Below are 60,948 nucleotides of genomic sequence, written 5' to 3' on the forward strand. Positions count from 1 at the left end.
ATCAAATCCTTGATACAAAATTCTAATTCTAGAGTGTAAACCACCCATAGCAGTTATTTAGTGTGAAATTCTAGGTGTCATTATCGCTGCATGTGCTTCAAGTCCTGAAATCCAACTTGCTCCCTTGTATCTTCTTCAGTCAGCTGTATCAATGGTATAAGCCCCCCCATCTTCGGTTCTTGATCGAAAAAATAGGTAGCGTTAATCTGCCAGTTGAAATTAAGCACCATAGTCTCTCGGTTGAGCCCTGTCCGGTGTCTATGACTGCAGCACTACAAACAGCCTGTTCCAACTAGGAAATGGTTGGTGGTATGCACGTTGTTCTGCACTTGGTTGCAGCAACCCTGAAACCGAGCCTGCTATTGTGTTGAATCGCCGAGACTTGTGATGTCTAGTTGTGGATGGTAAAATAAAAAACAGCTCATGGTAGTTGATCGGTGTGAAATGTGGCTAGGGCTTGTTTGAATGCTAGGTAGAAAAAAAACCCATGCGGAACTAAATCACGAAGAGGATCTTGTTGATAAAGAAAATAAATTATTAGGAAGCAAAATTTCCACAAGAGCTATATTATTGAAGCAAGCATTGCCACCAAGCAGCTTATCCATGCAAATAACAAAATTTGCCAATCATTAAGTTCGGCCGAGAAATGAACAGGGATCCAATTTTATTTTACACCGAATGAATTTAAGACATGCTGGATGATGAGATTTTGTCTTTGTTTTAGGACAAGATTCAGTTGGCAAAGAGGTTTGCTCTTATTGCATTTACTTCATTTTTCTTGTAGCTAAAGGTCACATCCACTACTTATATTTCAAACCTAGTAAACTAAATTATTTTCAAGGGGAGCAAGAAAATTAATTCAACAAAAGACAACCTATTGCATAGAAAGTTGACGTCCTCGTCTAGAATATTGTCTAGCTAGGATGGCCATGTATCAATTTTTTGCTCCTTCAGTGAACAAATTGATTAGTGAGGGTGTCGGCAATTGAGCACTCAGCCTCAATGAACTGGCTCAACTTCGATAGATGATTGAATAATCAGTCCTATCAGGCTATCACATATCAGATGCATGTATATTGTTCCATTAAACGCTTGCTAGCTATATACAGATCTGGAGGAAAGAATTTGCCATCAAAATTGAACAACCTACAGGCATGCATGAAGATGAAGTAATGTCTCCTGACAGAAGTTTGTATACAAGCATCCGATCCAAATCATCGCAAGTTCTGAACTAGCTAGAGAGCTGAATAGGTTATCCTCCCCTCCCCTTCAAATTCCTCACAGATGTCTCAAAAGAATTACAAAAAACCAGGAAAACAAATCAACAGATGATGCAAAAGAAAAAAAAATCACGAACGATGTTAGTGTGAACCTTCCAAAATGGTTCAGAATTACCATAAGGTTCCAATGAATTCCCTAACCGTGTTGATTTTGCTGCCCCTTCAGGGAGCACAGAATCAACAAGGAGCAGCCTACTGGAATTTTGAAGAAACCTACTGGAATTACCATACAGTTCCAATGAATTACGCCGTCCACCCTTAAAAACCAGAAACCGAAGCACCAATGCAATCCCTGTAACGCAGGACACCTTCCAAGCATGTAGCCTCGCGGCGCATAAATAAATCCTTTCCCGGCCAGTAGTACCCCACGGGATACGACGACGACGACGACGCCGCCGGCGATGGAGGCATTGTCCGCGTGGTGCCGGTGCAGCCACTGCGGCGCGGTGCGCCGCCTCAGGCTGGAAGGCGAGTTCGTGTCCTGCGACTCCTGCGGCAAGGTCCTGCTGCAGCTGCGGGGCGACGTGGAGGCTCGTCCACTGTCGCCACGGCGACGGAGGCGGCGGAGGGGAAGAGAAGGTCGCGCGGCGGGACGTGCCAATACCTGTGGAGACGAAGGCAAGAGCTGATGCGGAGCATCTGACGCCGAGTCTATCGTGAACGCCGGATGACCCATGGCTGTATGCATCTTAGTTATGGAGTTTAAAAGTATTTTCAGCTCAATTGTATCACCTTGATGTAATTGTTTGAGCTCAACAAAAACTTCCATTATCAAAAAAGAGCAGCAGTGGACTCTATGGAATAGCACTGTTTACGTTAGCCGAGTCCACCGTTCACATTAGCACTTTTTTCACATTCCCTTTAAATTTGTGTTTACTTAGTCCAACCAAACACCACCTTAGTTGATGGATTACTTGCATGATGTCTCAATAAACCATAATGTCCACGTTTCGAATGCTTGGTACATTTTTATGCGAACATTTGAATCCTGGATTTTTAGTGCTGTAACCTGTGGGTCTCTCAGTCCAGAGCTTACGGATCATTGCATTCGAAGCTGTTCCTGATGCATCTTTGTTGTGTTACAATGAATGTTTTATGGGAGATGTTATTGTTCAGATGTTTGATTTTTAAGTTTTGTTCAGGCGAAAACATGAGCCTAGATGAAGATCCAAGGACCTGGAAACATTATAGTCGTTTGAAGGCCTGCAAACTGAATCCAATAACAATGTGGGCCAAGAATATACAAGACTATGGCCCAAAACAAAAGTGACACGATCTGACCTTTGCGAAAGTAAAAGATAGAATATGCCCGTGTGTGTAAGTTGTCATGAAACAATTCACAAAATTAATAAGGGATTTGAGAGAAATTACCCATAGTATTGAAGCACCCATAGCAGTTGCGCACGTTCGAAGCTGTTCCTGATGCATATTTGCTGTGTTACCATGAATGTTTTATATACATTGTTGCAATTTCCAAACATGCGTGTTGAATCAAGTGAAATTTCGGTAGCCCCCGAGGGGAGCACCGAAGCACGGTTCCTCTATTCCATCTTGTGAGTTGGTGCTGCTCGGGCTGGACAAATCAAGGTGGAGACGCAAGCAACCTGTGCTCGTCCCAACACCGTCCAACATGTAGGCCGATCTGCCGATCCTACAGCAGATGTGATGACCGGCGTGACGACCTGCCGGTCCTACGGCTGCTGTGATGGCCGGCGTGACGATCTGCCGGTCCTACGGCTGCTGTGATGGCCGGCGTGACGATCTGCCGATCCTACGGCTGCTGTGATGTCCGGCGACCGGCGTGACGATCTGCCGATCCTACAGCTGCTGTGATGACCGGCGTGACGATCTGCCGATACTACAGCTGCTGTGATGACCGGCGTGACGATCTGCCGACCCTACAGCTGCTGTGATGACCGGCGTGACGATCTGCCGCTGGGAGGACAGCCGCCCGTGCGCGCCATACCGGGCGCGAGAGGCCGCGGCAGACAGCAGGCAGGCGGGCAGTGGTCGCGGTGGGCCGGCCTGCCCGCTGCGGCCGCAACAGTGGCGATGGCGCGTGCGCGTGCGTACGGGCAAGCGTCCAAGATTCGTTGCACGGGTGCAGGCCCCTTGGACGGACGGTCAGGGTCAGCTTTCCTCCCTTCCCGCGTCGCCCGTCCATCTGATCTCCCTGCCGTCAGATACGAATACGATAAAGCTGTTGGTGCCGGATCACATCACTTAGACTTTGTGCTTTCTGAAGAAAAGAAAAGAGAAAAAAAGCCCGTTGCTATTTCTCATACGCCTGTTTTTCAAACAAAAATTCAAGCTACGGCTGGATATCCAACGGCTCATAAACATCTTCAATCTCCCAGTCTAGTTTCCGTTCACCTGTCTCCCCCGCTTCTCATCCAACTTGACTCATCCTCACTTTAGTTAGGCCATCTTCGCTCATCCTCACTTTAGTTAGATCATCTTTGCTCATCCTCGCTCTGGCACCGTCCACCGATCATCCTCCGCTAATTGAGGCTGGTGACGTCTCTATCGTCTCGCTGCTCCGTCCTACGCCAACCTCCTTTGTCAGATTATCCTACCTCCCACGACCTACCTTTAAGCCGCCGATGAAGAATCCTGTTGAAAATCGTATCCCTCACCTCACTTCTGCCATAACACGCTATTTTTAGTTGACTGAGACATCGATCCCATTTTCAGTCGACTGGAATTTAGGAGGTGTGAAGACAAAAATCACATGGACTTCGGTCGTGCTCTGCACCGCATGCACCCACCCCTATTTTGCGAATTCAGCCTCAGGCCTTGTAACCTCATCTCCCAGTTCCGTCGAGCATGACTTGCAGTTTCGGGCTCGAAATTGTTCCCGGTTCGTGTGAAGTTTAACTGTTTCATATGAAATTTTCGTACAATTCCAGCACACAAGCATGGCTTTAGTTACTCTGCTACGATTCAGGTTCCAGTGATCGACAAGTTAACGAGTGAACGACTGTCCCGTCTGTCTGACAGGTTAACTTGCTTCGAAACCACGTCAAAACTGACAGGCTAACTGACCGACGAAAAAGTAGTCTGGCTTGCGTCCAGAGACCAGAGGGGGTGTCCCCCGTGCAGCGCGCAGGCCGGCGTCTGATCCGGGCGCGCGCGGCCGGGGAGAGAGCCGCGGCCCTCCGATCCGCGCGCCGCCATCCCGGGCTCACCGATCGGCCCCCGGCTCTGACACCGTTCTGCCTCCGCTCGCCTCGAAACCGGGGGCGCTGAGGGAGGACGCGCATGGCATGCCAGGACACGCGAAGAAGCCGAGCGGAAGAGGGCATCGATCGAGCTCGCCGCTCTGATCGATATCGTAAGATTCGCCAAGTTTCACGGGGCGCCACCCCCGAGCATCCATCAGCATGCTTGGCGCCGGTTGAGCTTGGACTGCATGCGCGTCTGCATCTCGATGTTCTGTTCGCTGCTGGTCCAGGAGAACAGGCCGGAGCAAAGGAAAGTGATCTCCTTGGATGTCACTCTATTAAGAAAGAAAGAAAGAAAGAAAGAAAGAAAGGCTGCCGGATTTGCGCTGAAGAGCACTCGAATCTGCCTCCTGCTACCCGAGGAGAAGAGTCGATGGCGTTAGATGAGTCGTCAGTCGATGACTGTGGATACTGAGCTGAAGAGGCGATCGATCACGTTGGAGTTGATGTGTGTGACAGTGAAGGGGAAGCACTCCTGCAACGGTGTAAGTTAGCAAGCCCCAAGGGTGTGCTCCTTTTAAGACTGGTGCTAGCCCCAAGAACGAAGATGGCAGGCAGCAGGCGTCCGTTCATGGCAGATCGGTTTGACCTTTGCGCGGGAAATCAGCGCATGCATGCATGCATGCTTCCCTCCAATGGTTCAGCTGAACATTCAACCGTCCCACTCTCCTCGCTGCCAGAATCTGCGTCAATCTCAAGTCAAAGTAAACAGATCACAGGCAATCAATGTCACTTCACTAGAATTTTTAACCGATCCGATCTGGCAGGATCGGCCAAGGCCCCATGCAAATCTTGCTTTAGAATTGTTCATCAAAATATTGGCAAATCACTGCAGGTGGACTGGATCCCACTTGCTGATCGCCTGCCTGTGGGGTTGTGTGCTAAAATTCAGAAAAGCTGTATCTTTTCACTTTTGCACTGCTTTTAGCATCGCCCTTAACCGCATAACAAGCATGTTTTGTGGGTGAACCTGAACCCACCTCAAAGCCATCAACCACAAAGAAAACAAAGCATTGGTCAAATTTCCTAAGCATGCACTGGCACATCTGTGGAATAAAGAATTTGCCCTTTGTCTCCCCTCTCATTTACACAACCCCCTTGGATTGATGTACCCCAAAAAGTCTCCCTCCTGGGTCCAGAAAGAGAGAGAGAGAGAGTGCTTGTGTGTGTTGAGAGAGAAGGCTTGGAGTAGTGTTCAGGTTCTATATTCTTCTTGGGATTGGGTCCTTACTCCTTAGCCTCTCACACCAACCCCATGCTGCCCTTCCCCCTCTCCTCTCGTCATCTTTCTAGTATAAATGGCCCTTGCTCTCCTCATCCTCCTCCTCCGCCCCTTTACTCTGAAGACCGCAAGCAACAGTTGTTTCTTGCACCTGACATTCAAACTTGAGGTTCCCACATATGCAGCACAAATAAGTGAACAGCCATAGCTTCTTCCCCCCTCCAATTTTCAGCTTCCTAAACGGTTTGTTAATTGTATGTTTGTGCTTGAAGCTAGATGGTCCTCTTTGTGATCTTCCACAGCTTTCTTGAACTGCATCTGCAGGAGATGCAGCTTCTACTTGCATGAGTGCAGTTCAATAAAGCTGTGGGAAATTGCAGAGAGAGACCAAGTGAGTAGCATGGTGGAGTACTCATCAACCCCAGCTTGTAGATGCATGGTGACTGAGAGAATTCTACATCATGAGAAGGTATATACACCGAGATGAAGTGTTGGCTTCCTCCATTTTGTCACAAGATCTAGTTTCATACGTTTTTCTCTCTTACTTTGTTTTTGTTGTGTCCATCCTTTGACAAGTTTTCAGTTTCTCCATGCTCTTTTGTTAATTGTTATTTCTCCAAGAAGTTAATTTCACAAAGTCCTGTTGGACAATGCTTTTCGACCTCAATTGTACAAACTTATTTACCATCATCATGTTACACTGTAATAGGCCATTCACGTTTCTTGTTTTTCTCACGACAATATGTTAATGTTGCTGGGTATTGGGTAGCACATGAACCAACTACTGCAAAAGTTTTTTCAATATTCCTCTCCCATTAAAACGAATATATATGCTAAGATTTTTTGAAGTACTAGTAATATTCCATTTTTTAAGAACACAATATTTGCAGTGGCATGTTTCTGATTCTTCATACTTTGTATTCTTATTTTTATTAATCATTAGCTCTTCTGAACACAGTATTTTTAAGGACACGGCTTCCTGAAAACAAAACTGATGGCCAAGCTTCCCCTGGTGAAAGATGTTCCCGAGGGGATGTTAAGATTTTTCAAAAACACAGTACTCGCTGTGCTAATTGTTCCTACTTCCTAGTTCCTAGTTTCTATTCTTATTTGTTAACTAGTACATTATTACAGTTATTTTTTTTACAGCAGCTTTCTGAAAACAAACTGATGGAAAAGCTGACCTGGTGAAAGATGTTCCTGGGGGGTGCAATGAGTACATCTTGATTTTTTTGAAATAATATTTTATTGGTAAATTGCAAAATATTATTTGAAATGGAAAATTTGCAGAAATAGGTAATTTTGGCACATTCCAAGGAAATGTTGGCACTCTAATTCCTGATAGGTACTTATATCCCGCAGACGATATTTAAATAAAAATTCATAACTCTTTCATGTGATCTTTATATCAAAACTTTATAGTTGAACATTTTTTTTTCATTTTCAATCCATTTAAATACACAAAAGGGGGCTAGAATTTTCATATATGAAATTTATAACCACTTTTTGAGCATCTAAACGGATTCGAATAGAAAACTGTTCAACTACAAAATTGTATATACCGTTAGTAGTTATAATTTTTATATAAAGATAATCTACTTCCAAGATTATATGAAAACGTTATGAATTTTTCTTTAAATATTATCAGAGATCTATAAGAAATTACATGTCAGCTATCCGATTGCCGATAGTTGGCTAGCCAATAATTAGAGTGCCGACTAGCATATATTTTCGCGAGTTTTCTATTTTGAATATTATTTTTGCAATTTTTAATAAAATAATATTATTTCATAAAAATATTAGTAGATCTTTTGGTGCTGAGAGGAAAAGCCACTGCCAAAGAGCATGAAACCTCAAATCACACCAGCACTGGTTCCCCTTTTATTTGCTGTAACACTGCCCTACCTCTGTCACAGCCCAGCCCCAGTGGGCAATCAAGCCAGGCCAGGCGATGGGACTTCCATTCCTGGACCTGCCCTTTCTCTCTGAGAGTGCTCCACACTGCTCTCATGACATCTCACACTCCAAGGCCCGCCAGCCACTGGTGAGGTACAGTTGGTTTCCTTAAATAGTCATGCACTGCATGCCATTCCCAGTGATTGTTCTTTTCCAGCTGCCTACTCCTGTGTGTGTGGTACAGTAGCTCGTACCTGTGCTGTGCTTTGTGTGTGGTCTTGGGCAGCAGCAGCACTGACATGGCCGGCCGGCCAGGCCTCTTCGCTTACCCCTGAACGGTCTGTGTTGTGATGGAGATGCGCCGGCCTGTGGCCTGATTCAGTGCGGATGCATCTTGTCACACCCTGAACACTGTGGCCGGCCTGCACAAGGAAATGGTGCAGAAAAAGACTGGCAGGCAGCAGGTTAGAACTGATGGTAAATTAGGGTCAGGCCATGTTGTGCTTTGTGCATGTGTTGTGCTTTGTGCATGTATGCATGTCATTTGATCATTACCCAAAAAATGTCATTTCGTTCAATTATTGCATGCAGTATCAAATGGATGGGGAAATTTCAGTCGGGCTGATGTTGACAGCATATACAGACAGCATCACCTATCCCGCCTGAACCGACAACCCGCCTAGCCTGAATTCCATTCTGCTCTAGAAATGTCCAGACACGAAGCACCCAGTTCAAATAATTGATCGCACGAATCAATCTATATTAATCTCGTCAAACCGTACATTCTAGAACCACAATTGTATTTCTTTTTTCCTTAATGACCTACTCTTCCGATTATAAATACATATCGCTTTTAATTTTTCATGATCTTCAACGTGCAATTTGATCATTATTTTATATTAAAATATAGTTATAATATCTAATAAAAATATAATACCCAATACAAATCTACATATGTGATTTTTACGTTCTCAAACTAAATATTTAATTTTACAACTATTGACTAATAAATTTTGATCGGATCTTAAATAAAGCGATAAGTATTTATTATTAAAAAGAGTAGAACTTAACACACATTGTGTTAGGCAGGAATACACGTATCACACGTATCCCGGGCGCATGCACGTCATCACCTGTGCTTCAGTGTTTGCCCTGGTCAGGCCTCGAGTGGGAACAAATGCGTCTCATCACATCACAGCAGCACTTCGCATATCGATCTGAAGGCTGAACCACAAGAACAGTGCTAAACGTCACCGACTTGGAAAAACTCGGGCGAGCGCTAAGAGTGCGTTGGCTCTTTTTAAATAATAGAAAAAAGTTAGGCCTTTTTATATCGTGGGATGAATATAACTCTCTATATTATTACATCATCTTAGTTTATAGTTAAAAGTTAAAAAAATAAAAATATAAAATATCACATAAATATAAATCATCAATTGAATAGTCTTAGTACTGAACCACTACCTATTCTTAACAAAGAATTCTATTGCTACCGTCTACAATATTTGATAACTATATTTATATCTTCTCTCGTTTCTTTGGCTACATCAATATCTAAGTATCTTAGCCAACTGCATTGGCTGTGAGCAAATTTAAGCTTGGGAACTGACGTCCCTTTTGACGCCACGGATGGCCAATCTTTACAGTGGGGAACGACAAGAAAACGAGGTTCTGGCACCAAGCATGGCTAGAGGGAGAAGCGTGAAAAAAAAACACTGGCATCACACCTCTTCGGGTTCGTATCCTCTGATTTTGCTAAAGTAATATCAGAGAATAAATAGTACCATAACATTAGTCCTCCTAAACGGTTGGATCAGGACAGATTGTCAGCTACAGTAGCACCATAAACAGTAGAATCGGTACATTATTTTTGCTACAGTAAACAGTTATAATAAATAATACCACAGTACTGTTTACAAGACTCAGATTACTGTATATTTCGGTAAATTTACTTCACAACGTTAGAGGATACGAATCCCACCTCTTCAGCCTGCTCAAGAGTAAAAACAAAACAGTGGAACAAGAGCTCCGTAACAATGCATGGATTCGAAAGTTACGGGGAAAATAACAAAACTTCAGTGCAAATCGAGGAATTCGTCTCCGGCCAGATTGCAGTCTATCCACCTTCAGCCGGATATCACCGACATCATCCGCTGGCGTTGGACCCCAGACCGGCAAAACTGCCGTTGAATCGATCCCTGTAGGTGTATTTCGCTGTGTATTGCCTGTGCCAGCGACTGATACAAGTGTTAGAGTATATTTGACACATCTCTATATTTGATAGTTTAGGATTTGTAATTCTATGTACATGTCTTATCTCTAGAAAATGCTTCTTGCTTTTTAAACCTGGTACTCTATATAGGCTCAAGCAATATATCCATAGTGTTATGCCAATTCCTCCAATTTATAACAAGAACAACCTAATATGGAAGGCACACGGAGAACAAGCTCAAATTCTTTGCTTGGACTTTGTAATCTGATCGTGTTATGTTCTTGTCCTGTCCACCCAATCCAAGCAAGTCCACAACTCATCCATGATAGAAAGATGGATATGGAGGGAGACCGAGACAAAGAATATTATCAGAAATTAGCTAGCTGTGTGGGAACAAATGACACAGAGATCAGTGACGACGGGAACTTCGAGTGCAGTTGCCAATGCTTCACTGCTCCAGATCGAATCATAGCTGAGGAAAGGAAGTCCAATGCGTGTATTGCCAATCAGTCTAAGGCGAGCGAGATCAAGGCTAGGAATTTCGGGAGTCGATGTTTCCTATCCTACAAAATTCCTATGAAATTGCCGTGTTCCAGGCGAGACCAATGGAATACGGAGTCCCGGGATGTGGAGCTGGAGCTGGCTACGGTTAGAGTGCTGAATCTACCAATTACAGCCGCTCCAGGTATTTCACCGAATGGAATCTGGATCCCGGAAACAAACCGTTTGGTTCTCCGAACCTGATTTTATAGAGCAGCATGGTATAATCTGGTTAAGTAGAAGTAGCACTACAATAAATCTTAATTTTTATGATATAAAACTTGATGACTTAGTGCATAAACATCATAAATAGTGAATTATTTATGACGGCTAAACGATTTCGTCGAAAATGCTATGGGTGGACAAACTGGACCGTTACTTTTGTGACGTTTGAGGAATAATTGTCATAAATATAAATTGGTTTCATCATTAAAAATATATAAACTATGACGATTCTTTAGTTGCGTTATGAAAGATTTTTAGATACTAAATATTTCGTCATAGAAAAAATTGACAGACTTAAATTCAATTTTTTTCATCCTATGAAAAAAAAAAGAGCTAAGGTAGGTAGCTTATATCCATAGCATCTGCCATGATCAAGAGTCAAGACTAAAGCCAACGCTCTCTCACCTATCACCTTCTTCTTGGCACCTCCTCCCCCTTAGCGATCGCAAGACCAGCCTTACTCGCCGGCGGCCATCATCGCCGTTGTCCTCTAGAGCATATCATTTAGCACCGCCTAGCGTCACGGTTCCCACAAGCACCTCTATTTCCCCTTCTTCTTCGACTATTATGCTGCTCCTTCCCTTTCTGGCCAGATCGCAAGTTGAATTCTTTCTCTAATTTCTCTATTCTTCCTTCAATTCCTATTCATATATTGTCGATGTATCAGGAACCGGGAGTCCCCGAATCCCGAGGCCAGACCAGCCGTCCGCCACATGGCGCCATCCCACGGAGTCTCTCCCGCAAGGTGAGAAAAGGTCAAGTCCCGGGAGAAGGCGCTCGGGGCCACAGTCGGCGGCCCCCGAGTACCCCAGTTCCCCGATGATCCACGGAATCCAAGTACCGAAAAAAAAAATGCTCAGGGAAGTGTACGGTGACCCCCCGAGCACCCTAGTCCCCCGACGACCAGGAGAGCTAAGTACCGGGAGAAACATGCCCGGGGCCACCGGCGGTTCCGTCTCAAGATAACGTTGTAAGAACCAAGGCGTTCCGTCTGCCGCACTGCTGTGGCAGGGGAACAAGACAGGACGGGCATGCCGGGTCACTCTGCGGCTGCCCGGTAGGCCCTCTCCACGGCGCCCGTTGCCAGGGCATTTATTGTGATGGATGACCGGGCGTGCGACGCATTTTCCACCCCCGGTCACTTCGCCCAGAGGAAATGATAACGCCCTTTCCATTTATGGTATCTCGGAACTCGTGCCCCCTCCCGTTCGGGGCACGTTGCGGCCGGCAGATACTTAAAGCAGCCGGTGGCACAAAAGGATAGAAAAAGAGGCAAAGCTGAATGCATCAGAAGAGAGAGAGAGAAGAGAGCGGAACACATAGCTGAATGCATCTGGAATAGATCCTTAAGCTCAGAAGAACAAAGCGCAAGAGAAACACGGCCGAGAGGCGAGCAGTACGAGATAGGCCGAAGAACAAGGAGCCCCAGGCTCTTAGATAGATCAAGATTCTTGTAACCAGCAACATCCTTGAGGGACTTCCTCATGACAGTTATAGTATCCATACAGGAGTAGGGTATTACGCCCCCGTGCGGTCCGAACATGTCTAAATTCCGGTGCATTTACTTCTTCTTGCACCAGGCCACACCACCACCACCGGCCGTTGCATTCATTCCCATTTATTTCTCCGACGAACGTATTCAGGATCATCCCCCCGGCCGAATCTCTAAAAAGGGGTCTCTCGGGATCACTGCGACTGGAGTTAATCCTCCGACATATATATTAAATCCCTTTGTTTAATTGCAATATGTGGAGGTGCAGATCTAGGGAATAGTAGCCAATGGCGGGTAGGGTCCGTCGTGCCCTCGTCATCGGAGTGGAATTCCTCATCGTGGTATTGCTCTTGTTCTTCTTCCTCGATGGTTGCTGCTCCACTGCCTCATCCATCTCCTTCTACTGTAGAATCATCCTCACCGATCAGTGACTATTCCCTGCAGATGCGTTCCAATTGTTTTAGTTTGGTGAGGTTATGATTCATTCAGGGTATTGAAATAAATCATAGATTGACTGTTTGTGTTATTCTTTAAAAGCTCACTACAAATATTTACTGTGTCCATGTGTTAGTGATTCAGATTGAGAATTTTTAGATATTGAATTAGTATTGGAGGTAGTTTGTTTTATTGTGCTACCAGTATCTCGGACGTTTTTTTAGTTCTTGTGAATTGAGCCTTTGTAGACACGGTACCTCCTGATATTTGCTTTACTGCTAAGTGCAAGTCTATATAAATTGGATTAGACATCATTATGTTTAATTTCTTAGGAGTGCCAATATCTTCACAAACTTATGAAGACTGAATTTTTTACCCTGCTTTTTTCAGGATTTATGGACTATCGATCTAAATACAGAGTGGGTAACAATTAGGCCTCAATCTTGACATTCTTTTTATGCTACTTTTTTCTTATCTATTATTATAATTGTTAAGTACTAGTTTGTATTTGTATGTTTCACCACTCAATATATTTATAATAATCCGTCTTGTTGTATGCATAAGTGAATTGAGTACCATTATTAGAAACATGATTTGTATTATGTTAGCCACATAGATACCACGATGCTCATTCTATTATCACTTTGAGTCTAACTTCACAATCCACATTGCAGGAGCCATTCGGATTGGTAATGATGCTGTAAAATTTGTATGCATGTAAATAGATTTATGGAAGTGTATAGATGCTGCAAATTTTGTATGGATGTAAATAGATATAAAAATATTTCTTTTGTGAATGAGTATAATGAATTGGAATTTGTCATATTGAAGCTTCTACATGATGCCTTTTAAATATAGTTTAATTTCACTGTACAAATAGAGTATGAAATACTATATTTTCATGTCTCTTATGATAATATATTTTGTCATAAATCTCACGTGGCAAGCTAGCAACTCACGTTACAGAATGATACTTATCAATGATAATTGAATTTTGTCACAGATAATGGACTGCCCGGGCGGGCAACTGGGTGCTAGATTTGTGACGATACAAACAAATTTCATCACGAAATACATTATATGACACACTATTTATGACAACCCTCGTGATGTTGATTTTTCTTGACAAAAATCGAATTTGTTGACAAAAATGCTACCTTCCATGATGTATTGGCCTTGTCATGCAACATCAAATTTGTTATAGTGTAGTCTAAGAAGTCATATTTATTGAAAAAAAATTGGTTGATTTTATCTGTTTAGACAAACTGAGCTGGATTTTTGTTTAGTTGACCGAATTTGACACCGTATGAACGAATACTTAAGAGTTGAAATTGTAATTGGTTGCTCGTATGAATATGATTTTGATATATTGATAAGTGAGATAGTCTGCATGAACAGGTGTAAGAGTCTGTATCCACTGGATCAGACTGCAGAGTGAAGCTCAATTTTAACTTCACTCAAAACCAAATTAAAGACATATATTTATATCACCAAATTAAATTGAAATAAATATAGATAACTAAATATGTTTTTATGGCATCCACGGAAGCCGCTGGGGCAAATTCGGCGAACCAACCACAGTGTTATGAGCAGACCAGAGCCAAGCACAACCTGAAAGGCTGACGCAGGTGATTGGGCAGCTCCTTCCATGCCCTGTCACGCTCTGCCTCTTCTGCTCATGCCTGCCCACAGGGCCACAGGCAGTGACAGAAGCCGGCTTTCTCCACCACAGCAGTCAGTAGAAATCACCACTCCACAAAAGCTCTGTGTCTGTCTGTGCATGCCTGCCTGCCCCGTCCATCAAAATCCAGACGCCTGACAGGACATCAGCTTGGACGGCACATGCACCAGGTACAGGGACTGACACCAGGGCCCTCGACTCAATCGCGCACCGTGGCCCCACGTGCAGTGCGGCAGCTCGTGCTCCGAATCTGGTAGGCGAGGTAGGCCGGCCGGCCGGCCGGCTCGTCAGAGGTTGGTTTTACCGACCGACTCTTCTTCCAGTTTCTTCAGATGTTTTGACAGTTGTGCCAATCCGTACAAGAATTACCAGCTGCGAAGAGTTGATGTGCCACTTCCACGGTTTCGCAGCGCTTGCAGCGGCAATGGCAGACCTGAATAAGTAGTAAGGTCATCTCCAACAGGTTCTGTAAATCTGAAAATTCCGGTGCTACAGTACTTTGCGGTGTACTGTAGCACTGGAAATTCGTCTCCACCAGAGTCTGTATCCAGTGATATAGTACTGCTACAGTGTTAGGGGTAGGGGATGCTGTAATAGTGATAAAGGATGCTGTAATAGTATTTTAAAGATGGAAATTTGAGGTAGCTGTTGGAGATGATCTAAGTTCAGTACAAGAACAGGAAAGCACTGTACTGCAAGGAACATCAGGTTTTCACCAGTAGAAGCTATGCATGCGAGGAGAGGGCGTCCTTTTTAGCAGCGTTCTTGTTTTTCTTCCGAACTTAAAGTCAAGGCTATGCCGCTCATTATCTTTAACCATATTTTTTCTATTTTATTTTTTTCTTCATTCATTTCTTTGTTTTTATTCTCTTTATTTTCTATCATCTACAACAGCTTCTTTACGAGAGGAATCGTGACGTAAAAGAAGAGAGAATTCCGTTCTGAAGGGAATGATACTAAGAATTACTTCATGACGAAAATCGTGAAAGGAAACTGTTAGAACATAAAAAAAAACGAAAAAATCTCTTCATAATAAAATTTTCGTCCCGAAAGAAAACGGTTGGACGTGATTTTAAACAGAAAAGAAGAGCATGTATAATACAAATGCGGGCCAAAGGCCGTGCCGCACAGCCCGTGAGGACTGAATACACCAACCTCTTTCGGCGACAATGGCTGACTCACATCACAGAGTACAATGGGGTGGCTCGTAAATAAGAGGGGATCAGTGCATCATAAGCGTCTGCCGTCTCTGATCGATGTCCTCATTGATCCGCCCCGCGATTTCTTAGGCCGACATAATCTTGTGTTGGAAGATCCATCGGTTCCTCTCTTTCCACACATTCTACGAGGTGTAGATAATTGTTCCATTGAAGAAGCGACGTTGTTCTTTTGGCACCTCTTTCACCGCGGTCTCCTACCATTTCGCTATGGATTGGAAGCTTGCAAGCTACAGGTTGGTACTGATGTCGATCAGTTCCCATGCCAAAGCACGGGTCCAGACTTCCTAGGCGAAGGGGCAATGCATGCATAGGTGTAGCTCGGCTCCATCGGACCATTGCAAAGAGTGCACGAGGTTTGAAGCAGCCATCCTCTCAATGCAAGATTTATCCGCCGTGAGGATCTTATTTTGAACCAAATCTAAGCAAAGAATTTGCACTTGTTCTTTGTGTGTGCCTTTCATATATTTCTGTATCCTCGAAGATGGATTATATAGAGTATAAGGTTTAAATAGCAATAAGTCTCTCCTAAAAATAAGGTATGTATCACGAAATTACAAATCATAAATTACTAAATACAGATATATGCTAATATACTTATAACATTCTACCATATTCATAGTGGTAGCGACACAAATAATCAAACTAGAGAAAAAGCCAAAGGTAGGGATCTAGTAGGATGATATCCTCCTGTAGTAGTAGTGTAACGGAAGAACCATTGCGTCACGTATGTTGTGCCTGTAAAGGAAACCGATGAGTTGCTCAAACGGATGATAGCCTTTTCTGCAGATATCGAAATAGGCGAGAGTGAAGGGTGTGGTGCAGCCGTGGTCGGAGTAGTCATGCGTAATGTAGATATGGTTCAAGTAGTTGAGGGGTTGCAGTTGATGAGGTACCCACATGTGAAGCTACTGGCTCAAGGAGGTGCTATGAAGTCGGGAGCGTAAGGATGCACCTGGGAAGAAGAAGATGATGTGATCAACGCAACTGTGAAGGAGGAGATTGACACTGAAGACGTTGATGTTGAAGGCGATCGGGTTTGGTAGGTACGGGATGCATCCAGGATGAATGCATGCATCTATGTTGCCAGTACCAGACATGAAGAGAAGGGACCATCATGAACTGTACGGGTTTCACATTAGTTCAGAAATAAGTAAGATTCAGATGGTAATCATAAAAAAATTAGTAAGATAGCTTAAAAGCGCGTACACTGCAAGTAAGGGTATTGTAAATAGAGATAGATGTTTCATCTCGAAAACGAAGATTTGAAGCTGTACATAAAATTTAGTAGTGCTAAGGTCAAAGGACCAAATCCAGAACATTGAATCCAACTATCAGCATTCGCAAGAAAGAAAAAGAACACGGTTCAAAGAATCGCTTCTCGATTATGTTCCCGGTGCTGCAAGGCAAACAATACGGATCGGGTACTTCTGCAGGTAATCAAATCCTTCTTTTGATACCAATAGGACTCAGTCTCATGCCCGGGTGAAATTCTATCATCCGAACTGTCAATATCTTTTATATACAATTGAATCTGTAATGGATTCGTGGCATCCATAGTGTGGGTAAAAGATTAGAGGATAAGACAACGGGTGCCCAGCAACGTCGCTAACAACGACGCCAGAGGTATTGACTTACAGAGCCATCCCTGTTTGTACCATTGCAGCAATTAAGGATGTAGTCAAAGAAGCTTAATTTTTTTGGATTACAGGTAAAGCACACACATACCCACTACTACACATATACCACACTCACACATACATAAATACATCCCTATCACACACCTATAAATAATATCACTAAAAACACTCGGTTATGAGTAAATAATGGACACCAAGATTATAATCCTAATAGGTGAGGTCGTAACCTCACACCTTCACCACACATCAAGAGGTGGTTCACATAGGAGCTGAAACACTAGAAAAGGGTTGCGGCAAAAGCCCAGTGTAGCCCAAGCTAAGGTTTCAACTAAACATATGCTTTTTTAAAAAAAAGAACACATGTGGAGGCGAAATTTAGAGGGGACAAGGCTGGGAATGGGGACAGGAAGCAACGGGAGGCGAATGGTAAACATTATATCATCTCTAAGGGATTTCCGACAGGGACCAAAATCCTTTCACGAAATAATTTTCGTTTCTTTTAGCGCTTCAACGGTTTTTCTTCACGGTTCCCGTCACGAATGAATTCCTAAGGTCATTCTCTTCAGGACGGGATTATCTCTACTTTCACTTTACGAATCCATTCGAAGTGAAGCTATTAAAGATGAGAGAAAATAAAGAAAATAGGAACAGCGAGAGGAATTAAAAAGGACGCAATGAAAGGAATATAGTTGGATATGATTTTAGTGGAGCTGAATATAGTGAGGTGTCAATTAAGAAGCATCTACACTTGTGATGTGTCGAAAGATCAGGTAGCTGGAGAGAACGTGTCAGAAAGAGGTAGGAGGAGATAAAACAAATTTTTGTAGTTTTAGGCCCCATATCTAAGAGTGTAAAAGAAGCAACACTAAATGGAAAAAATACAAAGCTGAGCTCCTCCAATGATTCATCGTTTCATTCAATCTATCCGCTACTAAAATTAATAACCTATGCAGGAAAATGTATGTTTCCGGTATTAAGAATAAATTTTGATTTTCTTTTTGCAAATTACAAAATGTGTGATTTTAAAAATGTGTATACTTTTCCGGATCCTAAAGTTTGACCATACAAACCAATTTTTAAATAAACTTCTACTATTCATAAGTCTGCTAATATTTCTAGCCTGTACAGACCTACAGTTTGATAGACTAAGTACTTATAATGAAGTTACAATCCTACAAAACAAGGACTTGAGTAAACATTCCTTGACAAGAAGTATATGTGACTAGGTGGCACAGATCTGTTACTTTCAGAATGAATTAATACACAAGCTATGTACTTTCTTCAACAATGCTGGTAGGTTACATCTTCAAGCTATGTATCATGTTTACAGTAAAGAAGGCAAAGAGAAAGTTATTTTGTCGGTTGAGTGTTTGTAGATGCCTGGAAATACTAGGTTGCTTCACTGTATATACTGTCTCTCCTATTTTTCCATTTTGCGTGGCCATCTGAGAGCCAGGCCAGGTGCTGCGCAGAGAGCAAGGAGGTGCGATGACTGGATCAAGCTGTTCTTGTGATGGACCGGACGCAGCCAGATGGGTAAGCTCTAGCCGTGGGGTTCTGGACGGGTTGCTTCCATGGCCAAGGAGCAGAGGTCGTGCAGAGTGCATGAATTGATTTTGCTACAGCCTATGCAATGTCAAGGAATAATGGGGCGTAAATTTTCTCTTCTGCAATGCCAGCCTGAAACGACGCTGCGTATCTCAAGTCAGTCTTTTCTGAATCCTGCCATGTCTGAATTTAAGTTGAGATGCCTGGCCCGTCAAGACAAATTTCAACAATGTAAAAAAAATCATAAGATGTCACACCCGGTTTTTTTAAAAAAAAAACCAAACTAGTTGCATTCTATATGTATAACAGAATCAACTTTATTATACATATAGTAATATTATTAGTGATAAATAATACTATATCGAATACAATTAGTTTTATTAAAACAAATACCAGAGTTTTAAACAGCAGCGGGAAAACATGAGGAAACTCCAATAAAAACTTCAGGGCACACCACAGATAATTGACTAGGGGCAACGAGATCTAAGACTTAAAACTGAGTAGCATTTATTATTAAAAATAGCGAGTATGAGTATATATCATACTTCGTAAGTGTGAAAAAAGCATAATATTAGAGCTTAAGAGCAGAAAACTATTCTCATGTTTACTGTATCTATATCATCCTAACCTAGGACTTAAAAAGACATAGTAGTTCTATTTACTATGTGTGATAACACTGACTTAACAAGAACAGCTTATTGAATTTCATTTGACTACCAAAACTCACCAAATATTTCATATTCGGCTATCAACTCATCGAGTTACCATCATCCAAGTATCATAACCAACCATCTAAGATCCCCACTAATTATGAAGAAGTTCAAGTTCACTTTTGACCGTAAACACGACTAATATACCAGTTTTACACTCTACAGAGGTTGCACACTTTAACCACGAGTCATGATTTCATCACCCACATTAACAGATGAAAATCTCCATGTTGTTATGTCGGCCAAGCACTTGCACACTTCGTATGCCGTGCCACCAGAAGATCACTACAGGGTTGTTACAAAGCTCTCACCGACCTGTAAGCACCCACAAAGGTTTCACCGCTAACAGTGATGGAATCACTGCAGAGGCCTCCTGATGTGCCACTCAACCGTTCGCTGGTGCCTACAGAACTGGAAGGATGACTAATTAATTGGCTAGACCATACTCATATAAACCTCATGGTTACGTTGTTGTGCCGGGTTATATGTCGATGAACTGATCCTTATGATCCTACACATGTACAAACCACAACCCAACTGTGCATTCCCACACCATCATCAAGTCAACTATCCTGTTAGGATCTCTAATTTCATGTTGCTACAAAATTATCATTCTCGGTTCATGTTGTATAGACATTAGTCATGTTTAAATTATAACACAACCATAATAGTGACTAGCGTATCTACCCATTATTCTTAGGACTCATATAACGATGAAAAGGAAAATCATGAAAGAATCTAGATATGGGTTTCATATTAACAAGCATGCAACTAAAAGTAAAAGACACACTTTCCTAAAATATAGTCAATGTGATTAAGTACACTTGCCTTCTCCGAACTGCTGCTCAGTGTTGTCAAAATCTTGATCTTGAAATACCTCAAAGTGTTCTAGAACATTATCGACTAATCACGAAAACTACCGATAAACAACAACAAAAACACTAAGACATCATACCATATAGTGGCAAGACGCTATAAAAGTCTACTAATAGAAAGTACTCGTCGCTATGATCGGGTAAGCACAATAATTGCCTAAAACAAAGCTATAACAAAAAAATTATAAAGGTTTGAAATTAAAAGGGTCTTTTTTAAAAAGGTAGAGGCTGTTGAGTAAAAACAGAAAAGATCTAGGGTTTATTTGTCAAATTTCAGGGATATATATGTAAATATATAAAACTTCAGGGGCTAAGTGTAAAATTAGGGACTGAAAGGGTTTTTTTAAACCTGAAAAGTCTAAGGATCTAATTGCAAAATTACCTATTTAAAAGAATTAATAGATTAATTTTAATTAGAAAACCTAATTATGATGTCAGCACGCTGATGTGGCTACTGACTGGCTCAGCTCGGCTGATGTGGACCGACATGTGGAAGGCTTCGTGCGGTGGCCGAGCTTCAATAGGAAACAGCGGGTGACGATGAGGTGTGGCCGAGGAACGTGGGTATGGGCTCAAATGGCGTCGGGGTTGCGTGGAGAAGCTCGACGACGGTGAGGGTGCTCGGTGGAGTTCGGCGGTGACTCGAAAGCTCACGGGTGGATGAAATCCGGCGGGATTTGAGGGTGCGGGTGCGGTGAGGTAAAAGGAGGCTTGGCCGAGGGTTTGGTTTGTGTTTTATAGCCGGGGGAGGAACGGTTGTGGAGACGGGGTGAAATCGTGGCAGCGGTTTCGGGTGGATAGGGCAAGCGGGAGGATGGGTATCATGGAGGCGGTTGGCGTGGAGAGAGCGGTCTTCACATAAGATAGGCTAAAGTAGAAAGGGATAATTAAGTAAAACAGATGTATGTAGTACAATTGGATTCTAACGTACATCGTAGCATGATTCAGATCTGGATGACAGCATGCTTCCAAAGCAACTCAGAACCGTAGAAACATTTTACAGACCTTGTTGGTATCTACTCTGGAGTGGAAAGCTCTGAAATTTTTTGACTCTTTTGAGCTCAGTGTCGCTATGAGTTCACAGTTCTGAAGATCTGTGCAGTGAACCTTGGTTGTTCTTTATAACCTTGTGTGACAACCCCTTTGTGGAAAATCATCAGCTACCATCGATCTCATCCAAGCACATGTGATTTCCTCAGCGCGCTGTATTCTAAACAGTAAACGATTAGGCATGCACTAAAGCTCACTGACACAAAGATCAAGGTTAATGCAGAGCAATAGCTAATAGCTTTGCTACTCTGCTGCACCATGAGGCAGATACTGAAGGGATCAGAAATGAACAATTACTTCGTCAGAGAATCAGGTACACGCAGGAAAAACAATTCTGAACGGAAGCTGTTCAGACTTCAGAACAGCTGAACAATTGGATTATCCGAGCGTATATTCCTTCGATTGAATCAAGAGTCAGCTGTGCACTATCAAATCCTTCCCCTCTCCAACCATCGTGCCACTAATTACTACTCATCAGAGGGGACATAAATCACGAGTGGACAGATCGTTCATAGCATAATTTCTGAATTTCTGATGCACTGACGCTACCACCCTACAACTCAACAACAATCTTGTGAACCCTTTCCTTGGGCAAGCCCTCCAGCTGAAGAATCATCATGCCAGAGGAAGAATCATAGGAGAAGTTCACCATAGCTGAACCCAGCATGCACTTTCTTGGCCTGACTGAAGAGTAGGCACCGAACCTTCCACACCCCCTCACTTCTATGCAGACCAATCCGACGGCCTCGGAGCTAGGAGTAGAACCGTTGCCGTTGAGCAGCTTTGCGCCGTCGAGGAGGTGGTAGGTCAGGCCATCAACCGCCGCGCCGCTGTTGAACATGTCGACGAGCCCGATCGGGGCGAACCTGAACCCGGGTGCCAAATCCTGCAATCAGATGACAATTCATTTCATCAGTTAGTTCACAATTGCCAAACAGTTGTATTGGAAGTATACATCAGACTGGGCATGACAAAAGGGGTTTGAGACATTGGACACTGCACTGACCTTGATCGGTGACACGGTGAGGATGTCATGCTCCAGGACCTTGAGGGAGATGGGCAATGCCGCGCCGTTCGGAAGGACGACAAGGTCGCCACTGGCATGTCGGTACACGGCGCAGTCACCGTTCCATTCGGGGTCCGTCGCGGCCTCGGAGATGAGATGGACGTCGCTGCCCTTGACGCCGCAGGACAGGGCCTCGGTGCCGGTCTGGTGGAAGACGTTCTTCTTCTCCACGGAGCTCCACGCCGCGCCCTGGCAGTTGTACACGCCGAGAACGCCGGTGAACTTGTTCATGTTCCATATCTTGAGCAAGCTGCAGGAACCAAGCCACGGCATAGAACTGTCAGTGTCGTGCTCCAAATAGCATTGCACTTATGAATAAATCAGGAATTCAAGCAATTCGGATTGAGTTTACCTGACGCCATCGCGTGCCGGATCGGTGAACAGACAATCTTTGGTCGGCCGGCCTGGCAGACGAGCACGAAGAATGGAGCCGTCGGGCAAAACAATCTTCTTGAGCAGCTCGAAGTTGTGTTTCCCAGGGGCATCACTGCAAATTCATCACGAAGAACACAATTCAGTAACGGTTTCCACCGGACATAGGCATAACAGCTGCTCAGGAGACTGAACCGAGGCTGGAATGAATTAAGCAACCTGACGTAGACCGGGCCGCCGCTGATCGCGCGGGCGGAGCCGTGGTAGTCGCCGGCCGGGTGGAGAGAGTGGAACACGTCCCAGTCCGGCAGCATGAACTCGCCAAGGAACACGCTGTTGTACGCCACCGAGGCTATGTGGATCGTGTGCGATACGGGGTCCCTCGGGTAGAAATCATCCGACGCTCTCACCACCGCCGTCTGCTTGGAGCTGCGGATTTGTCACGTCACGTCACGATCAAATTGGTCATTGATTCCATGTGAAAAGACTTCAAATTCACGGCTGGAAATATGGGAGCGGATGGATATGATCGCGTACCAGTAGAGGGCGTCGGTGTTGTGGCTCATGCAGGCGATGATGCCGTTCTCTGGGAAGTTCTTGGCAATGGAGGCGTCGAGTGCCTGGTGGTACTGCCTGGTGAGCTGCACGCGGCCGCCGTGGCCGGCGCCGAGCGTCTCGAGGATGCACTGCACGTCCACCTTGACGCCGTCGACGCCGGCGGCGGCGAGGTAGGCGTGCAGCTCGTCGTAAAAGCGGTACACGGCGCGCGGGTGCACGAGGCCGAGCCCCTGCGTGGTGAGCACGTCGGTCTTCATGCCGGGCTCGTTCTCCACGACGCCCGGCGAGATCTTGGGGAACTGCATGCTGGAGCGGTAGTGCTCCGTCCCGGCGGCGCCAGGGCGCACGCCGCCCCAGTAGCCGGTGATGGCGTGCCAGACGTAGACATACTTGAGCCCGTACTCCTCCTTCGCCGCGCGCACCACCGTCTTGATGCTGGCGGCCGGGTCATCATCGTTCTGGAACTTGCTGTTCTCCTTGATGCCAGTGAGCCGAGACAGGAGGGGCGGCTTGTCCTCGCCGGCGGGCTCGTCGGTGGTAGCTTGGTCGGTGCCGACGGACTGCCAACCGTCGTCGATGATGACAAACTTGGGCGGCGCGCCGCCGGCAATGAGACTGCGGAGGCCAGCCTCAACTTCCTCCTGGGTGACGTCCTGGTAAAAGGCATCCCAAGTGCACCACCCGAAGTAGTCGACGATGCCCGGGAGCTTCTTCTCGGAGAGGAGCCGGAAGGTCTTGAGGGTGCACTTAGCGGCTGCGACGGCGCCGGCGATGGCCGCGAAGGGGTCGGACTCCGCTGCGCCCACGAAGAGCGCGCGCTGGTAGGATGCCGCGCGCGTGTCGTCGTCCCCGCTCTCGACGCAGAGCTCCAGCGCGTCGCCCACGCCGCCCTGGAGGCTGGCCCGGAACGCGCCGTCCACGAGCGGGAGGAACACCACGTACGCGTCCTCCCCGCAGGCGCCGCCGCCCTTGGACTCCACGAGCAGGAACTGCGTCTCGTGCGGGACGTCGCCGCCCTTGTCCCCCATCCGCTGCGCCATCCACCACAGCTTGAACCGGAAGCACGCCATGAACCGCAAGTCCCTGCCAAATTGCCAAAATCAATGCCATTTTTTTTGCGGGGAAAATCAATGCCAATTGGCAAGACGACCAATAGATGGGGGAAAATTTGCATCTTTCTCGTGTTCTCAGATTCAAGATCGAACCTCAGGGACCCGAGGGAGACGACGTGTCGGGCGGTCGGCTCGTCGAAGTCGGCGCCGAGGAAGACCCCGTCGACGGCTCCCTCCGCCGCCGCGGACGACGCCACCACCGCGTCCGGCACGCCGGACAACACCGTCCGCCCGCAGACTGACAGCGTGCCTCCGGCGAGCTTGAAGGACGAGGTGATCGTCATCTCCTCTTCCTCTCTCTTACCCTGTGACTCGGAAGACGAGGCGTCGCTCAACGGCGGCGACGACCCCTTGGTCGCCGCGAGAGTTCTAAACAAACACCTGCTGCCGCATCCAACACAAACACTTCAACACCAAGAAGATAAGGACAACAAGTAAACCGCGACAACAGCAACAGCAAGAACGACGAGAGGAGAATCGAGCATCGATCGTCACGCGCCGGGGAGGGGTGGGCGGATGGAAGGGACAAAGAGGCAAAGCGCGTGACAAGGATGAGGAGAAGCGGGCGGGTATATATACGCGGTAGAGGCAGAGGCAGAGGCAGAGGAGAGGGAAACGACGAGGAGGCGACGGCACTTCTGCAGATGGAGCTCAGTGTAATACCCGAAATTGACCAAAATTCACATGTTTGACCGTGGGACCCGTCAGAATATAAAATTTAACTTTTTGAACCGTTTCTTGAATGGGTGATCGGAGATCGTGGTTGCATTGATCTCGTTGAGACATTCTATTTTATTATCGATGGTTTGGATGCTCAATGAATCTATAGTAAATCTATTAAATCTAAATTGTTGGATGAAAAGAAAAAAAGAAAAAAGAAAGGATAAAGGAGGGTGGGATTTGTTACCACCCTATCCCCATCCAAACCGCCCTGACGCCACCTGCTTCCTATCTAAACCCTATCCTGTTGCCACCGACTGCCTCCTGCTGTGCTAGCCTGTCATTGTTGCCCTGGCCGAGTTCCTGCCTCACCGCGCCCATCGCTAGCCAGCCACCTGTTGCCGCACTGCCCTAGGCGCCCCTGTGCTAAGCCGCCTCGAGCGCCCCTGTGCCGAGCCACCTGACTATCTGGTGGAGGCTGCCAGCAGGGGAGGGGGTGAACAGGGAAGGTGCCAGCTGAAAGAAAGAAGGAAAGAAAGAAAAACAAAGAAAAGGAAGAGGAAGAAGAAGGAGGAGGAAAAGGAAGAAGAAATAAGAAGGAAGGAGGAGGAAGAAGAAGAAGAAAGGGAGAACAAGTTTTTGGGGTTTCGCCGATTCATCGTCGATTCGGCTTTCTCATTTCAAAGGTGGCATCTTCGTAGTCCTTAGATATTTGTGGTTAGTGGGGATCAATAGTTTTCCTTCGTTGGGTTAGTGTTTTGGTCGATCTATTGCGAGAAGCAACTTAAATTGCAAATTGAAGTTTTATTGGTGTCGAATGCAACCATAAGCCTAAAATGGGAGTCATAGGTCCTGTTCGTTATCTTTTTGATGATGTTAGTCTTGTTTGAATCGGGTAAGCGGATTAGGAGTAATTGGTAAAATAGTATGTTGCATGTGATACTTTAGCTCGGGCTTTTGTTTCGGTTCTTCGGTCCTCGACCTAACTAGAGGAGAATCTTGCCAATTGTCATACTAGTCAAGTGGTAGATGTCTCTCTGTCATTTTCGTTATCTCTTTGTATGCGGGGTTCCTGGGCGTAGGAGTGTGTCTCTGTTTGCTTTTGTTCTTACGGCTTTTCGGTGCTAATTTATGCACTTGTTCAGGTGATGCTACTTTGGGACGTAGCTAGTGCTCGTCTTCATCGCCGGTGAAGGCAAGTAAATGTAGCGGATGGCTACGCTTTAACTTATTATTTGGTTACCTCAATCTTTTAATTGCTGCACTTACTAATAATTTTTTAAGTAAAATATGAGCTTGTTACTTACTTTTTGTCTTCTGAAGATTGAATGTTTTCTCTGAATTATGAGGTAAAAGAAGTGAGATGTGCATTATTTCTAGCAGCTGTTCATATTTCCTTGTATGTGAAGCATGAGGTGTATACATATGTACATAAGCTTGTTGTCTTAATATTTACTTTTTAGAAATTTACTTGATTCTTAAGTTATGAAGTGCAAGAAACGAGATTCGTGGCTTTGCAATTGTTCTTCATTACAGTATGCAACTCTTGAACTATTATGTATACATTGAAAGTCATGTTGTTGGCTATGCATCTCATACATTGAAAGTTATGTTGTCGTCTTATGGTCGCGACCGTACTGGTACAACACCGTATGTTACCCGATAAGGGATACGGCACACACACTTACGTTACTTGTGGAGGAGTAAGGGTGGGGAAGAGCATATCATATGCATATATTTTTATGCACGTGGATGTCTTTACTTTAATTGCATTGATATCGTTTTTATAACCGAAGAACTAAAGATCTTCCATCTATGTTTGAGTGCTCTTGCGAAAGAAAATAATTTCGAATTGCGAGGAAGTCTTTAATACTGTTTTGGATGGTATTGATATGGTGGATTATAGCTAGCGGTTGATAGTATGTATTTGTTGCTATTTGGTACCACTAGTTACAGGGAATATGCTGTCGATTTTTTTCTTTAAGGTTTGGCGGTCCTGTATGTTAGTTTTGGTAGCATTTTGGGTTTGTGGTGGTTTTCGAGGTGTTAAACTCAGTCTACGCACCATAATGGACGTCGCGACGGTTAAATCTGTGGCCTCTCACGGGAGGAGGAGGCGATGGTACGATGCGATTGGCTTGACTCCTGAACGGACTCATGCGGTGGTCCCGAACAAGTGACCGCGAGCGATCGGGTTAAGGATGCAAGTGAGGTGGGCCGTACCACCAACCCGCTGGGCTGACCCACGCCACAAGCCCCACATGGCATCGTAACTCATCCCAATTAGCTGGAGCGGCTCTACACGGCCAGCCCGCGGGTCCCAACGGCGCCACAAAAGCCCACAAATAAGCTCTTGTGCGAACTGCGAAGGACAGAGGGAGATGGTAATGGTGAGCCCTAGCCGCCAGGTCCTTTTGGCTGCAACACCACCACCACTTGTTGCCGGTGCATCCACCATCACCCTCGTCGACCATGCTACCTTCGCCGCCTTCGCTCTCATCAACATCAGCGTATCCTCCGCCGCTGCATCTCATCTACATTCTTCTTCCAAGTACCTATCAAGGCTGAAATTGGCTGGCTTGTACCCCCAATCGGATGCTACTCTGTATAGGATCTGATATATGTATAATGAGCGTCATCACTCTTGCAGAAATATAAAGGCTTCTCCTTTCATATCCACTGATAGTACTGCTATTTTTGCTCAAATTAGATGTTATGCTCACCAATTGGTTGAAAGTCCTCGATTGCTTTCTATATGCAGGTACTTTGAGAGCCTTGGGAACAATGTTATATGTGAAAGTATTGGATTGCGTTCATCAATTGACTGAAAGTCTTCGTTCGAGGAAGTGCAGTGGTCCAAAGTTTTCCCTTTGAGAGCCCTTGAGCTTTATATGTGATAACAGCTATACTTACACCTGAAACATCCGATTGCGTAAATGTACTGTAACATAAGTACTGTAGCAACACTTAGTCGAAGTGATGGGTCGTAAGACCGTAAGACCGGGTCGTACGCATAGCATTTTCCATGTGATAACGCCTGATTCGACAAAAGAAGCATGTTTTGGCCTTTGAGAGCCTTTGAGCTATATATGTGATAACGGCACGATTATACACTGAAGAATGTAGATTATGTTTCATTCTAATAGCTTATAAACTGAGGCTTCATGTCCTATACATGGAACTCGAATTTTCGTATGTGCATGAGAATTGGAACCTGATTTGCTTATGGTGCTAATCAGCCTCATATTTGTTTTGGCAGCACATTAGCTTCAAAAATGGCGTTTGTTAACTTATTCATCTCACACAATGTAATATATTATAATCTTTGATTTACCCATTATTCTAAGTATAAAAAAATTCTAAATATTAATGTGTTTTTCTGTTCTCTGGTTATTCAATATTTTGGTGAACTAGTTTTTTCTAATTATCAATGGAAGCTTAATAGGCATGCAAGTCAGCAAGCGTACAAGCATGCAACTTACGAGCGTAAAGACATGCATGCAAGGCATCTTGCGGCGGCATGCGGGCTGCCGCAAAGCTGCCAAATGCTTTGCGGCGGCATGCGGGCAGCGCGCCCCCACTTGCATCTTCAGATCGGACCAGAGGAAAGTGAGTGGAAAAAAATTCTATCAGATCAGTTTCACAGAAAGATTTTTTATATATATACAACATATCTATTTTATTTCTCTTACTTGTACATACTTAGCTATTAGATAAAAAAATAATATAAATTAGAATTTTATAAAGATCTTTCAATAAAAAATCTTATAGAATTTCCTTCCAATACTAACGATCACGATAGGACGCGACGGGGTAGGGTGGATTGGCTCGCGTGGAACTGAGCTGTCGCGCCAATCCGCACAGCGCATGCAACAGGGTCAGGTACGCAAGCCATGCCAACTCGTTCCAATCCTCGGCAATTTATCAGTCTAGAAAACCTGCGTGTCTCCTCTCTTCTCTCGTACTACGTTTTCATGGACTGTAATTTTTTTTTTTCAAGAATGAGTTTGGAGGAAAAATCAAACCTGGAGTGACTTTTCGGATGTCTTTTGCATTTTTCCCCTTTTAATAACATATGCCGTCGATGCACCTCGAACACGCTAAACTTATGGTATTAAGTTCTCCTGATCCAAGTAAATCTGTCATCTTAGCTTGACGACTATTAGCATACTAACTAATCTTGTCAATAAGATGAGGTTATACATTTAATCTTTTTTTAATATATGTTAGAATGTATATATATAAATGTGTGTGAGTATGATGTACGTGTGTATGCAGGTCCGACTTGTAGATAATGCAGACACCACGCACATAATGCCAATCAATGCGGTTTACCAGAAAGAAGCCGCATGACTCGACAGTATAGCTATAAGCTTATCACTAACTGAAGTCCCACTCATTCCATAGCTATTCTAATCACTTGAAACTTATGCTAGTAATTCTAACAGCTAAGCGCAAGTGGTCGCCCGTGAAAGCTACATCTACGGCTGGAACCAAAAGATCTTCAGAAAAAGTATGCCATGATCAGAAACAAACAGCAAACAACACAAGCAGCTTGACACTTGCAGACATTGACGGTCGCAGTATCTCACGGGTACTTTAAGAAAAAAACAGTCTCGGCGATGCCAACATCGAACTGAACGATCGAGAGATAGACCGCCGCAGGTATTTGAATCATTGGATGGGCGACGGGAGTGTATTCCTGCTATTTTTTAAAATTGACATGTATTTTTGCATATGTATATATATATCATGTCCCCCAATCAAAAGGCGTCAGCAAGGGTTTTGGCCCGCTGTTGTTTTGGTTTGTGGCAGAATAAACGTCGTTTGTGCACTGCCATTCGTTGTTATCGATGTATTTTAAAGTCCTTTGTAATTTAATGTTTTTGAGATATTTTTAATACGCGGAAATTACGGAAAAGGAAGGTTGGACAAGGTGATTTTAATCGAAACTGTGACATACATAGTGGTATGTACGGTACACGATTATTCTAACCTATCCATGTATTGTTTCAAACCTAACATACCTTTAGCGAAAGTAAACAACATAATTGCAACATCTAGAGTCTACTGAGTGCAATATGGTTACTTTCCTTTCCTCGCCGCTTTCGGTCCTACCTTACGCTTCTGACGTGCCCTCTTGCGCTTCCTCTCCCTCTCTGCCTCATTGGCCTCCTACATTGTCGAGACCGGTCTAAGAAACTGAACAATCTCATCTATGTGTTGAGCATAAAAATCAATCTCAATATATAGTGACTTTATTGATGATAATCATTATAATATCTATACCTTAAACGATAAATCATCTTAGAAGAGAGACCTTCGAGGATCAAAGAACCAAATAGCTGCAACGGATCTTAAGTGTAGTCCTCATCTTCACTGATAACTCCACTAAGAAAATTCGATAGAGAACACGTCCCTAAAGTGCACCTTCTTCCATAAAGTATTCGAAATCTTTCCCAACTGAGTGCTTAGTTATAGCAAGTGTGAACACATGTCATACTCAGTCAGTTGTGAGAAAATAATATATATATGAAGGCTTTAACAAGGATACGGCTGATAATCTCTTTTGCATAAAACATCATTTAAGTAAAAATATTTGAAAACAATAGTAATTAAATAAATAAATGTAAATAACCGACTACCTCAAGATTCTAACTATATTGATTTAACCAACTTGCCACCTCAACCAAAGTTCTTAAGTGTAGTCCTCATCTTCACTGATAACTCCACTAAGAAAATTCGATAGAGAACACGTCCCTAAAGTGCACCTTCTTCCATAAAGTATTCGAAATCTTTCCCAACTGAGTGCTTAGTTATAGCAAGTGTGAACACATATCATACTCAGTAAGTTGTGAGAAAATTATATATATATATATATATATATATGAAGGCTTTAACAAGGATAAGGCTGATAATCTCTTTTGCATAAAATATCATTTAAGTAAAAATATTTGAAAATAATAGTAATTAAGTAAATAAATGTAAATAACTGACTACCTCAAGATTCTAACTATATTGATTTAACCAACTTGCTACCTCAACTAAGGTTCTCACCACCAAGGTTAACCAACTAACACCTCAAACATGGCTCCTACCACTAAAGTTGAACTACTAACAAACCACCTCAACCACGATACCCACCGTCGTGATTGACTAACATCTCAACTATGATTCCTACCACCACAGTTGACCAATCCAATCAAACCATCAAGTTCTAATCATAGTAGATTTTTCATACCACTTGTAACCGTGAGCATGACTGATTAACTAGTTTTACACTCTGCATAGGTCACACACTTTACCCATAAGATGTTTCTTCCCAATTACTGAGCATCCATTGGCCGACGAAAAAACTCTTACACACTTCCAAGGTGTGCGCTAGGAATTCACTGCAAAGCCTTTACAATACCCATCTTAGCACGTGCATACCCGCTAAGGTTTCATCGCCGCGTGAACACACCTCAACAACGGAAGCCCTCTCTTGCGCCTTTCAGGTCACATGACATCTCATTCATTCCTCGTTCTTCTGCCTGGTCTATACTATGATAAGAGTAAAGCAAATTAATTAACTAGTCTTATCCCATATCAGGCTTGTGGTTGCATTGTAAACATAGAAATATCACTCCACAAATCGGTCCTTAGATTTGAGCAAGGCTATCACATTCCCAACCGTACATCCCGTACCGGTATCCTCATACTACATGCTAAAATCTTTATGTCATTGTTGCTACAAAACTATTCCATCATATTTTATCATTGTTGCATAGGACTATTATCAAATTCGTAGAGTCATTATCATGATCACCATCCCAAAGTAAGGCTAAGCATAATCTACCCTTTCATAACCCAAAACAATAACTAAAGCGAAAAGGATGATAAGAGAAAACTAGGGTAAAGCCTATCTCTTGGGATTCCTGACAAAATTATTAGTATGCATGTTTGTAAAACACAATATTTTGAAAATTAGAATAAATATAATTAAGAACACAACTTGCCTTCACTTGACTCAGTTGGGAGCCGCCAGCCGGTTGAGCCCAAGCAAAGCCCAAAATCGGAATACTCAGGAATATTCTACCATTTTCTAATTTTGCTAACTAATATGCCGATAAAACTTCTGAAGTCTGTTTCTCCTCCGTTCTAACTTCGTTTTTTTGATGATTCTTCCGCTGGTATTCATCTAAATTCGAGATCTACCCAACCACATCAATTTCATATTTTTTTTAATTTAATTAGTTTTTAATATAATTAATTGTTTGATTGTTAGTGTATGTGTTTTTTGCCGTTTGGGAGGAAGGCGCGTTCGAGAAGGACTCGAATGATTCGAAGTTTTAGGAAGGAGCGGACGAGTCATTATTTTTCAACACATCCAGTAGAGCCATTGTTTTAACATATAGCAATATGCATACTTAAGTTCATAACTTTAATTTTAAAATGCCAAGATAGTTATGACCTAACTTGTTGATGCAATGTCTTGTTATTATTGCCTTAATTTCTTTTGAAACCCTAGAAGGTCCTCAACATCAACTATATTGATTATTTGGATTAATGCTGATTTATTAGTATGCTTAGTATTGCTTTGCTCAAATTACAGTATCATGATAATTACATATGTTAATCATGCCTTTTCGAGAAGTGTGAAATATTATGTGCTTGATGTGTGTGATGAGAAATGTGTTAATGGAAACCCTAAAGTGTGATTTGACGGGGGTGAGTAAGGTACCCAACAAAGGTAAAAATTACCTTGGGACCAAGGTTCGCCTTCGTGTTTTTTTTGTTGGGAGACACTTACCTCGGTAGTATAATAATCAGTTCGCTGTGACATCCTACATAGTATTCAACTGTACAACCACATGTCCTGTATGTGACAAGTAGGAATGACAATCGGGTATGGTGGGTATAGGTAGTGCTCACCCATACCGTACCTATCAATTTTTACCCGTATGTGGGTATACCCGTGAACGCCTGTGGGCGAAGAGTGGGCACCAAACCTATCACTCGTGGGTACCCGTCGCCTGCGGGTATACCTGTAAACCCGCCGGATCTGAGCTAGAGGCGTCGGGCACTGGGCGCAGTGCTCGAGATGGTGGGAGCGCACGAGCAACGGGGGTGCTCTGTGCGGAAGGCGACAAGGGCGCACGGGCGTCAAGTGAGCGTGGTGCGGGTGCGAGAAGCGGCGGGGGCGTGTGGGCGGCGTGGGTGTGCGATGCAGGATGCGACGAGAGGCGGCGGGGGGTGGGGGGTGCAGAGGTCGTGCTGTTGTGGGCTATGCGTGTGGCGGTTGAGGGGCTAAGGAAGGCTGAGATAGAGAAAGTAGATTAGGGTTTGGAGGGTTGGGGTCCACTTGTCAGAGAGTTATATGGGTATACGAGTTTCGTAGGTATAGGTATATCTTACCCATACTCGTCTACCCATTGGGTAGCATTTTTTGCCCATAAATATATCTGTGGGTACCAAATGCTATCTATACCTTATCTTATACGGGCATTTACCCGCGGGTAAACGGGTAATTGGGATAAATTGTCATCTCTAGTGGCAAGACTTGATCCAACCCCTTCAGACTGTGTGTCCACCAACAAATAAAACTTGGGAACTGGCGCGATAAAAGTATCTCTCTCAGGACCAATAACCTCATAAACTCAACTTATGTGTTTCACTCGATGTTTTTGACTTAGTCTTTGCAATAAACTTTACATTAAAAACTAGCTTTCCGCCAAAATATAAAGACTCTACAGTCTTATTCTTGATCTACCTTTAGACATCTAATTTTTTTCGTTGAGGTAGGATTTATTGAGTAACTTATGTACTCATCCTTACTATATTTGGATTCAGATGACCTAGAGGCCAACTTCGTTGAAGATGAAGATAAAGAGTAAAAAAGTTTGGTTTCGTCTGCATTCAAGTTGTCTGTGAGGTTTTGGGTCGCTTTTGCGTTATCTCTGATATGTTTCGAGACTCTTTTTAATTATGCATACGTGTTATTATTGTAATAGACTCTGTATTGTACCTAATTATTATACTTTAAATAATGTATATCTATGATAACTGCTTTTATTAGAAAAATATGCATGCCAGCTAGAGATTGGTATGAGTTGCAACCCGGAGGAGGGGTCCGACAGTTGCTATGCCCGGTTCAGACTCCTTAGGAAGTGGGTGGCTATGTCCGGTGGAACATGTTGCGGAATTATTTTCTTGGTGGTAAATTTGCAGCGACGCCCCCGGGAAGCATAACTTCGAGCTGCTCCAGAAGATGGTCTTTCCTGACGGCTCTGTGCTTCGCGCATGTCTGTCTGGCCGGACGACCAAAGATTGCCTCTTCACGGGTCCGGCACGCGACGGCGTCAGGTGAACTATATCCGTTTTGCTGCGTTCTTGATTTGCTCACAGATGCAAATGTTGTTTAGAGCGTGTCTCTGACATTGCCATGTCACTGGCAATGCAATCCCGTGGCATCCTTCCTGCAGCTTGCTCAAGATATGGAACATGAACAAGTCCACTGGGGTTCTCGTCGTGTACAACTGCCAGGGTGCGGCATGGAGCTCCGTGGAGAAGAAGAACATCTTCCACCAGACCGGTGCAGACGCCCTGACCTCTGCGGCGTCAAGGGCAGCGACTTCCATCTCATCTCCGAGGCCGCGACGGACCCCGAATGGAACGGCGACTGCTCCGTGTACCGCCACGCCAGTGGCGACTGGCGACCTTGTCGTCCTTCCGAACGGCTCGGCATTGCCCATCTCCCTCAAGGTCCTGGAGCATGACATCCTCACCGTGTCGCCGATCAAGGTCAGTGTAGTATCCAGTGTCTCAAATAGTCGACGGCATGAAGCTGCTCAACGACAATGGTTCCGCCTCTAGCGCCGAGGCCGTCGGACTGGCCTGCATGGAAGTGAGAGGGTGTGGAAGGTTCGGAGCCTACTCTTCAGTCAGGCCACGGAAGTGCATGCTGGGCTCAGCTCAGCTGGAGTTCTCCTATGATTCTTCCTCCGGGCTGATGATTCTTCAGCTGGAGACCATGCCCAAGGAGAGGAGGGTTCACAAGATTGTTGTCGAATTGTAGTGTGGTAGCATCAGAAAATTCAGAGTATCATATACTACGAGGGGGAATTCATTTCTCAAATGAAAGTCGAGATAGATCCTAGTTGGGTAGACCACTCTTGCAGACATGCAGACCTGCTGTAAGATAAGTGCGATGCACGTGTTACGTACTTGGAAAAGTTTATATGAGATAAAATCTCAGCGCCGGCAGAAATGACATCTGTTTGTTCAATCGTCCGTATAATTTAATATGTAACCACATATAATAGAGTATTAAAACTTTACATGTGTCTTAGAATTTATGTGGATATTCTTATAGCTAGTTAATATAGATTGTTGGAGATAAGCTTAGTCTTGTATATGTAGCACTAATATGGACATCAGACATCATTTGAACAAATGAAATTTGCAGAATTGCACTTGGACGCCTGCCATATCAGAAATGTGGATTATTATGCACAAACACCCATCGTGCACGCACGAACGAAATGGTGGAAACTCGTTACAAATTTGCGGGTATATATTTGGTGGATCGGAGGATCCGTAATTTAATTATGCTCTAGCGAAAGGGGGCGTCTAACCAATAATCAAGTGTTTTGAAGGTTCCCAGCACCCGATTTTAATTTATAGCCATAAGATCTGCAACAAACAACTCAGATTTGTCGTAACTGATAAAACACCTTGATATTCTGTTGATTTTTTTCTGCTGAAAACACTTCAATATATATATATATATATATATATATATATATATATATATATATATATATATATATATATATATAGGACACCTATTCTATACTCCTAGGAGTATGTACTCCCACATACAATATACCACCTAAACAAACACTTTATACTCTTTTATCATTTTTAGTATACTTTAATACTAATTCTAAGATACTCCAATATGAGTTGTATGAAAAAAAATTCAATGTTAGCCTTTCATTTTTGCTATATACTCTTTTTTATACATAAAAGAAGTATATACGCAAATTATGATAAAAATCATGGAATTTCATAAAAAATTTTGTAGGATTTGTATTGTAGTATCTTATAATTACTAATGAAGTATATTTAAAATGATAAAGAAGTATAAGACACGTGTAAAAGTGGTATATGAGAGGTGAGAGTACATACACCCAGGAGTACATACTAGTTTTCCTATATATATATATATATGTGTGTGTGTGTGTGCGTGTGCGTGTGTGTGCGTGCGTGTGTGTGTGTTTGATTAATGAAATCAATAAGGGTATGTAACTGTAACTTTACACCAATACTACGTAAAAATTACATCAAACAAATTACTTTAAAGAAACGATGACCTGCTGGATACGTCGAATAAACAACTGTTAAAAAAATATAACCATCTTGTTCGTGTGGCATTAGTGAGATCCCTACGCGTCTTATTACAAGGAATTAATTAAACGCCTTGTGTAATTTCTTTTTAGAGGAAAATGCCTTTGCATAGTTGGAAGTATGAGCTACAGACCTACAGATTTGCTATTTTTTTTAAAAAAAATAATCCGGCAAGGCCTCGCAATCACTGTAATCCGTGTAGCAGTGCTGGATACGTACTTAGAACTGTAATCCTCTTCCGCTGCGCGTTGGCGTAATCATGGATGTCGCTTTCGCATATTTCCCTCGCCTCACGAGCCCCCAACTGTGATGTCACTTCATCCGCTCTCAAAGTCTCTGCGCGCGCGAACGCCCGTCGCTTCCCCTTCGCGCCAAAAACAAAACCCTAAACCTACAGCTCCATGGCGCCGCCGGCGACGCTGTCGGTGGCGCGGCAGGTGGAGGAGATCGCCGCCGACCCCGACCGCGCCTCCGCGTACGCGCGGCTCCTCCACCTGCAGCGCGGCTGCGCCGACGACCCCTCCGCCGCCGCCGACCTCGCCGCCGAGTCGCCCTCCACCCTCCTCCCGCGGCTCCTCCGCGACGCCGCGGAACATGACGAGGCCGTCGCCGCCTCCTCGCTCAAGTGCCTCGGCTTCGCGCTCTACCACCCCGTCCTCGTCTCCACCATCTCAGGTAACACTAGTACTTCCCTGTACCCGCATGTCGTCAGTGTTGGTTGAACACAATTTGGGTTAGTCAATATATCGCTGGAACCGATTCGATTGAGCATAGTTCACGCAAAAAAGTAGGCCCGGTGGGATGAAAGCCTATGCTATAAACACGGTCATACGTTGAGAATCTGAGGTTCTGAATCTGACCTCCACCTGCATGTTTAACTTTACGGGTCTAAAACTTTTGTTTTCGATTGGTGCTCAGCAATTAATCTTACTTTATTTCATTTAGAATGTTATTTGTACTTATGTTTGTCGATGTAGCATATCACTTTAACTGCCAATCTCTTTGACATTTGGGTTCATCCTTCTTAAAATCCAACCTAGCCAATATTATTTGTTTTCACATATTCTCCTCAATGTTATTGGTATTTCTTTACGGGGTCAAACCCATTCTCCTCACTGTTTTCAGACATGATATGCCGCAGTGCTGCATTTTAGTTTGAAGGAACATAGCCAATGATAGATTTTTCTTGTTATGCAGCACAGATGTCCCAATTGATATTGGATACCTTGGTGCAGCTAATCATGAATACTCGGATGAAGGTTGATCTGTCTGACCATTTTTCTTTTTCAAGTGCCTAAGTTGCTCAGTTTTGTTGTGTAGAAAATGTGTCTGATATTTTTTTTTAAAAAAAATGTTTGATCTTTTAGTATTTGATTATCATTTTCTCCTTTTTACTTTGGTATTGCAGTCTGCTTGTAATTTGGGAGTATGGTGCATCTCTGTTCAACAGTTGGAGCCATTGATTATAGAGGATCAAGCAGAACCGGTGCTCACTGCTATTGTTCATGCACTCGACAATCCATTTGGTTCCTTGTCAACAACATTTGAGGCAGCTCAGGTTATTCTGAATACCTAAACTGCGTTCTACTTCATTGCCTTTCTGTGGTCTTAGAAATTTCACGTACAGCTAATGATTGAATTGCTCACGTAAATAACTGCTTTGTTGCCTACCGAATAACCGTCTCCTTTCACAATGCTTCTGATTTCATATAAATTGCCTTGACTCCTGCAAAAACATGTTACATGGGACATCTGTCTGACTTCCTCATATACTATAGACTGCTAGAGAACTACGTAATATATACCTCAATCCTTGTTTCTCTTGTCTTGCTTTGTAATCTTCTAATATAACTTGGAATTCTGCTTTTGTAAACTTCTGAAGGCTATCATTAAACTTGCTGGTCAAAGTCCCAATAGAATGAGGGACCTATCAAGCTTATGGGTTCCACCAATATACCGAAGACTCTTAAGTGCTGATAAGCCAGAAAGGGACATGGCAGAAAGATGCCTCATTAAAGTGTCAGGCGTTATCCTACCACCTCAACCTCTTCTTTCTAAGGTAATTGAAAATTTATGTTATTAAAGATGTGTTTGATACTCATACAAGTAACTCATATGGATCTATCCTGTAAGTCTTTAAAAACTGTAAAACTATCCATGCAACACATGGGGTATGTTAGCCAACTCAACTACCTGGGTGCAACCACTCTAACGTAGTGTACTACATGGGGTATGCTATCATGATAAAGCTTGAGGGCAGCTTCCTATGGACAATATATGATTCAATAAATATTTTTCTTGATGTGGCTGGAGCGCCAAGGAATTCAGCTGAATTGCTTTAGTTCCACCAATTGGTGACATATTAGTGTTCTGCTTGTCACACACTACAGTACCCACAGCGTGCCTTTGGTAGCAATGTGTAAAGATGTCAGCGAACTAACTTGCCATCAACAGCATAGCAGTGTTAACATCAAATTTTGTAACGACAGGCCTCGGATCTTCATAAAACATTTCCTGTTGTTTGTAGTGCAGTTTTATTACTAGTCTGAAATGATTATAGAAGCCACGTACCAACACAAACTCGAAATTGTTATTAGATTTTTTTAGGTATGTGAATTTTTAGATAATTTTTGGGTTTCCTGGTTTTGGCATATTAAATGATTCAGTGTCATCTCCCTGCAACTTTGCATGTTTCATGCGTATTACTTGCTACAATGATTCATTTCACTATTTTTCTCTGGTGACTGTTTCCCTATTTAGCTTTACTTTGATGCTATATGTATAGGTAGTAGCTTCAGACCTTAAGCAAAAGCTACTCTCCCGTATGATGAATATGCTTGATGATCATTCAAAGAAAGTTCAAGCAGTGAAGTCATGGGGATGGATCATATCTTTACTTGGTTCATGTGCAGTGAGTAATACGCCTCTACTTAATAAACTCCTAAAGGTTCCTGAGCAGATGTTCATTGATCTTGATCCACAAGTTCAGATTGCTACAGTAGTGAGTTAAACTTTTTGTCTTTTTTCTGAAATACAATAACTTTTTTAGTAATACAAAGTTCTCTATTATATTTTGATAATCTTGTCAGATTCACAGGCTTCTTGGAGAAATCTGGTGGATGCATTTTTTCCATCTCAGGCTACCGAAACTGTGGTTTCTCCATTTGTACTCAGAGAACATGCAAGTGCTCAAGTGAAAAGGATAAGGTTACTTATGGTGCCTTTATGCCGAGTTATGTCGAGAAGTCATAATATTGTGCTGTGTTCATCTTGCTTGAGTACATGGCATTACCTTCTACATAAACTTGGTGATTTGATCAACCATTTACCCATTCTGGAGGCTGCTTTTGGGCCAATACTCAAAATAGTTTTTTCCTTTGGAATCAATGATATGAACAAGCCACTATGGTCATTTTGCATTAATCTTTTTCACGATTTTATTTCATTAAAAATTAGGCACAGAGAGAATTTCTGTACTCCAGTGGATCGGAACTTGCTGGCCCAATCTTGCATGCATCTCAAGGCCTTGTTGGATGTTCAACATATAAAATGGTTACCATGGGACATTAGTTGCTTTCATTTTCATCTCGAGATTCTTGGCACAATTCTAAATCCAGAACTATTTCAAGACATGATTCCTGAAATGATGGTGATTGTTATGGATTCTGCAACACGGATTTTCAGATTTCTTCTACAAGGCGTTATAATTGAACTTAAAGCTCAGCATGCTTATGAACAAGTCAGCAAATGCATTACTAACATGTGCAAGTTTGTAAAGAAGTTTTTTCTGGATCATGTAGGAAAGCATAATGGTAACAAAAGTGCATTGTTACTGCAATTTGGTCTTCGGTTTGTAAAAGTTATTGTAGAGGGACTGGATCATTCTCTGTTGGCTTCTGAAAAGTTTAAGATATGCTTAGACATTGAACACACAAAGGAGAAGTACGCAGAATGCAGTACAAAGGTTTCTTATCCAGGAATCAGACCACTTCCTTACAAGGAGATGGTTTCTCCAGCAGTTTACATGACTGCACTGTCTCTGTCAATGGTTGCTCAGTTTACTGGAGAGCTGTCACATGGAGATGCTGAGCAGTTGGCTTCAATTCTCTCTTCATCAGATATCCTTGAGAATTTTTCTGCTGCAGTTTCTTTTATGTATATGCAGATCAGGTGTCCAATATTTAATAGGCCAAAAATAAAATGGTTGATGCTATGGAACAAAATTGCAAAGCACTTCAACAAGCAAATTACCTGTTGCTTGAAAATTAGTCCCCGATCAAGTCGCTGTATTATGCTCTATCAGTTCTTATGTTATCCATTTTTTGCTCTTTTATACCCTGGGGGTACACCTATTCTTCCGAATGCTGAAAACAGACCTGAGACATATGCTCCTATCACACAAGACCTAGAGGTGGAATTGGCTTCAGAAGTTTATAGATCCCTTTCAACAAACTCCATTTGTGGTTCAAAGGCTGCTTCCGAGGTTTTCTTGGAGGGGTTCTATGAATATTTTGTTAGCATTATTGATGAAAACATGTCATTGTTCCAAGACAACCTTGAGCATTGCTCGGAGAAGTTTCAAAATACCGCTATCCTTTCTGCCCTTGGTGAAGTAGTTATTGGTCTATTACAGAACGACAGAATTTTAAACTATTGTAACCAAGGGTTTAATGAAACAAATGAATACTCTACAGGATGCAGACAACCTAACCTTTTCTTGAGTTGCTTGAAGATTGTTGACAGGTTTGTTGACATAGACTTCTTGATGGAACACCCCTTATCTGTAGTGCATAACATAAAAATCTATTCAATAATCTCCAAGAATTTCATGATATATGCAGGGTTATGAAACTGTCAAGCTTTGGTTTCAAAGCAAATCCAACTGGACCGCACCAAGTCATAAATAGGTGAGTAACGAAATTTACAAAATTGCAGTCTTGTATGTTAATTTCAATTATTGTAAGCTGCTTTCGATTGTGCACTTGTGTTTGTATCTCATTCCTTTCTCTTACCTTGGTTGTGTCAGGGTTTTTTCATCTCTATCCACTTTTGTTGGGCATCTTGAATCGAAGAAAGACATTATTCTCCTCTTTGAGGTCTGTAGCATTTTCCAGTGCATACTACGTGTGTACTTGTTTATGTATCGGAGGGCATCAAGTTCATCTTACAAGAATGTACGTAATGCTTACTGCATGAAACAAAATAATATCATTTCATCCTTGCAGATTATTGGAGATCAGCTTACTGAATGGCTCTCTTTATCTGGCACGTTTTACTGTGAAATGCAAAAAGGAGAAACCATTGACCAGCTGGAGAAACTTTGGGTGAAGACAGTTGAGTGCCTGAAGATGAGCCAACTCATTAGTGATGGCTCCTTCCTTCCACACCAGCAACTTCTTGAAGTGGCACTCAATCACCCCCATCACCCTATTTTAGCGGCAACAGCATCAGTTTGGAGACCAGCCACATATGGCAACTCAAGCCTACAACACCCTGGGTGCTTAGCATCAAAGTTGGATGAGTTACTAATGTCGGGGGAAAGAGCCATCGCATCAAATGAAACTGAACACAGTGAGAGAGATGGAGGATCTCTGAAGATCTCTGTGGGTTTGGGGAGGAAGAGGCTGAAGATTACGAAGTATTCAACTAAACTGAAGGAACTTGGCAAAAATGCAGTTCATCTTGGTGGTCTTAGGCCTAGGATAGATACTAGTATCTTTTCACCTCATTGTATGGAAAATAATGTATGTAGGAAACCAGAATTAATATTGGAAATGCTCAAGAGAAAGAGATAGACAAAAAAGTTACAGGTACTAGTGCCTTCTCACCGCATTGTTTGAACTCATCACTGTTTGTGGTTGTAAGTTAAGTTGTTGACAATATTTGTGTATATATATAAAAGTTAAGCTCTGCAAACTAGAGAATCCAAGCAAAACCTTTAGACAGAAACAAACATTAGCTCTAGGATAGTTTACTAGTGTCTTCCCACCGCATTGTATGGAAAGTAAAGTGTGTAGAAAACCAGAAGTAATACTGGAATTGCTCAAGAGAAATAGATTGTTGTTTGAACACATCACTACTTGTAAGAACTTAAATGTGTTGATAATTGTTATGTGTATATATCAAAGTGAAGCTCAATGCACTAATCCCTTTCACAAAGATTTAATAACATCAAACCAAACTGACAATTATTCAGTGCTAAACAAGAACAGTAACACGAAAGTCATTGCTCATTTGTTGACTGTCAAGTCTAAACTAGATCAAATAACACTAGGTTGAGCAAACTATGGAATCCAACACAACCTTTATAGACAGGAAACAAAACTAATACAAACTCACAAATGAACCAAAGTTTAGACATCCGAACAAATTAAATTGGAAGTCCACCTCATTAGAAGAGAGTGGAATTTATTATTAACACAGGAACACCATACGCAAGCTTCATGCCACTGGACTCCGCCGTGAGGACCTTCATGTTGCCACCACGAACTGCAGCTGTCAGGCCTCAGACTCCAAAGGAGTTGGAAACAGCAGGCTGCAATCATGTAGTTCGACTTCTTCTAACTCATGCTTTGGCTTGGCAGGAACCCATTCTTGCTGCTTTCGCCGCAGCTGCACAAGATCCTCATTTTCTTCCATACCATCTATTGCAGACATGCTGAAGAGCGCTGACTCTTCTTTTGTTAGCTGCAGCTGCAGCTTCTTTTTCAAATGCACAAGCAGCGTCGAAAAAGAGGTCCTGCCTTCACCATCAATATTCTTACACAAGATGTGGTATGCCCAGTCTGTCGTCAAAAGCTCTGAAGAGGATATATCATCACAATGGATGTCTACTGAGGAGCCATAGTGACCAGACATTACCATTCCATCATCCAGAAGAATACCAAGTTTAAGAACAAGGATCTTGATTGTCAAGACTTTGGCAGCGCTCCGCGACACCATCACCACAGAGCTCAGCGGGAGCCCCGATCGGTTCAAGAAGCGACATCTCTCATGTCCAAATCCAGAAGTTTCTAAATCACTATAGGCTTCCACAAACCCCAAAGTTTCAAGAGCCGTTGATGATGCCAGTGTCGGTTCTATCTTTGAAATGGGAAGAACATACTCGCCATCCTCCACCCTCTGGAGCATGTCTCGAAGGCCTTCTTGCTCAATGCACTTGCAAGAAACTTGCTTGTTGCTGTTCATTGATAGCTTGAACTTGGAGTAACAACGCACCGCCACAGGCTGCGCCTCATGGATCAACCACAAGGCAGCATCCCATAGCAGAAAAGAGCGCTCCCGTGGCTTCGCCGCCGCCTCCTCCTCCACTCTTCTCCTCCTCTCCTCCTCCTTTCTCTCGTATATCCTCTTCCTTTCCTCCTCCTCTCGCTTGAGAGTCAACTCTTCTTCCAGCAGCCGCTTCTCCCTCTCTTCCTCCGTCTCCCATCTCCGCCTCTCCATCTCTTGCTCCTCCTGCTTACGCATCTCATACAGCTTCTTCACCAGATTCTCCACCGGGGAGGCAATGTCGATGAACTGGAACCCGTCCTCCGCGTACAGCCTCTCCTCCGTCCACGTGGCGGGGAGGTGAAACCACTGCTCCGAGAAGCGGAGGCCCACGGTCGCGGAGGGCGCGGACAAGAGGAAGAGCATCTCATGGAGCCGCACGACGAGGCGTCTGACGTGGGACGTCACGGTGATTCCGCGTCCCCCCGGCATCCCCCGGATTACGGCCACCTCTCTCCACGGCGCCGGCGACCCCGCCTTGTGAATCACGCCCTTCTCGCGGGGGAGCTCGAGGACGTCGTACGCCTTTTCGAAGATTCCCGAAACAATCCCCGGCCGGTACGGCTCGCCGGGCGCGCCCGATCGGTCCACCACCTGCTCCACCTGGTCGTCGGGCCCCGCCACGCGGAAGATCGGGATGGGGAAGGACCCTCGCCGCTCCGGGAAGAAGCGGCGGCTGCTCCGGTGACACCACGAGGCCTGCGCTTTCTTGACGGACACCCTCATGGTGTAGAGAACGCAGGGTTGGGTGTACACGTTCGGAGCCTCATACAAGGACGCCACGAATCGCATGAACCGCTCAAATAGGCGGCGGCACATCTTCTGCTCCTCGTCGTCCTCTTGCATCCCGCTGGCCACCTGCCGCACACGCAGAGGATGCGACGCAGGCTTCTTCACCTCCGCCTCGAGGAACGCCACTGATGTCGCCGGCGCCGCCATGGGGATGGAAGGGGCAGCGGATTGGCGGAAGACGCACCAGGTTAGGGCAAACTTTTATAAAGGATGTTCATACAAAAATTAAATAAAGATATGGATCCAAAACATCATATCATTTAGTATGGGTAATTTTTGGTTTGAGTGCTAAATAATATAGCTTCAAAATTTTCAATTTGAGAAAAATTGTTAAAGGTCCAAAACTCTTTCTAGTTTTTGAATTTTAAAAGATAAACTCTTTTCAGTTTTTGAATTTTAAAAGATGTAAAAAGAAAACATGTGGTGTTACACAGTAGGGCACCCAATGGGCCATGATTAGGTCCGTGACACTTGTCCGTTAGCATTTTCGTTGAAAGTTTCGGAATGCATGTCCTCACACACAAGAACTAGTAGCATTATTTGATAATCACTCGATCGAAATTAGGCCCGTTGCTAGCGGAAGATATATAGGCTGTATTTGATTAGGCTTCTGCTCGTCAGAAGTCAGAAGCTCAATTAAATGGTTGGCTATTAAGCTAATTTTTGAACTGAAAAGCTAGTTTATGAAAAAATAAACTAAAAGTTGAGAAACAAGTTAAGAGAATTTTTTTTAATTTTCAGTGTGCTAAGAAGTTAAAAATTTATTAAAAAATCAATAACAAAAACCATCGACTAAAAACCAGCTTTAAAAAAACAAAAACATCAACCCAACCAAACAGAAACATAATCATTGATTCATGTGGCGCCGTACCCATCCAATATACCTTGGCCGTACTAGCTATATCCGAGTCCGGCGCCCCCCGTGGCGGATTTGGAACACAAGTTGCGTGGAGAAAATACAGCAGTTCATTCAGATATGAGATCGGTGCCTTCTCACCACATCACACTGTATGAAAACTAGAAAGTGAACCACGTAGTAAGTCAAAATTAGTGCTTAATAGATAAATAGTACTACTATGCTATATATTTATATATTATTTGACTTAGTCATCCCATCGATATTTAACAAGCCAGATTAATCAATATTAACTAGAAGTATGGTACAATACTGGCATGATCCAAATTTTTTTTGTCACCCATTCCTATTTTGCGTTTGATCTTAGAAGTAGGCCCTTATACGAGAGGAGTATTGAAATATAAGTAAATATAACAACCAATTTATATAAAAGACTAAGCTAATACAGAAAGGTATGAAATTCACTTATACTCTAATACATCTAATCTAGCACACCAGATCGAGTGTGTTAGGTATTATTCACTAGAAGAATTTTGGTGTTGTTCAGTACATTAAGTTACCCAACTGCTTCAAATGTTTGCTCCGGTAGACAAATTTTCTTCAATTGCATGGTCATTGTTATCATACTCGGTCTCTTTGGTTGTCTTTGACATTGCATTCCATATGCGTATAATTTTCCATCAGGTACCCTCCATGGTAAAGTACGTAGAACTCATATCACATGTGCACAGTTTATCCATCATTACATATCCTTTTGTTGACTTGGTTCAATAAGTGACAATGACAACATACAATGCATCTCGCTGCGTTCTACAATATAGAGTCCTCAGCTCTAGGAGCAAGTGCCACGAAGCTCCAGAATGCATCAAACATATCCGAATCTAACAAATGAACTCGGGGATTTTCCCGTCCAAACAACTCAAAGTAAGTCTCCCCTTGCTCCAGCTACGTCCAAACAATGCTCCAAATGTAATGCTTTCTTCAACCAATCTAGCTGCATCCGCTGATTTCCTCAGCTCGCAAAATCTCCCTCTCAACAACACCCCTTTCATGTAGAAAGATTTTAGCTCAAAACACACTTTATCCGCTGGGTTGACAAGGATGTCACGGAGGGCTATGCAGTCTAGAGAATTCTTCTACGGCAGGATGAGGTTTCTACATAGAGACATTAGTTATTATAGTGTAAAATATATTCTTAAAATATAATGGTTTTGAAGGAGTTCGTTCTTCAACTCAAGACCTCATTGACAAATATTTACTAGACACATCCTATAAATTATCTCTCCCTTACAACACAACTTGCTTTAACTAAGGATATTATTCTTAATAGTAGTTTATAAGATAACTCAAACATCTAAAATATTGTCTCTAGAGAACAAAACCCTAAGATAATGTCTCTACAAGATACAATCAATTTCAAAATATCACAAAAATTGCCTCTACAACATTCTTGTATTGACATTTTATAAAATACCTCGAAAAATGCCTCTACAATCCATTTCACATAGTCTTTATCCGCAATGTCTCTATGTTTTGAGACACCTTATAAAGTGCTACAACAAATATCTCTATAATATAATATGTAGATTTATAGAGGCAAGTTAGAAAATATCTATTGCAAAGTGCTTCTATAGATATTTTTTTTTATTGTAGTGAAGTTAGCGGTTAATTACACCCAAACTGAAAATGTGTGCATGTATAACTCGTGCATACACAAATCATGAGTTTGTACTGTTCTACACAAAAGAATCTAAAAAGTCACTCATGTATTTGGTGTTAATACCTACTAATTCTTGCACAAAAATATCTTCATATGTCCACAGTACGAAAAATAAGAGATTGGACTTATCTTTTTTGTTAAAACACTTTCTTATTTGATTCACACAAGATCGTATTTTAAATTTTTGTAGAAAAAGTACAGAGCTTAAAACGGTGTACATGTCCTATATTTTTTGTGAACTTAATTTTGAATTTGCAAATGTATATCCTCATCATAGAGGTAGATATGTTGACAAAATCAACAAACAATGCATATCTAAACATACTAAACAAAATTGTCATTTAATTTGGCAAATGTGAATATCCATACATTGAGAAAATTCACAATATTTATCCGAGGCACTAATTCCACCACACTTATTTTTGTTTTTGATAATGAATTCCATCACACTTTAAACTCCCATACCCACCAACAGAGAAAAAGTATATCAAAATGTAAGTTATAGTACCTCAGGTGCCTGATTAGTTGCATTGGTGGCCACACGCCCTTTTTTGCCATCTGATAAGGCAAATCCCAAATAAGATGAGTCTGCATATCAATCTATGAAAAGACAAGGAGTTACCAAGCAAAAATCTACCGCAAACCTGTAATCGTGATCACGTTGATCAATGTCCTATAAAGGGCTCATATGCGCCACAGAAACAAGAAAAAGAACAAAGCGTTGTGGCAGTGAGATCCATGGCGAAGAGCGGGCATGGGAGGAGACTGAGATGGTAGCAGCTAGATATGCATCACTCAAGTAGCATGAGCAGCAACAGTGGTAGGACAATCAACACTGATTTTCTCACAAACACCTACCAGTATTACACCACTGGCTGCATCCATGTCCAGCAGTGGATCTACTCAAGGGGGGCTTGTGCCCCTACCCCTAGCGCACTTGGGAGCCCTCCTTCAATTTTTTTGGCATGGAGATAAAGATTTTCTGAGGAACCAAAGAGCAAGAACCAGTTTGCATGATCGATCAATCAGAGACTAGCCCACCAATTAATCAACCAACCTACACTTGAAAGTGCATGACTTAGAGTTCCAAACGGAGGATCGCCTCGCCTTGCCAGAGCAAAGAAAGTCTTTCAACCACGGCATGTTCTCATGTCTCCCTATGTCAGGGGAATGTGCAGTGGCTGTCGCTATCATATATATGTCAAGTCTATGTAACAGCTATCACTGTCATATGTAGTGGGTGACCAGTTCTTTCACCTGTAAGCAACCGTCCCGCGCTTGCGCACTCGCAACCAGGCGATCGTTGATCTTGGCTATGCACTAGCTTTGGCCTATCTTGCACCATGACCTGCAGATGAATGACTGAGAAAATTGCTTTTTCATATGGCTTGCCAACATCTTGTGCCAGGTGATCAGAGAGAGCAAGAGAGAGAGCAAGAGTGTAGGAATCCCCTGTGTTATGGGAAGGTGCAGCAGCTGTTGTAGCCTTGCTGCCCTCCCTCCCTGGCACCCACCTCCATTTCCTCTCTCCTTGTGACATAATAAGGCAAGGTGGGTGAGGAGTGGGGACTGATCGGGAAGCTGGAGAGATAAATAAAAATCAGACTGAATCACAGTGTCGACCTTGCTGACGACGGAGGGCAAGGCCCCGGTGGGATAGGAGAGATGAGAGCAGAGTTCTGGCACCGCCCTCTACTAGTGGCTGGGACAACGAGGCCTATTTCTTCGAGTACTCACCATGGTGCTCTAGGCGCTCAATATGTTGTTGTTCGACCTGGACACCGGGGTTGGGACCATGTCCTTTGCTCTCCTCCTCTTCCAGCTCCCACCATGCGATGTCCCCTCCACCATCACCATCACCAACCACCTTCGCCATCACCGCATCAGGGTTGTCTAGGATGAACGTCACGTTTTTTTAGGGGAACTAGTCCCTACAGGTTATATATTAATATAGATAAAAAAGTACTATAAAGGCAAAAAGAGATACCAGAGGGATTAGGGGGGAGGAAGAAAAAGAAAAATCAGAAAATTACAGCCAAAGTCTATCCATTAAAAAAAGCGGGGAAATACTTTGCTTTGCCCTATGAACCAACAAGGTGAATTCATGGCAAAACATCCTGTTACATCTCAGAACAAGAGGGTCAATGCCATTAAAGAACCAATCATTTCGGGTTGACCAGATACTCCAGCTCATCAAGATGACGATCTCCATGAAGATGGTAACCTCTAGTTGGCTTCTCAGATGGAACCAAATTTGATCAGCGCAAACAACTTGAGGGATGGAAATGCCAATTGAAGCGCAGCAAACTTTGGCAAAATTGCAGCTTAGAAAGAGATGAACTAAGGTTTCTTCCTGTTGGGTGATACAAAGCTCACAAGTGTAGTCCTCTAAAGGCGTTCTCTTTCTTCTCAACAACCCCCTTTGTGTTCAATCTGTCTTTCAGAAGCACGTTACTAACATTGATGGGTAGATGCAAGACTTGTTATAGTTGACAGTGAGGCTAGTGGAGTCAGCAAATGTGTTCAAAAGAGCTTTGAACACAAAGAGTTGCTTAGGGTAGGTTTTCATAATGATAAGAGTATCATCAGCATATTGAATAACCGGAAAATCATTGGTGCATCCAGTGATAGGGAGAGAGAGGAGGCCCATATCCTTAACCTTGTTGAGAATTGTCTGGAGAAGGTCAGCTGCAAGAACAAAGAAAAGAGGAGAGAGGGGATCTTCTGCAGTGAAAGACCTTGCAAATGACTCCATTAAGAAGGATAATGGAAATGCCAGAGTTCAAAAAAAAGCTCCATACAGTCCAACCATTTCTGACCAAAGCCTTTGTGTTTAAGGATTTAACCCCACGTTGGCGACAGCATCGGCAACGGCCAACGGTTGCTGCTGCACAGCTGAAGTGATCGATGCTTCTACTTGCTGTGTGCTACATTTCATCATGTTGATTTCCAATTAGCTCATACCACGTTGCAGTGCCTTGTGAATGCAGTGGCCCTGGCATCTCCAAATTGTGAGCGCAGGTGCTTCAAACAGGCACTAACTCCGGATCAGTGTCAGAGCTATGTGGATGCAGCTGCCTGAGCTTACACTGAATTTGACTGCTACTTTGCAACGGATCACTTGAAGGCTTTCAGTGAAAAATTAAGTTTGGGTGTGCCTCTCAGACATTGGCAGGATGATTGGTCGGCCTTTGCAGATGAGCACGTCAAAGTGTACATAGCCAATCGACAAAAATATCGTTATGTTGGCAAAGATGTGCTACACTGGTGTGCAACAGGAACTTTGAATGCATGCATACTTGACTAGAGTATTGCAGGGTCTTGAGTTTGATACGTTAGTTTTTTATGGGAAGCATGTGTACTTACATGTATAATGTACTTTGTATGTTATGATATAGTGCGCAAAGGGACATGCACAAAGTTTTTTTATAGGATTGTAAAACTGCTACACTGGTGTTGTACTTTTCCAACTAATACAACCATTATATAACATCTTATACATATGGAAAATGCACTTCTACGACAAATCTCCACCCATAAGCAACTCCTAAATAAGATGATGGGTTGTGCACTGAAGAACACTCCAGCCTTTCCGTTTAACTGCTGCATCATTGGACTGCATTGTTTTTGTACATGACAGCCAAAATTCCAATCACTCTGCCATATACTTTTGCCAGAATAGATCACGAAAGGACATATACACAGTTACACACCGAATTATCTAGGTGCGTGATTATTTGTAGCTCTGCCATCTTACATGCAAACCCACAGAAATGAAGCGGCCCAATTTCTTGAAAAAATAAAAAAAAAAAGAGTTGAGAATGTGGTTAATCTGTCAAGGTTAGACGAATGCAAGCCAGAAAAAGGTTTTGCAGTTTGCATTCACTTGTTAGTGGTTAGAGAGTAGACAATATTTGGCTCTTGGACACTCAAGATTTACACTATTTACCTACGGATTAACCAGATTTATTGTGGTTGAAAAGAGCTGAACCAGATTGAAGAGCAAGAGTCTGCTTGGTACATATGTAGATTCTTTTAGAAACGTTTTAATTTTGGATTCACTTTGAAAGCGTTTCTATAGTGAATCAGAATCACTTTTAAAAGTCTGGATTTGGTTTTCTTAAAATAGAGGATGATCATGCAATTGATCACTTTGCCCTTGTGCTGAGTTGTTGTTTGTCTGTTTTTTTTGTTGCAATAATTGTGTTCTCAGCTAAACGACCGTTCAGGCATGGTTGTATTTGCTTCAGTTAAAAATGCTTCAAGTCAGAATGGTCAGTCACCTTCGTTACACGGTTAAGATTAACAAGCACAATGTGATTGGCACTACAATTGGGCTGCGCAGTATCTTATTTCTGTGATTAAACATGGAATCTTATCAAGTTTACAACTGGTCAATAGAGATAGCTGAAGCCAAATTCGCATAGGCAGAGCACATCCAAGTTCTCTCTCTCTCTCACGCCCGTGTGACTCCAAGGCGGCGGCGACGGCGCACAAAAAGGGAGAGGGGTGGAGAGCTCAGCTCTGGCAGCCTGGGGCGCAGGGAGCGTCGGCGCGGTCGGCAGGCTCAGGGCGATGTGGACGGTGCAGCCTCGGCACATCTGGAGGGCACGGTGGGCGGCATGCGCGGCGGCGGTGCCGGCGGCGGTAGGGAACGGGTGAAGGACGAACGGGCTATTGGAACATTGGCCCAGTGGCATCTGCATGTAAATTCGGTTGAATTCCAGGGGGTGTTCGAAGCTGTCCAGTTAGAAATGCGGAGAAAGGACCCTCAGGCGTTTCTCTATTCCGGGGCGATTCTATGGAGCATTTTAGCCCGAAATGTTTCAGTGGAGACTGTTTGGCTTGCTCGGGGACCGATTCTCCCCAGAAACCGAATGGTTTCTATGTGCCAAACGGCCCCTAAATGCCACGCATAACATATTTTATAATGTTCTGTATTCAAATTTGCCTAGAAATTAACCATTTATTTGGAGATTCAGAATGTACGTGTTTGCTATGCAAAATTGGAATGCTAAGAGGACATGTTGAACATCTATGTTACGACTAAGTTTACGTCGCTAAATCAAGTCTGGGCTTGGTGTTTATTGGATGTGACTGTATTTTCTACCCATCAGGAATCAAACCTCATGTTTGGTTTTTTGTCTAATTAAGATGGAATTTTCTTCCGGTGGTAGATGATGTATTATCAACAGCGAGATATCTGTGTGATCTTGTCGATCTCTAAGCTCTACATCTCCAATCTTCAATACACGTTGTGTGAATACGTATGTGTGATGATGTGAGTGCATACGTACGTCTGCGTGTAGTACAGGGTTTCTAAAAGAAATGTCCACATGGGGCCACACAGGTAGAGATGAGAACGAAAACAATAATTCTCTGATCCCGAAGATTATTTCTAAACTTTTTCGACTGTAGCAGCCAGAAATGATATATCGGAAAAACAAAAATGAAAACAAGAAAACTCTACGAAAATGATAGCGGAAACGATTTACGCCATTTCCGATAGTTTTCAAGTTCTTCCATTTTTGCTAGGGATTACCGGGAATTCGTCGTTTCTCCTTTCTGTGATCCATCTCAACTCGGGTATGACACATAGCCCAACAGACAACAGGTCTCTCAGGCTCTAACTCTCCCAGCCCAACCTTCCATTGTCTATTCACCCAGTCGCATGCGGTAGGCTAACAATCGACCCCTCGAAGTTGTCCAGTCCAACCCTAGATGGGTGGACAGTCGTTGCCACAAGAACGCCTTCCTCTATACGTCCACCGACAGTCAAATCCACCACTTCAAGCCCTTAACGCCCTTCCTCCTCTATCCTCCCCTCCTTGACGCGACATAACATCGCCCCATCCGGCCGTCTCCACGTGACACGAAGCCGCATATGTGACGCGACGTCATTGTCAATGCCACGAGCCCACGAAACAACAAAGATAAACTTACCCATAAAATAGCCAGAGTTAGATATCACAATTCATCTTTTATGGTTTGCTATTATCCGAAATATTAGGATCTATTCTCTTCCGCTCTCCTATCCAAAATCCTTGTAATCCTGAAACAATTTAGTTATTGTTTGATATTTTCGGGTTTGAATTATCGATTGTCAATCGATACCGGCATACTTTCGTCCTGACAACGTATTTTTGGTTTTCTCGTATTACTTACGTCGTATTCGTTTTTGACTTTATCATTACCAACTTTGTTTAAAAAAATGTAAAACTAAAAATAATTTAGACCTTTTTAGATTGTTTTCGTACTCATCCCTACACGGAGAGCCCAACAAAGCGAACTCGCTCGTTCCCGACCTCCCGCAACTCGCGTCCTCTCTTCTTCGACTCTTGCCCGCACGACCCGAGCGAAAGCAACCGAGCCCACTCGAAACCCTAACTCCGCCGGTGATGTCGTCATCCGGCGCCCCCCCGGTCGCACCGGCGGCGATGGCCGTGGACGACGCGGAGGACGACCAGCTCGCCTCTATGTCCACGGAAGACATCGTCCGGGCCTCCCGCCTCCTCGACAACGAGATCCGCGTCCTCAAGGCATGCAACCCTAGATCGGATCCCCCGTGGTTTGCCTCCGGGGTTCTGGAATCTTCGTCCCGCGTTAGGGTTTGGGTCTTATTCGATGGGGTTCTCTGTTTTTGGTGGCTCGCAGGACGAGCTGCAGCGGACGAACCTGGATCTGGAGTCGTTGAAGGAGAAGATTAAGGAGAACCAGGAGAAGATTAAGCTCAACAAGCAGCTGCCCTACCTCGTCGGCAACATCGTTGAGGTGGGATGTCCTGCAGTGCCTTCGATTTCCTCCTATCTTGTTAGATTGCTTGCTTTGGTCTGCATAATTGTTTCTATAGTTAATTTAGGATCATGGAAGTGAATGAGTGAACATGATCAATTTTCTTATGCATGTTACTGCTCTAGTATCGCGTGATTTGGTATGAACTTGTGCATGCTAGTACTTCTGCTTCTGACCTCATTTATTGGTAATTTACTCAACTTTTTGTTCTTATTCATGTGAGATCCTTATGTGCTGAAGGACAGTTCTTCTGTCAGAAACACTTGTTCCCGTTGTTCCCCTGTATGGATTTAGTTCCTTCAAATAGCTAGGGGGTAGCTTGTCTTTGCAGTAGTAATTCTATAATTTGAGTCACTATGATCGGTGACAATCGATTTGGTTAGGAATACTAACATTCAGTAACACTTGCTTACTGGTTGTCTCAACAACATCAACTTCGAAAACTTTCAAGGTCCAAATTGAGTTCGTCTTCAGAAGATTAACATAATTGCATAAGGTAGTTTAGCTTTGGTAGTCTGGATCTATGGTGTGTTCAAGTTTGTCAAGCCTTAAAAAACATCTACAATCCTATTTGACTTGGAGAGTATGATATAATGCATCCTTGCATCTTAATATGCTGAAACTCCTCTAAACTTAGACAGTGTGATTTATGTTATTTCCAGAATTTGCGATTTCTCTATGCTTTGGCATTTTACAGAATGTTCATGTAAATTTTTATTTTGTATATTTTGTGTATGGTTGGCTCATGTGGTTTCTACTTTCTACTTCACTCGACTGTTTTAGATTTTGGAAATGAACCCAGAGGATGAAGCTGAAGAGGATGGTGCTAACATCGATTTAGACTCACAAAGGAAAGGAAAATGTGTTGTTCTGAAGACCTCCACGAGACAAGTGAGAAATCTGTTTCTCTGTTCATTTGATTCCTATCATTGACATCATACACCCTTTGTTCCCTTTTTCGTGTTGTTATAGGATGTTCTGCTTAAAAGTATCTTCGTTGATCACATGCGGTGAATCGATTAAGACCTTTTCATCATAATAAATTCCATATCATTACATTTTAACTTGTTCTGCTAACGTACATGTCGAAAAGTTAGCAGTCAAAGGTGTGTAATGTAGATCTTGGTAAGGTCCAAGACAGCAAGTAAAATAGAACAGAAACACTATGATTGCACTGCTTCTTTTGATATCGAAATAGTTCAAAATTGATTTAAACTATGAAAAGCCTCTGACCTATAGGTATTGCCATGTTGGCAACTGAAATCAGCTCTATTTTGGATTTGTTCCGATGTACAGATGACACCATCAGTGGATATAATTACAAAGTGTAACTGTAATATGATGGAGCAAGCATAATTGGTTGGATTTATTAAAATTAATGTTTATTCAGTAAGCACAACGTAGTCTAAATTAATGTCTGAGCAATCAATGTTTATTCAGTAAGAACAATTTTGAATCTTTTACTTTAATGTTAACTATCATTCTTCCACACATCTGAATGATTGATGTTTCGTGTTCAAGCTTGCAAGTGATGCAACATTATATTTATATGAACTGTATTATTTTTTATTGAAGCATTGTTTTGAGTTCAAGACATCAAACTAATTTCTGTAAAATCTTTCTTTTATATCTTGATGATTGCAGACTATATTCCTTCCTGTTGTTGGGCTAGTTGACCCTGACAAGCTCAAGCCCGGTGATCTGGTTGGAGTCAACAAAGATAGCTACCTTATACTAGATACATTGCCATCAGAGTATGATTCTCGGGTAAAAGCAATGGAGGTGGATGAAAAGCCCACTGAGGATTACAATGATATTGGAGGTCTTGAAAAACAGGTATTTTAATGTTGCAAAGTTTTTAAGTTCCTGTTTCTTATAGTCAAATTGCTGCTCTTTAGGTTATGTTTCCATGATAACTTGCTTTTCTTATTATCTCTTATCTTTTTCATATTATATTATTGAATATAGATTCAGGAGCTTGTGGAGGCAATTGTGCTGCCCATGACACATAAAGACCGGTTCCAGAAGTTGGGTATTCGTCCTCCAAAAGGAGTTCTTTTGTATGGACCACCAGGAACAGGGAAGACACTCATGGCTCGTGCATGTGCTGCACAGACTAATGCAACATTTCTGAAGTTAGCTGGTCCACAGCTTGTCCAGGTAATTGCTTCACTTGAGAATCTCTGTTTTGTATCTTATGCTTTTCCTTATTATGTGACCATGTTTATACTTGCAATTTAATGTTGCTGTATGCTTATTCCTGGAATTATCGCTGCAATAGAAATACTTCACTTCACTGCATCTTCCGTATGGTTGTTTTCATTCCAAAGTTTCTGTGCTGAAGTTTAGTCAGTCCTATTATGCATTTGTTGAACTGATTCAGGGGTTTGTGTATCATTTATTGTCTCTTTAATGTATGCATTCTATGTATTTGGAGACAAAAGTTACATGGTTTAGTGACTTGACTCAATTTGGTTGTATGACTAATTGACCATTTGATCCATCTATGACTATTAAAGAAACACATGAGATATTTTGTTGCCATGCATATGTATATTGTATTTATTCTGTTGTTATCTTGTGTGTAGTTTCTAGTAGAGGAGCAATGATATTCTTGTGCATGTTCAGATGTTTATTGGTGATGGAGCAAAGCTTGTGCGGGATGCATTTCAGCTTGCCAAAGAGAAAGCTCCCTGTATTATTTTTATTGATGAGATAGATGCCATTGGGACCAAGCGGTTTGATAGGTATGCCTCATATGATAATTTTTACTCGTTGTTTGGTTTTGTTCCCACATTATTTTAGGTTGATGATTGTACCCTGTGGTGAAGATATTAATTTTCTGAAGACTACTGAAGCTAGAATTCTTTTCGGTCTTTCAATTTAGTTTAAACGAAAAGTTCTTATTGGAAACAAGCATATCTGCTGTATTGTAACAAGAAGTTTGTTTTATTTCATTGCAGTGAAGTTAGCGGTGATAGAGAAGTTCAGCGGACTATGTTAGAATTGCTGAATCAACTAGATGGATTTAGCAGCGACGAGAGAATAAAGGTTAGGATGTACTGAAATTTACTTCTTTGGTTGCATACTTTCTGTTCATCAAGTCATTGCCCCTGTTCTGATGTTCTGGTTGAGCTTTTCATTTTTTTTAATGAAATTCAAGAGTGGAAGGTGTTGCATTGTGTATGGGGAAGCCAAATTTGTGCCTGTATTTTCAGGAATGGAGTGGTCCACTTATTCTTAATTATTTGGATATGTACTTGCGCTATGATTTGGTCAAACAAATGCCATCATTATTCTACAATTTCTGGCATTCTATATTGCTCTGTGAAGTCAGGGAGATGTTCAAAAGATTCTTTAGCTGGAGATCCAAACATACTTGATGTTTTTGCCATAATTTTATCAGCTTCCAAAATTGTGTATATCTGTACTTCGCTTCTTTATCAGTGTTTCTTTTTTAATCATCTCATTTGCTTGATCCTGTGTTATTTGTTAATTTGCAGGTCATAGCTGCAACTAACCGTGCTGACATCCTTGATCCTGCTCTGTTGCGATCTGGTCGTCTGGACCGAAAGATTGAGTTCCCTCATCCAACTGAAGAAGCGAGAGCTAGAATCTTGCAAGTAGGTTTCCTCTACCTGTTATGTCTAATTTGCGAAGTTTGCTCATGTTTTTTGCTCTACTTGGTAAGTCATGCTTTACTAACATGTTATGTATTTGTTATGTAGATTCACTCAAGGAAAATGAATGTAAATCCTGATGTCAACTTTGAAGAGTTGGCTCGCTCAACAGATGATTTCAACGGAGCACAGTTGAAGGCAGTTTGTGTGGAAGCTGGTATGCTCGCTCTACGGAGGGATGCTACAGAGGTGTGACACCCTTTTTTTTTGCATTTGCCTAATTCCATTAATTTGCTTGTTACAAATATGAAATCACCACATAATCGAAATTAAGATGACATCAGCAAATGGAAGATGACATCAATAGGTTGATCATTGTTCCTCTTTGCTGGCGCAGGTGACTCACGAGGACTTCAACGAAGGAATTGTGCAAGTCCAGGCCAAGAAGAAGTCGAGCTTAAACTACTACGCTTAATAAATTGTATCCTAAGATGCTGTGGGTATGGACCATCAGTTGTTTGTAACATTTCTGTCTGGATGATATAAGATACGATTTTACACTTGCTTTGAGATGTAAGTTTTAACACTTCAGATCGTTACCCCAGCCTCTGATGCGGTGAAAAGTGTTTGCTCGTTTACCGTGGAAGAATATGTATTCTATGCTAAAAAGTAAAGTTGCATAAATTGCTGTAACACCCTACTTCCAACTGAGCCTAATTATTTGAAAATAGAAAATTTTGGCAGCATTTACTCTATAGAGCGGTATAACTGACCATAAGAAACAAAGCTCAGGCAGTCAAAACAGATATAACCAACATTTATATATCACATTCACGACGCTACCAGCGTCTCACCACAACATATACCAAAACAAACGGCAACTCATCAACAAAGCTCAACTCAAACACTGGAAGACTATCGGCTTTGTGATGAGGGCGTGCGTGCAACTACCAAAAACCATCCCCGACAAGCACGTCAGCAACTAAACATACCTGTAAAAGATTTAACAGGGGGTGAGACAAGCTCAGCAAGTAACAGCTATGTATATAAACACATCTCACTTCATTTTGAAGGTATTTGGAAATACACATCCTTCTCACATCAACAAGCCAAAAACTCATGGTTTTAAGGAGGTTTTCACTTTCAGAATATTTGTCGAGAAAACAACGACAAACTTCAACCCGTTCTTTCACACAAAATGGCATTCAAACCCCAGAATTCTGTATTCTCCAGATTTCGAAAACAAAGAAATGTATGAATGCCATGATGCAACTCCATTTGAGAGCTGGACGATACCAACATCTCATGCAACTCCATGTACCGGTACGAATCACGCACGATGGCAGTGATCGGCCTTTATCACCATATGAAGTGCATAAATGCATATGTATGCATGTGAATTGACGTCAATTCTTTATTCCTTTTTGAATAGCTCAAGATGAAAACCACAACTGATTCATGAAAACAAACTGATTTCATGAAGATAAAGGTATAGTCCAGATTAATAAGAAAAGCATTGATTTAAATAATCAAAAGCAACGACATCCATAATTTAAATGGATTTGAAAATAAAACCATATACTTCAATTTCTGTTTGCAAAAGAAGTAAGACATGGATATAAACATAGCATAGAACCACACCCCCAAGTTACTTGCCTTTTACCAAAAGCGACGAATCCAAAGCAAATCACGGCCGCCCAGAAGAGGTACCACCTGTACAGGTATGTGATTAGCACTAAAACACATTTGAAGCACATAAAATAATGAAGCATCAACCCTACATAGAAAAACGTCGCATCTACGCCGACATTTCGGACAACTGAACAGAGAGTTGTATCACATGAAATGATACACTATTTCCAATTTAGGGTTGAACTAAAATCCTCATTACTTGGATTTCACTTCGAAGAACTGAATACTGCAACTCGGATGTCGTATCTTTGAGTCAACCACGATTATCAAAATGAATCGAACTATCGATCACATGAAAAGATACGACACGAATTAACTGATTGATTTAATCCAACCACAAACGGCCAGAAAATTACCGAAAAATTCGCCTTCGAAAGTTTGACGACAAATCCGACGAAATTCCGAAAATTTCTAACTTTTCCCCCTTTTTCCTCTTTTCTTTTTTTTTCTTCCTTTTCTTTTCTTCTCTTTTCTTTCCTTTTCTTTTTCTTCCTTCTTCCTGGCTTCTTCCTCTGCCTGGCGCTGGCCGCTTCGGCCGGCTGGGCTTTGGCTGCCCGGCAGAACAGAGAGAGAGAGGGGGAGGCAGCCGGCGGCGGGGCCGGTGGTGGCCGGCGGCAGCAGCGTCGGCCGGCGGTGGCGGGCGCACGGCGGACGGTGAGCTGCGGCGGAGGGCTGCGGCGGCGCCGAAGCAGGCGGCCGGCGCGGCAGCAGGAGCTGGCGCACGGTGGCCGGCGGCGGGCTGCGACAGCAGGGAGCGGCGGGTCGGCCGGCAGCTGGGCTCGGCGGCGACCGGCGCGCGCGAGAGAGAGGGAGTTCGAGAGAGAGAGAGCAGAGAGACGCACGGCTCGAAGTGTCTGGATGGATCGGGTTGAGGACCGATCCATCCAGCACTTATCCTCTTTTTTTTTTTTTTTTTTTTTCCAAAACAACGAACGGTCTAGATTTATTGGGCTCGCTACGGGTCCGTGAGTGCCCGGAACGGACATATGAATAGCAAAATGGGTTCGTCTCGACGAGATGAACGCAACCACGGTCTCCGATCGGTCATCCGAGCGACGGATTAAAAGGTCAAAATTTTGGTCAACTTCTCTCTCTTTTTTTTTCAAACTTCAGTATTACATTCTCCCCCCCTTAAAAGAATTCGTCCCTGAATTCTGCCGCTTCCATGACAACTATGAAACAGAGATATAAATATTTCAAAATTTATGACTCACCAGTCTCAAAGAGCTCAGGATACTCCTTGCGCATTTGTTCTTCGAGTTCCCAAGTTGCTTCTCGTTCTGTTTGATTTGTCCAAAGTACTCTCACAAACTTGATAGTCCTCCTCCTCATAACTCGTTCTGAGGAATCCAGAATACGTACCGGGTGGCATTTTACAGTCAGATCCTTCTCTATCGTGATTGATTCCACATCAACTTTATGCTCCGGATCTCTCAAATATTTTCTTAGCATAGAAACATGGAAGACATTATGTATTTCACTCATTGAGTCTGGTAATTCAAGACGATACGCCAGACTGCCTACACGGGCTATGATTAGAAATGGACCGATGTACCTCGGGTTAAGCTTCCCCGACCTTCCAAAACGTACAACACCTTTGGTTGGCGACACTCTGAGAAGAACATAGTCACCAACTGAGAATTCTAGTTCTCGCCTCCGGATATCTGCATAGCTCTTCTGTCGACTTTGAGCAGCCAACAGATTCTGACGTATTTGGTACACCTTCTCTGATGTTTGCTGAATCAAATCCGGACCAAGTAATGATCTCTCTCCAACAGAATCCCAACACAAAGGGGAAACA

The 60,948-nt window shown here is 42.9% G+C and overlaps 3 protein-coding genes and 1 pseudogene across 3 annotated transcripts; 3 read left to right on the forward strand and 1 right to left on the reverse strand.

The window, feature by feature from the left end:
* Nucleotides 1–21,518: 21,518 nt before the first annotated feature.
* Nucleotides 21,519–24,889, reverse strand: LOC133926334 (probable galactinol--sucrose galactosyltransferase 6). The gene is made up of 6 exons (XM_062372225.1): nt 24,449–24,889; nt 23,223–24,326; nt 22,905–23,114; nt 22,666–22,800; nt 22,254–22,563; nt 21,519–22,133 (listed from the first exon to the last, which is right to left on the reverse strand). Exons 1-6 carry the CDS (start codon nt 24,637–24,639, stop codon nt 21,801–21,803), a joined length of 2,283 nt encoding a protein of 760 aa, XP_062228209.1. The 5' UTR covers nt 24,640–24,889; the 3' UTR covers nt 21,519–21,800.
* Nucleotides 24,890–27,396: 2,507 nt separating this feature from the next.
* LOC133927531 (probable galactinol--sucrose galactosyltransferase 6) lies at nt 27,397–35,072 on the forward strand (annotated as a pseudogene).
* Nucleotides 35,073–36,740: 1,668 nt separating this feature from the next.
* On the forward strand, nt 36,741–42,215 carry LOC133926335 (uncharacterized). The gene is made up of 9 exons (XM_062372226.1): nt 36,741–37,081; nt 37,604–37,665; nt 37,815–37,964; nt 38,289–38,465; nt 39,192–39,407; nt 39,504–41,149; nt 41,248–41,313; nt 41,433–41,502; nt 41,632–42,215. The coding sequence occupies exons 1-9, from the start codon at nt 36,808–36,810 to the stop codon at nt 42,199–42,201; spliced, it is 3,231 nt and encodes a 1,076-aa protein (XP_062228210.1). The 5' UTR covers nt 36,741–36,807; the 3' UTR covers nt 42,202–42,215.
* An 11,099-nt stretch (nt 42,216–53,314) lies between these two features.
* LOC133926337 (26S proteasome regulatory subunit 6A homolog) lies at nt 53,315–58,054 on the forward strand. The gene is made up of 10 exons (XM_062372227.1): nt 53,315–53,582; nt 53,698–53,814; nt 54,619–54,726; nt 55,480–55,671; nt 55,804–55,995; nt 56,464–56,582; nt 56,799–56,886; nt 57,339–57,458; nt 57,564–57,704; nt 57,853–58,054. Exons 1-10 carry the CDS (start codon nt 53,442–53,444, stop codon nt 57,928–57,930), a joined length of 1,296 nt encoding a protein of 431 aa, XP_062228211.1. The 5' UTR covers nt 53,315–53,441; the 3' UTR covers nt 57,931–58,054.
* Nucleotides 58,055–60,948: the final 2,894 nt, after the last annotated feature.

Source organism: Phragmites australis, chromosome 8 (genome assembly GCF_958298935.1).
Source record: "Phragmites australis chromosome 8, lpPhrAust1.1, whole genome shotgun sequence".
NCBI lineage: Eukaryota > Viridiplantae > Streptophyta > Magnoliopsida > Poales > Poaceae > Phragmites > Phragmites australis.

Excerpts from the sequence above, each read along its gene's own strand:
- LOC133926334 (XM_062372225.1), bottom strand. The coding sequence starts at position 24,639 with ATGACGATCACCTCGTCCTTCAAGCTCGCCGGAGGCACGCTGTCAGTC. Across the intron at positions 24,327-24,448 it reads GTCTCCCTCGGGTCCCTGAG|GGACTTGCGGTTCATGGCGT; the intron begins GTTCGATCTTGA and ends GCAATTTGGCAG. Across the intron at positions 22,801-22,904 it reads GGCGGCCCGGTCTACGTCAG|TGATGCCCCTGGGAAACACA; the intron begins GTTGCTTAATTC and ends ATGAATTTGCAG.
- LOC133926335 (XM_062372226.1), top strand. The coding sequence starts at position 36,808 with ATGGCGCCGCCGGCGACGCTGTCGGTGGCGCGGCAGGTGGAGGAGATC. Across the intron at positions 38,466-39,191 it reads CTCAACCTCTTCTTTCTAAG|GTAGTAGCTTCAGACCTTAA; the intron begins GTAATTGAAAAT and ends CTATATGTATAG. Across the intron at positions 41,314-41,432 it reads CCGCACCAAGTCATAAATAG|GGTTTTTTCATCTCTATCCA; the intron begins GTGAGTAACGAA and ends TGGTTGTGTCAG.
- LOC133926337 (XM_062372227.1), top strand. The coding sequence starts at position 53,442 with ATGTCGTCATCCGGCGCCCCCCCGGTCGCACCGGCGGCGATGGCCGTG. Across the intron at positions 53,583-53,697 it reads ACGAGATCCGCGTCCTCAAG|GACGAGCTGCAGCGGACGAA; the intron begins GCATGCAACCCT and ends GGTGGCTCGCAG. Across the intron at positions 54,727-55,479 it reads TGAAGACCTCCACGAGACAA|ACTATATTCCTTCCTGTTGT; the intron begins GTGAGAAATCTG and ends TGATGATTGCAG.